This window comes from Camelina sativa, chromosome 9, assembly GCF_030686135.1.
Source record: "Camelina sativa cultivar CO46 ecotype springtype chromosome 9, ASM3068613v1".
In the NCBI taxonomy this organism is placed as follows: Eukaryota; Viridiplantae; Streptophyta; class Magnoliopsida; order Brassicales; family Brassicaceae; genus Camelina; species Camelina sativa.
Genome location: NC_141888.1, coordinates 19,613,855 through 19,684,476, shown reverse-complemented (window position 1 = coordinate 19,684,476; position 70,622 = coordinate 19,613,855). Strand labels below are relative to the sequence as shown.

The 70,622-nt window shown below is 33.1% G+C and overlaps 7 protein-coding genes, 4 long non-coding RNA genes and 3 pseudogenes across 12 annotated transcripts in view; 9 read left to right on the top strand and 5 right to left on the bottom strand.

Moving 5' to 3' along the window:
* LOC104711016 (uncharacterized) overlaps nt 1–2,266 on the bottom strand; it is a 2,464-nt gene extending 198 nt beyond the window's left edge. Inside the window, exons 1-5 of the mRNA XM_010427685.2 lie at nt 2,005–2,266; nt 1,317–1,568; nt 1,080–1,223; nt 276–980; nt 1–173 (exon numbers count right to left, since the gene is read on the bottom strand). The exon at nt 1–173 is cut by the window's left edge and continues 198 nt beyond it. Coding sequence (XP_010425987.2) covers nt 1–173; nt 276–980; nt 1,080–1,223; nt 1,317–1,568; nt 2,005–2,115 — 1,385 coding nt within the window. The 5' untranslated portion in view covers nt 2,116–2,266. The remainder of the gene's footprint in view (nt 174–275; nt 981–1,079; nt 1,224–1,316; nt 1,569–2,004) is intronic.
* Nucleotides 2,267–7,822: 5,556 nt separating this feature from the next.
* On the bottom strand, nt 7,823–14,772 carry LOC147938339 (uncharacterized). Its single transcript, XR_015565030.1, has 2 exons — nt 14,486–14,772; nt 7,823–8,101 (listed from the first exon to the last, which is right to left on the bottom strand). It is a non-coding gene; the product is annotated as an uncharacterized LOC147938339 (long non-coding RNA).
* On the top strand, nt 8,025–9,145 carry LOC104711015 (dof zinc finger protein DOF3.2-like). Its single transcript, XM_010427683.3, has 2 exons — nt 8,025–8,160; nt 8,252–9,145. Exons 1-2 carry the CDS (start codon nt 8,137–8,139, stop codon nt 8,957–8,959), a joined length of 732 nt encoding a protein of 243 aa, XP_010425985.1. The 5' UTR covers nt 8,025–8,136; the 3' UTR covers nt 8,960–9,145.
* An 18,151-nt stretch (nt 14,773–32,923) lies between the features above and the next one.
* On the top strand, nt 32,924–35,338 carry LOC104711013 (tetraspanin-3). The gene is made up of 2 exons (XM_010427681.3): nt 32,924–33,708; nt 34,794–35,338. The coding sequence occupies exons 1-2, from the start codon at nt 33,196–33,198 to the stop codon at nt 35,136–35,138; spliced, it is 858 nt and encodes a 285-aa protein (XP_010425983.2). The 5' UTR covers nt 32,924–33,195; the 3' UTR covers nt 35,139–35,338.
* On the bottom strand, nt 34,824–36,789 carry LOC104711014 (tRNA-splicing endonuclease subunit Sen2-1 pseudogene; annotated as a pseudogene). Its single transcript, XR_015566637.1, has 2 exons — nt 36,544–36,789; nt 34,824–36,136 (listed from the first exon to the last, which is right to left on the bottom strand). The product of XR_015566637.1 is annotated as a tRNA-splicing endonuclease subunit Sen2-1 pseudogene (transcript).
* Nucleotides 36,790–38,324: 1,535 nt separating this feature from the next.
* Nucleotides 38,325–39,639, top strand: LOC147938338 (uncharacterized). Its single transcript, XR_015567298.1, has 2 exons — nt 38,325–38,526; nt 39,049–39,639. It is a non-coding gene; the product is annotated as an uncharacterized LOC147938338 (long non-coding RNA).
* A 714-nt stretch (nt 39,640–40,353) lies between these two features.
* LOC104715295 (uncharacterized) lies at nt 40,354–43,185 on the top strand. The gene is made up of 2 exons (XM_010432714.2): nt 40,354–40,595; nt 41,992–43,185. The coding sequence occupies exons 1-2, from the start codon at nt 40,535–40,537 to the stop codon at nt 43,071–43,073; spliced, it is 1,143 nt and encodes a 380-aa protein (XP_010431016.2). The 5' UTR covers nt 40,354–40,534; the 3' UTR covers nt 43,074–43,185.
* Nucleotides 43,186–45,098: 1,913 nt separating this feature from the next.
* On the bottom strand, nt 45,099–45,730 carry LOC147938337 (uncharacterized). Its single transcript, XR_015567198.1, has 2 exons — nt 45,494–45,730; nt 45,099–45,395 (listed from the first exon to the last, which is right to left on the bottom strand). It is a non-coding gene; the product is annotated as an uncharacterized LOC147938337 (long non-coding RNA).
* Nucleotides 45,731–47,498: 1,768 nt separating this feature from the next.
* On the top strand, nt 47,499–49,483 carry LOC104715294 (putative F-box protein At3g21130 pseudogene; annotated as a pseudogene).
* Nucleotides 49,484–50,139: 656 nt separating this feature from the next.
* Nucleotides 50,140–51,619, top strand: LOC104711010 (E3 ubiquitin-protein ligase RSL1-like). Its single transcript, XM_087467465.1, has 3 exons — nt 50,140–50,412; nt 50,622–51,292; nt 51,383–51,619. Exons 1-3 carry the CDS (start codon nt 50,146–50,148, stop codon nt 51,543–51,545), a joined length of 1,101 nt encoding a protein of 366 aa, XP_087323591.1. The 5' UTR covers nt 50,140–50,145; the 3' UTR covers nt 51,546–51,619.
* A 285-nt stretch (nt 51,620–51,904) lies between these two features.
* On the bottom strand, nt 51,905–52,866 carry LOC147938336 (uncharacterized). The gene is made up of 3 exons (XM_087465593.1): nt 52,827–52,866; nt 52,181–52,743; nt 51,905–51,910 (listed from the first exon to the last, which is right to left on the bottom strand). The coding sequence occupies exons 1-3, from the start codon at nt 52,864–52,866 to the stop codon at nt 51,905–51,907; spliced, it is 609 nt and encodes a 202-aa protein (XP_087321719.1).
* Nucleotides 52,867–53,848: 982 nt separating this feature from the next.
* Nucleotides 53,849–54,842, top strand: LOC147938335 (uncharacterized). The gene is made up of 2 exons (XR_015565358.1): nt 53,849–53,998; nt 54,502–54,842. It is a non-coding gene; the product is annotated as an uncharacterized LOC147938335 (long non-coding RNA).
* Nucleotides 54,843–55,168: 326 nt separating this feature from the next.
* LOC147938334 (E3 ubiquitin-protein ligase RSL1-like) lies at nt 55,169–56,703 on the top strand. The gene is made up of 3 exons (XM_087467473.1): nt 55,169–55,438; nt 55,693–56,402; nt 56,491–56,703. Exons 1-3 carry the CDS (start codon nt 55,169–55,171, stop codon nt 56,660–56,662), a joined length of 1,152 nt encoding a protein of 383 aa, XP_087323599.1. The 3' UTR covers nt 56,663–56,703.
* A 2,715-nt stretch (nt 56,704–59,418) lies between these two features.
* Nucleotides 59,419–61,422, top strand: LOC104715293 (pre-mRNA-splicing factor Cwf22 pseudogene; annotated as a pseudogene).
* Nucleotides 61,423–70,622: the final 9,200 nt, after the last annotated feature.

Sequence of the window (70,622 nt, the reverse complement as noted above, 5' to 3'; positions counted from 1 at the left end):
GCGATCAGTTGAGCTTCATTTCCATCATCACTGTCAATGTCAGCTGAAACGTATCTTCTCTCTGTAAACGCTGACGTCTGACGTCTCTGTAGCCGAAGAACGTGCATAATTACATCAGGAGTCAGTGTCACCCTCGACTGGTCTTCTCTTCCCACTCGGTTCGATTCCATCACCTGCATTTCCCACAAAACACAGATGATTCAGTGTTTTGGGACATGTCTCAACATTAAACATTTGGTTAAAGAGGAGATGTGATCTATCTAGTAGTTTTTCACCTTTTCCATCTTTTCAGGGAGAGAAAGAACATTGTTTGACATTGGCGTCCAGAGCTTAACACTCTTTTCAATCCCACAGGATGCAAGAAACGGTATGTGTGGGTGAGACTCGAGATGATTCACTACTCGTCTATCACCCAACATAGCCCGCACAAGCTTACCCCCTTTCTTCTTCCATATAAAGATGTGACCGCAGTCTGAACCACTCGTCACATATTCATCATTTGGACCGAAAAAGTTCACTCCTTTAACTGTTTGTGCATTGCGGTGTCCTGTATACACCTGTGGTTCTTCCATTTCTTGCAGTTTCTCTGGAGAGATAGAAACAGGAGAAAAACCATAACCCATGTTTTTCTCAAAGAGATAAATGAGCTCGTCGTTGTAAGAGACCAGTAGCTCTCCAGCTTTGGAATATGCCAATCCCGTGATATGAACACTGTTGGTTTCCCGAAGATGACGGGGACAGAAAATGTTCACAGGTGGGTCTGGTAAGATGTGGCGACATACTGGAGCTAACTGTACTCTTCTAGTGTCGTAGACTCGTGCGTATTCATCGGAACCCCCAACCGCAATATAAAATGAGTTCCTCGGATCTATCGCAATAGAATTCAATCTGATCCTACTGCTAGAGTGATGTCTCCTGCAGCCTTGCGTGAACGGAGAGGAATACAAAACCATACTGGCACTGTTGCTACGTATATCAAACTGCCCAAAAGAAAAGTAAACAAAGACAAGTTACGTTTGAGTTTTCAAAAGCCAAACACTAGGAATACAATGGAGCATGAGAGAGATATAGAGACCAACATGTTGAACAAAACCATCTTCACCACAGCTATAGAATACATTGGGATCTCCAGGCAAAACAGCAAGCTTGTACACGCGACCGTGGTGCCTCCCTAGCCTTTTAGTCTCCACTTTGCCATTTTCTAGGATCTGACCAAGTCTTACCTGGAAAACAAAACAGACACCGAATGATTCAACTAGGTACAAAAAGCAACAATGCTGGAGAGTTTTAATAGATTTTTGAGATTACAAGCATACTTGTCCATCAGCACCAGATGTTATGATAGTCCTGTCATCTGTAAAAGGTATGAACTTAGTCTGAAACACATTTTCACAGTGGCCAGAGGGATACGACAATGTCTTGCTTCCACTCAACCAGTTCCAAAGAATGATCTGTCTATCATCAGAACCCGAAACAAGAACTTCGCCAGTGGAACTAAAATCTAAGGCATTGACACAACCCTCATGCCCATTTAACTTCCCGTAAAGATCGAGTTTCTTCACTATCCCCTGAAGTAGCCAAATAAACAATACAGTTCAATCCTAAAAGTCTTTAGACAAGTCTTTGAATTTGGTTCGGATTGTCTCACATACATCATACAAGACACTAATCTAGAACTTGTAACAACCCATTGATTCAAAAGCTTTCGACTTTAACACAAGACCTCCCACTTGGAAACAACCTTAGCATCACTAACTTGGTCTTTAAGAACCACTAAGATCCATGATTCGAAACTCAAATCCAGAAAATGAGAAGACTTTATGATAAAAATGACATAACTATTCAAAACCCACAATTCCTATACAAATTTTGAGCACGAAATACGAAAACTTTACTCTTCCCGAGTTACAAAAAGTCTCATTCGAAAACGGAAACAAGCAAGAGATGGTTCAAGATCGGAGGAATAGAGAGTGATGGAGTTAGTGAAGAAAAAAAAATGAGAACCTCAGAAGCAGAGATACGACGAGAGATGGAGCTCGAATGAAAAAAACCAATCTCTCTGTTGAATAACTCCGTGAAGCTATCACCGATCTCTGTGTTTCGACGTCTCGCCATTGTACGAAGTTTTAAAGTCTATGCTTTTGCTTTTGTATAAATCGTGATTCGTAATCAGGCAGGCATGAACATCGTGCCGTCTACATTACTCGAAATGTGACGGCTTGTTGTTTTTACCCACTCCAAAACGGCATACATGTGAAGGTACTGTAACTTATAATCTTCTTCAATCGGAACCATTTGTATCATCAGCATTGGCAGAAAATAGATTTCATAGGATAAATAATTAAATATTATTGCTTAAAATGATACTTTATTTCCTTCTAATTTTGTAACCAAATTGTTAATAAAATTCAAATTATTCCTAAGAAAACAAAGAATCATCAGCAAATAAGAAAACACACATATCATTACGAATTCAAACGAAACTGTGATATCTTCTTCCAAGGGTTGCACAACTTTTGGAGACAACATTTTTCAAAAAGTAAAATGTTATTATATGTTTGAAATTTATCTACTAACAATGAAATTTCTCAACATTTATAACACTCGAGATTCGGTAATAGGCATAATAGTTTGGGCCTTATCAGTGAAACAAACTCAGCACATATGGGGAAATATATACAGACCTGGCCCAGATTCGAAACCAAAATTTTGTAGTGAAAGCCTAAGTAAAACATTCTCTTCTTCTATACAGTTTTCTTACAATAAAAAAACCATAAATTTGTATTCAATAAATACAAATTAATAAATAAATAAAATGATTCCGACTTTGACAGGTGCATGTAACATTTAACACAGTTTGATAAAATCATAATTTTTTTATTGAAAATTTTGTGTAAAACATATGATCTCATCAATATCTTAATTAAATTAAAGAAAAATAGTTAATAACAACGCCGACAAAATGTTTATATTTCATGATTCATTTTCTTTTAGAATAAGTTGGCATTACATTAAGAGACCTAGCTACTAAAAGCTAGTATAAGCTTAAAAAACACCATACTGATATTCTCTAGCTAAATATATATATATATATATATATATATATATAATCAAAGCCAGAACTATGTATTTGAAAACTATTTTACCGAATTCAATAATATATTTACTCTTCGTAATGACAAAAACATTTTTATTTTTAATAGTTATAACGTACGTATAACTTTTTTTTTTTGTCGACTAACGTACGTATAACTAACCTAGTGATTGTTATGATTGATGAAAATGCGACTTTGATCATCATCTTAATTAAGTTTGAAAGCATAGACTTATATATAACGGATCGTATTATATAGAAGGGATTCATAAATTCTATGACGACGAGAATATATAAGAATAAACAAAAACTGATGTCAGGAAAGTGAAACGAATAAAAAGCAACAGAAACATTTTTTATAAATTAATAACGTATGCATGAGAATCTTATAGGCCTTTGATGCTTTGCTTGAAGATGGAGTTAAGTATAGATGCACGTCGCTCTGGAATTTGCGCCTCAAATCTTCGGTCCGATCCACTTACTTGTTTTATATATTTTATATAATGCATTAGCATTAGTTAATTGTTTGTACTTGCTTGTGAACTAGTGTAAGATGACTGTTCAAAAAAATACCCGAATAGAAATTTATATATTATAAAATTATGAGGTATATATAAAACCTGCACAAAACATGTTTTATACAAAAAGAAATGTTAATCATCTATGGAAAGACATAACATATTTTGTTTAACATCCTTCTACTATTTTCATGATCACGACAGAAGAACAAAAAAACAAAGACAAAACGAGCTAGGAGTGAAGAAGCGATGTCACAGCAACAGCACCTGAGGGGATTTGATTGGGATTTATGAACGATCATTATACACTACTAACTTACCAGTACGATAATGATGAGAAATCCACTTGGAGGTACAATATAAAAATAAAAATTAAAACAATATAACAAGAAAATTTGAGAAGTGGGTTGGTCTGATGAGTTTTGAACCTTGCCTTGACTGAGAGACCACATGCTCATATCTCTCAGAGCTTCTGGGATCCCCACTTTTGTTTCTTGTCTCATTCCTCGATTTCTTCAAAGATTCTTCTTCTTTCGTCACGAGTCGCATTCTTTAGTCTCCATGCGGATCTATTGTATTTTTTTTGACATTATGGTTTTTATAACTTGAGCTTAGTGTTTAATTTGTCCAAACCCTGATTATCATCAACAAATTTTATAGTAATCACTCCATCCAAAACAAAGATGAATGCAAATATGCAATTACGTTATACTTAAAAGAAAAATGAAACCTATCTAGATAAAAAATATATATATATATATATATATATATATATATATCCTTCGATTATTTTAAACGGGATATATATACCTTAAAACGATATTTTTGATTAATGGAATTAAAGAACTTTAACATACATGTTCAAAATAAATATGAAATGGTCATCATTAGTTTGGTTATAAACTTGGGCAACAACCCACAAGGAGGGTCCAACTGGAATGTAATGATCACCATTAATTCCTTACTCGGATACCAATCATTGTGTATGAATCACTAATTTTAGTGGTAGAATATGACAGCCTGATGCAACACATTTATATATCCACCTCAATTTCCAAAGTGTTTTCAAAATATCAACTCAAAGGGATGTCAAAAATATACTGTAATAAACTCAATATTAAATTGAACACTTCAACAAAAAAACAAGAAAAAAAAACCAAAAACTCAAGATTAGGTAGTACTTATCCTACTATATTAATTAGGAAGTACAAATATGAAACTAACCTTAAAATGTGTAAAAATTTACATTCAATTGCCATTAGAAAAGTTTAATTAAGATTAATTAATTAAATATAATTAGTTAAAGATAAAACACGTTACAGATAAAAATAAAAAAATCTAGAAAAATAAAAAAAATCTACTCAAATCAAAATTAATTTGTACTTGAAAAAAAAAATTAACAGCTAATATTTTTTTAAAATACAGATAATTATTAGTTAATAAAAAATTATTTTTCTCTCTAATAAATTATGGACAAATACTAAATATTTTTTTAAAAAATATAAACCAATCAGAATTTCAAAACTAAGATTTTATATCCATAGTAGACAATAATTTTTTTTTAATAACTAGATTTCAAAAATTTTATTAAGATTTTAAATTATGATTCTCCTATCATCTTTTTCTATTTATTTTATTTACAAATTATTTGGAACTTTCATTTATATAATTAATAAATATGCAGAATTTTTTTCGTATATGTTGTGATTTGAATTTTTAAAAACAAAGATATATTACTCAATCTATGAAAAAATGTTTGTCTTAATTTTTACATTGGCGGGTTGGTAAAATTAAATTTACATAATTGATAAATTAATAAATTTTATTTGCTCATAATTATAATATTAAAATTACTACTGCATATTTCATAAAATATTAATGCAAATAAAACAAAGAAACAATATAAAACTGCAATATACATCAAAAATAAAATACTATTGTATTTTAAAATAATTAGTATTCAACTAAACATATATAGATTTACAGAACAATTAAAAATAAATATTATTTTAAAAAAATAAATATAACAATAATTTTAATTATTATATTATGAATTTTTTTTAAAATATGAATCTGTGCTTTAAGCACGAGATATCTCCTAGTATAATACAATTTTGTTTACATCATATAATAATAGTATGTATTTGGCTGTGGATATTGGATAATCCATACCCATACATGTCTTTTAGACCAAATCTTGGTCTTCCTATAAGTCCCTTTTACGAAAACCGATGTTTTGTGTCTCTACTGACTTTAACTGATAGGGATATCATGGGCTACACATTTTCCGGCCAAATCTCTGCTTTTACATTGTCATTTTTGTTCCGTTTGAGAGAAGAATTAATGTGTTGAACATTATATATCAAAAAAAAAAGAATTGGATATATTTTTAACGATCATGTTATTATATGTTAGAGGTTGAAATATACTGTTTACATAATGAATATTCAGTAAAACCAAGTAACCATTTATTAGGTACCTCGAGGAATGTTTTTAGCCAAGTACGTAGTAGTTGATTAACATAAAGTTTTTTGGAAAATTCAAAATAATTTTAACGTGTTGTACAACGGGATTTAACAAAATAAATCTTGGAATATGCGCAATAGGAGATGACTAAAAATGATAATTTAACTATACCGAATGACTTAGCTAGAGAAGCTGGAGTCTGCTCATGGGAAGCAAGTTCAATGCTATGTCCCTATGTGCATGTAGCTTACTAGCTTGTATTGGTAAAAGTTCGACTCACCTCGAAATCGCTAACGAAAGTTTAAGTTACACCTTTAATAAACGACTGGATCATCATTATTGTGGATCTTGATGTCGTACAATCAATAATGACATACACTAAAGAAAATTAAAATAACTAGATATATAGAATGTTTCTCGCATTTACAATTCTTGATACAAATTATTCGATTAGGAAAAGTATAAAACACAGTCCAAAAAAATGCAATTTTTTATTTTATTTAATCCTAACTATACAATATACACAAAGAATCATTATAAAACCATAATATACAATATTCATGTTTTCTTTTAATATACATTTGCCATCACAAATCAAGAGTTTGAACCGTGATGGTGGTTTGCTAAACGTTACATCCAACAGATGAATCCAACAATCACATTTTCAAAATTACAAAACGTAAACTAGTACATGCAAGAATTTTAAAATAATGGACGCAAAAGTCATGAACCACACATGTGCTACAGACACATAGATGTTTCTGGACCTTGGCTCCTGATCAGTCCTCACAGAGAAAATGTGGTCCAAGAAATGATTAATCTCAACTACAATTTATTATTCTATTTTTCTTTCACCCAACATTTTAATAGTAACAGTAAACTTAACTTCGAGGAAACAAAATTACAAAAGAAACTAAAAAAAAAAAAAAAAGAGGGAAGAAAATAGATAAGTGTACTACTTGTCACACTTAGGACCAGCTTGAGGGAGTGGTGGGATTCACGCGAGAGTATAAATTTTTGACTAACTTAGAAAATGGAGGTGGGTTCCGCGTGGTGATGACAACTCAAGAAGAATTGTGACACAAAAGAAGATGTCAAGGACACATGAAGATGGGCGCCTCAGAAATGGACGTCGTACAAACAACCAATTCTGATACATCATAGTACGGTCCTAGATCACACTTCTCATCATTTCTACAGAAACAAATCTGACGCCAAATCAAACCACAAAAAAAAAACATATATAATATTTTGTAATTGCATATTTTTCTTGTCTCATTATTGTGTTAATAATCCCAAAAACATATGAAATCTCAAAAATATTTTTCGATCCGAGAGTACTAACTGTGTTTGGTAGTTTCAAACAATATTTCCCACATCATCACATGTAATGTACTCACATACAACTTTTTGTACATGATAGAACAATCTATATCAACATGTTTTGTAAATTTACGGACCACATAGTTATTTGTAAAGTGAAGGATTGGCTCAATCACAATTTTTAATTATAACAATCAACGTGTGATGATAATGAAAATCTTCGCTCACAAGATCTCGATATCGCAATATATATATATATATATATATATATATATATTTTTTTTTTATTATTAATATGATACCATTGAAGAGCCGATGAACAAGCAAGATTGAATTAGAGACAACTTGTCTTAATTCTACTATATATTTCCAATCTAAATGAAAAATTAAAAAAGGTCTAGTTGTAAATCAGAAGTAGCTATAGACATGATAAATCTTTATTTTAAAAAACGGCTTCATGGGTTCACATCTCATGCTAAGAGTTGGATCACGTTATTCCCTCATACGGTAATTAACATTTATTAGTAACGTTAAAAATTGAAACAATATAATAATATTTATTGAGGTAAGCCACCAAATTGTCTAGCTACTTCCACATTATTTTTCTATATATAGAGAGATAAGATGCTTGGCTTTTCCTTTATCTCCACTCTCTTTTTCTCCTTTATCCCTCTTCGCTTTATCTCAGTCTCAATCTTCTCTACATTTCAAAGAAGCTTCTCAATTAGTTGAGATATGGATTACTCTTCGATGCATCAGGTACTAATTTTACATCACATTATAATGACTGTTTTGTTAGACAATTGAGTTTTGATTTTCGTTTGTATTTGTTTTTTTTTTTTTTTTATAGAATGTGGTGGGAGTATCTTCTTGTTCATCACAAGATTATCAGAACCAGAAGAAACCATCTCCGGCGACTAGGCCAGCTCCACCAGAGCAATCACTGAGATGCCCTCGTTGTGACTCCACCAACACTAAGTTCTGCTACTACAACAACTACAGTCTCTCTCAGCCTCGGTACTTCTGCAAATCTTGTCGGAGATATTGGACCAAAGGCGGGATCTTAAGAAACATCCCAATCGGTGGTGCTTACAGGAAACACAAACGCTCCACTTCCGCAACCAAAAGCCTCAGAACAACCCCTGAACCGACGACGACCCACGACGGCAGAACATTCTCGACGGCGAGTTTCGGCGGTTATAACAATAACATTAACAATGAACAGATGGATCTTGGGTTAGCATTTGCCTTGCTGAACAAGCAACCTCTAGGGGTTTCTTCACATCTAGGGTTCGGAAGCTCTCAGTCCCCAATGGGCATGGATGGCGTGTTTGGGACCACAAGCCACCAGATGCATAACGGAGGTTATGCGTTTGGGAATAGTGGAGGCGGAATGGAGCAGATGGTGACAAGTGATCCCAACAAAGTCTTGTGGGGATTCCCCTGGCAGATGAGTATGGGAGGAGGAGGGGGAAATGGTCATGTTGAACAGAATGATTCAGGAAGAGAGGTTTGGAGCAATACTGTCAACTACATTAATACTGGTGCTTTATTGTAGTCCATCTACTATAAAATGAATCATTTTCATTAGTTTTGGGGTTTGGTTAGGGTTTGGATTCTGGTCTTCTGGTTAGAGAGAGGGATAATATGAGTTTGAGGTTAATGGTGAAAGATAATATATATGGTGTGCTTCCTTCAAATATTTTCAATTACTTGGAAAATGAATTTGTGTTTTTTTTTGGCTTTGGTTCTGATCTTTTTTTTTTTGGTTTTTCTCTATGTTTTTTGTTTTCAGAAGAATTGAGCCAACTTTACCAAATTACCTACTTCTTGGTTAAATTTTTAAGGGGGTGTATTCAACTTGACATTTTAAGTGATTTGTGTGAAACTTACAAATTCTATGTTATTCAATCATGTATTTTAAAAAGTCTATTAAAATCCACTGTTATTGAACTGATGATTTAAAAATCTACTTTAAAATCTACTGTTATTCAAAATAGTTTGTGGATTTGGATTTTAATGATTTTTGAGATTCTGAAGGATTTATGTGGGATTTGTTTAGTTAAAAATAGAGAAATCCAAATAAAGAATTTTACAATAAATCATATCAACTTCCCTAAAATCTTTCAAAATTCCAAATTTTCTAAATCCCATCAAATCTTCCAAAATCATAGTTTCAATACACCCCCCTTAAGTTTAATTGTAAGAACATTGATATTAGACAAATACACATTTTAACCATATACAGTAGATGAAACCATAACATGCAAGAGTAAAATATACTACGTATATCATACATGAGGGAAGCTCCAATATAAAATCTGGCTTTTTAGTCTTCGGTTCGAACTTCGGATTCTTCATATAAAAACTTTCTATCTTTAGCCTAACAATGGACCAAAAGAAAAACAAAAATTGGACCAAAGTGAAAGCAATATTCTCTCGATGACCCAGGCAAAATGTTTGATCATAACTTGTATGAACGTTTTAGAAATTTTCAGTATATATATATCGTATGTCGAGGTTTATAAGCTTAATTTATATTGTGTCGTTCGAATGAGGGTTGCCGCATTATTCCCCCCTATACAAAGTTCATTCTCAACTTTCACACACAAATTTTTGGACTCTGAATAAAACATCGAAATAAAGTTGAGTCTTAATAAAACAACACACACTTATGTTTTTGTTATAATTCATACCTCTCTAATCGAATTAGATAATTTGTTACCTAAACCCGATTAAACCACAAATCCGCGTTTTAGTCAATCGTGATTATATCTACCCGTTTAATCATCCATGACCCGAGTTGCAAAACACGTCATATCCATCTTCTTCTTCCTTCTACAAAATCGATTAGAAAAGAGAGAAAATTAGGGTTAGGCAAAATTGGGGATTCAGGGTTTGCGATTCAAAAGTGGGGATTTGGGGATTTAGGTTTTTGGGTTTCTCAATTCATAGTATCAATCCTGATCTCAAAGCTTGAGCTTGTTTCTCGTCAAACTGATTCCGATGATCCCGATTTCGAAGTTCCAGAAAATGATATCAACGGCAAAGGTGATGGGGATAGTGACAGTGAGGGAGACAACGATGGTGATAGTGAGGGAGACGATGATGGTGGTAGTGAGAGAGACGACAATGGAGACTGTGAGGGAGAAGACAATAGTGATAATGAGGGAGATGACGACAACGAGAGTGAGAATGAGAGAGACGACAACGAGAGTGCAAATGAAGGAGAAGAGAATGAGCGAGATGATGTTAGACACGACGATGCTAATAGAGTCAATGACATATCAGAAGAAGAAAACAAAAATGAAAGGTATGAGTTTGAGGTAGAGGAAGCTGTAGCTAATTGGTTTGATGAAGGTAAGATTCGTCGTGATTCCATCCCAGATACTTCAGATGAGGATCCTGTGATTACTAGAGATAGAAAAATTAGGTTGGGAACAGATGATAGGTTTGGTATTGGTAGAACATTTCACACTGGTTTTGAGTTCAAAGAAGCAGTGTTACATTATGCATTAAAGAATAGGGCAAATCTTAGACAAAGTAGGTGGGAGAAGGATAAACTGGAGTTTAAGTGTGCTGGGAAAAAGAATTGTTGCTGGAAAATATATTGCTCATACGATCATCAAAAGCAATTGTGGGTTTTGAAGACTAAATGTACAGATCATACATGTACTCCGAATGGGAAATGCAAGCTGCTTAAAAGGTCAGTGAGTGGAAGGTTGTTCATGGACAAGTTGAGGATGCAGCCTAATTACATGCCTCTTGACATTCAAAGGCATATCAAGGAGCAATGGAAAATATCGAGTACTATTGGGCAATGTCAAACAGGTAGATTTCTAGCTCTCAAGTGGTTGAAAGATGAATATGCCCAACAATTTGCTCACCTTCGAGGATATGTTGCTGAAATCATAAGGTCAAACTCAGGATCAACAGTCAGAGAATGTAGATAATTGGCTTTGGTTTTTGAATTTATTGAAGGTTGACTTGAATCTAAAAGATGGCAGTGATTATATTATTATATCAGATCGATGCAAGGTAAGTGTAATTTTTTTTTTCAGCTTGTGTTAGATAAGTAAGAGAAAAGTTGTGGTTTAAGACTTATGGTTGCATTGTTTTTTTTTTTCTTTTTGCAGGGATTGATTAGTGCAGTTAAAAGTACATTGCCAAATGCTGAACACAGACCTTGTGTGAAGCATATTGTTGAAAACTTGAAGCAGAACCATGCAAATAAAGACTTGTTATAGAAGCATGTATGGAACTTAGCTTGGAGTTATAGCTCTGAAGAATATAAAGCTAACCTGGCCAAATTGAGAGCTTATAGTATGTCTTTGTATGAAGACGTCATGAAGGAGAAACCAAAGTCGTGGTGTAGAGCGTTTTTCAGGCTGGGCAGTTATTGTGAGGATGTGGATAACAATGCAACTGAGTCATTTAATGCAACAGTTGTCAAAGCTAGAGCAAAGTCATTGGTTCCTATGATGGAGACAATAAGAAGACAAGCAATGGCACGGATAAGTAAGAGAAAAAAAAAATTGGCAGATGGAAGAAAAACATATCTGAGTATGTTTCATATATTCTAGCAGAGGAAGAAGAAGATGCATTGAGATGTGAAATCACAAAAGGGACGCATGGCCAGTTTGAGGTTTGGGTAGATGGGAATTCAAACTCTATGAATTTGACTTCTGAAATACTCCCTCCGTTTTAAAATATAGGATGTTTTAAGCAAAGCACGCAGATTAAGAAGTCTTTACTTTTAACAAGTTCAACCAATCAGAAACAATACTACATAATATAAAATACTAAAGTAATCTAAAAGTTGCATTGAAATTTGAAAGCATCCTATATTATGAAACAAAAAACTTCTCCAAAACATCCTATATTTTGAAACGGAGGGAGTATAGGATTGCTCATGCTGCAAGTGGCAGGTCACTGGGATTCCATGTGAACATGCCTATGCAGCAATCATGGATATCGGTAAGGATGTTGAAGATTTTGTAGTTCCAATATTTGGTACTAAAGCATGGGAAGAACAATATGAAACAGGTCCTAACCCAGTTAGAGGTCCAACATATTGGATGACCCATGATTATGTATTAATAACCGCATCTCCAGAACCAATTCTACCTGGGAGAAAGAAAGGGCAGAAAAAGACTTTTAAGCGCAAGGAAGAAGAAGAAGAAGAAGAAGAAGAAGAAGAAGAAGAAGAAGAAGAAGAAGAAGAAGAAGAAGAAGAAGAAGAAGAAGAAGAAGAAGAAGAAGAAGAAGAAGAAGAGAAAAGATGAACCAAAGGTAATCAAACTAGGAAGGCAAGGAAGAGTAATGCATTGTAAATCATGTGGTGAAGCAGGTCATAATGCTGCTGGATGTAAGAAATTTCCAAAAGAGAAGAAGAATAAGAGTAAGAAACTAATCTCGGTTGATGAGGTATGTTTCATTTTGCAAAATATTTCGCTTTTCATTTATGAGGTCTGCTTCTATGTAAATAAATGAATTCACCTTGTGTATTAGGCTGATGGATCTACATTGCAAGCATTTAGAAGGAAAAGGACAAAGAAGACAAAAGAAATTAAGAAGAGTAAAAAGAGTAAAAAGAGTCAAGATGGAGCTACCTCTGAAGCACCATCACAAGGACCCGAAATACTCACATTTACACAACAAAGCAGTCAGTGGGAGCAATGGGATTAGTTGTAGAACTGAGGCTTTATCCTTTGTATGACAACCATATGTCTCTTTTGGATGTTGTTTGATTTGGATGTCTCTTTTGGATGTTGTTTGGTTAGGATGGATGTTCTTTAGGTTGTTTTTGGATGTTTGGCTACTCTTTTATCATATTGGATGTTTGCGTAATCAGATTACATGTCTGTTATTAGCATTCTCATGTATCATAAACCATGTCACAAACCATTTTTATTACACATTACCAACAGAAAACAACATTTGTTCCCCATATCTATACATGTGACTAACAATTACAGCCGCAACATCAGCATCTCGATGGAAAACCAATTACAACCGCAACACCAACAGATTATCCTTGGTCTTCGATGTGTATGTAATGATATCCTCCCCACATCTCGACGGAACACCAGCATCTCAACGGAAAACCAATGGGAGAACCCTGATGAGCCGAACTTGAAGCAGAAGAATAGCTCACAATTTCAAAAATCCCCAATTTTGCCTAACTCTAATTTTCTCTCTTTTCTAATCGATTTTGTAAGAAGAAGAAGATGGATACGACGTCGTTTAGCAACTCGGGTCATGGGTGATTAAACGGGTAAAAATAATCGTGATTGGATAAAACGCGGATTTGTGGTTTAATCGGGTTTAGGTAACAGATTATCTAATTCAATTAGAGAGGTATGAGTTAGAACAAAAACATAAGTTTGTGTTGTTTTATTAAAAATCAACTTTATTTTGATATTTTATTCATAGTCCAAAAGTTTGTGTGTGAAAATTGAGAATGAATTTTGTACAGGGAGAATAATGCGGCAACCTTTCGAATGACGATGAAAAATGTATATTGTTTATTTATTACACAAAAATATATCTAAATATATCTCAGCCAACCAGATCCAGTTGAAAGATTGTGGCGTGACAAAATCCTCGTAAGAATTGAACAAACTGCCAAAGTCTTTATTAAAAGGATATGATTTGTTTTGAATCCCCAAAAACGGTTTTAATTTGATATGTCTGTTGCCTTGGGACTAAATATCCGGATCTGAATCCGTATCCGCTCCGAAAAACCGGATATCCGGATAAGACGGATCCGGATATTAAGTATGTGTATCCGGCCGGATCCGGATACGGATCCGGATACTAACAAAATTTCAAACCGGATATCCGGATCCGTTTTAATATATATATTACATAATATCTAATGGATTTGGGCTTTATATTAGTGGACTCTTAAGTTTTAGTATTTGTATCTATTGGTCCAAGCCCATTAAAATGAAAACTACAGCAACCCTAGTAGACTAATCGATTCACATTTACTGAACAAAAGAAAAAAATCACCTTTTTTGATAGAAAAAAAGACTGGGATAGGAAACAAAACAGAATGTACAAGATTTTTAGCACATACCATAATAAGAAGAAGCAGGCGAAGCAGCTTCCTCGCTTCTAGCCCCTTTCTTAATTTTCATGACGGCTCTAATAGAAGATGGAGCCATGTTCTTCGATGATGGATGAGATTCTTTTTTTCCTTTTTGATTTCGGTTCTATTCCTCCTCCACGACCAACCTTCATCCCTCCTCCTGTTATATTTACGATGGCTAGCCCTCTTTCTTCAAAAAGAGAAACAAAATGAAAAACTTAATAGCAGTGAAGAGATTGAAGATCTGGCGAAAGAGGTTATTGAAGATCTGGCGTGGAGTGAAGATCCGGCGTGGCAGGACTTCTTTTGGGGGAGAAAGCAAGAAAAAAAAAAACCGAATCCGTGTATCCGCGAATATCCGGATTTTCGAACGGATATCTAAGACCCGGATATCCGGGGTCAACGGATACAAATTCGGAGAACAATACTTCATATTGTTCGGATACGGATCCGGATACCTCCAAAAACCCCGGATATCCGGATCCGTCTCTGGCCTAAGTATATTGTCTTTAGTGGTGTGATGGCTTTTCAAGAACTAATATTGGGAATGAGCAGTGGTGGAAGAGTCGGGAAGACTATTTGAAAATTAAACAAATTCTTAGTTCAAGTTATTCTGTTTCTTTTTAGGTCTATGAAGATCATAAAACAAAACAAAACAAAAACCTTATATTCAAAAAAAAGAAAACAAAAATGCACCGAGTAAAATAATTTATTTTTTGTTTAAACCCCAACCATGACTTAAAAAGTCCAAAACACCACGAAAATGAGTAATAATAATAGTATAATATACACACTTCAATTTTGTTTTTCTATTTGTTATCGATCTTAAGATCAATCATGATTACAGATTTAGAAAAGAAAACAAAATTTATTAGTTTAATTATGTGAAGAACGTACGCAAATAAACGATCCTTGATTCCAGTATGGAACTCTGTAAACATTACAGAAATAAAATTAGAAACGTTCTCAAACTCGAGCATCTAACACTTTTTACAATTGTATTTTTATAAATTCAAAAATATTTCTAGGCGATGACTTGGTGAAGATGGTGTCTTCTCCTTCGAATTGACCAGCTTTTTCAGCGTACCTAGACAACATCAAGGTTGACAAAACATAATTTTCAACTTTCTCCCTATTTCTTATTTCTAGAAACGCAAATATAAGTGCGGACTCTCTGGCACGCCAAGCACGTACCTCTCTGCATTATGTTTGTAAACAATTTTTCACCAAATTGGCTCGTTTGAGCTAATCTTTTGTTGAGAAAAAAAAAAATTCTAGGCGATGACAAATACTACGTTTATTGATATAAGTTACATCACATGCTATCACTAGTTTCCTTTGATGTGCTCTCATTTTAATTTCCTTTATAAAGAAAAAAAAAACATTTTCATTTTATTATATACTGTATTTTTCTTTTTGTAAAAAAGCTTATGAATTTAAACCATTTTTTGGTTTAAGTGTTATTTTAGCGCATGTGCAATGCTAATACTTTTTATGGGTTTGAATGGTAACTATGGTCAGGGCGGCCAAATCCATCTGCGGTTTGGACCGCTCTATTTTTAAAGCGGATTACAGACTACTGCGGACCAACTCTATTTATATGTAAAAGCAGTCCGCAGTTAGTCCGTTGCGGTCTTGTCTCTGCTTTATTTGGACCGCACCACTACACACTATATTTGCTGAATGGTAAATAAAAAGCGGTTCAGTCCGCAGACGGATTTGTCCGGCCCAACCGCTGCAACCATTCACACCTTATGTATCTTAACAGTTTTAACGAATGTCTTCGAAGTGACATTAATTGATTCTATAGTTAATAAGTTTATTTTCGTCAACAAAATAGAGAGTTTATTATTATATGTTAAAACTAAAATTCAGTTAACATTTATGAAACAAAACTACGAGTCATACCACGAGTTATTCGGGTTCCAGGTGTTTCATTGATGGTTCTTGGAAGGAAAGTGATTTTTTTTGCAGGAATAGGGTGGTTTTGTTCCCGTTATGAAGACCCCTCGCCAACTATGGAGGCTGCAAATCTCCGTCGTAGCTTGTCAGCTCTACACGCAGAGGTGGAAGCCTTGTTGTGGGCAATAAAGTGTATGATGGAAGCAAACAAGAGAGATGTAGTGTTCGTAACCGACTGCTCAGATTTGATGAAGATGGTGTTTTTTCCAGCAGAGTGGCCCGCCTTCTCAACATACCTAGAAGAGATCTAGAATGATAAGAAGAGTTTTTATGATTTTTCTTTAGTTTTAGTTTCTCGCCAAGCTAATACCAAAGCGGATAATTTGGTTCGTAAAGTACGGGCCAAACCGCTATTGAGTTTATTTGTAAATGATGTTTCTTCCCATTGGCTGTTTTAAGCTATTCATGACTGTTTTAAGCTAATCAGTTAAAGTTCTTAATCATATTGGCTGTTCATATGTAGATAAGTAGATTGATTAAGAACCCATGTTAATATGTGAGCTACATGTTCGATTGTTTGCAAAAACCTTAAAATTCAGTAAGACTATAAACCAGCCATGAATATTAAATTGTTAGTTATCAAACTCAAACAGCTTCAAAGATCATTTTTTGTAGCCCACTGGGCCTTATTAGGCCTAGGAAACGAGATTTCTAAATAATTATTTTGAACCAGCTAAACCGAAACAGAGGTCAATGATGTCGATGACCCCATCATCTTAAGCAAGAAGTCAGAAGTGGTTGCCTACGTTCAAACAAAAAGAAAAAGTCCTTAATAATCAGTAACTTCAAATGATCAAAATAAAAAATGTTTGAAACTTGTCTCTATAGTCTATACAGAACAACCTACGAACTATTTAAAGAAGTCCAATCTAACAGTACCGCTGAAAGATATGGTGAGCTGCCTATAACTCATCAGATCAATTAATCAAGTGTCTAAGATCAGATAATTCGCAATAAGCTCTCCTCACTTCAGCTAACAGGTCACAGCCCCCACGAAAATACGAAGATGGCCTCCATCTATGGTTTGAATGGAGAGCCTAACTCTCTCTTTTATAATTTCTGTTTTCAGTTTTAAAATCATTCGAAAGAAAGAAATGCATACAATATAACAAGAACTTTTTGTTTATTAACCGATGTAGCAGAATCTAGGATACGGACAAGTAAAATTTATTTATCTATCGTATACAAATTTATTTATCGTATACAAATTTATTTATCGTATAGATACATTGTGAATACTATTAATATAATCAGTTAGGTCGGTGGACGTGATTTATATTCAATTGACTATTTTAAGAAATGGACGTTATGACAACCCACTTTTGTATGTGTTCCATGCAAATTGATTTGAAACGAATAATTTACAAATACTGGAGAAAAGAGAATCGATTCCTTTGTATTGTCGCATTATTCCCCTACACGTCCGTAGCCTTACATATTTTTGTATTTGTTTTCTTGAATACGCCAAAGTGTAGTAGCTATGAAGCCCCTCTCATTTGTATTATATACCTAATCAGACGACGTAATATATCTTTTAGTATAAACCTTTTGTAGCATTTCGTTCTAGAGATTGGATGTAAGCTACTATTCTAAAAAAAACAGTGTCGCCTAAAACGGTAGGCGCTCATAAACAATAAAAATTATCTTTTAAACGTTAAATTTAGATGAACAAATTCTAACATTGTATAAATGTATTTTCAAAGTCTTATTTATAGTTTAGCATTTTCTAATTTCTGATGCTTTTATTTAACTTAATTTATTATATTATATTATATTTACAATGTTTATGATGTAAACACTTAAACCGTTTAAAACCGTTTAAAACCGTTTAAATTTTAATTAGTTTTGCAGATGTTAGACGCTGAATTGCTGCTTATTTAATGCCTAACACTCTATTAGATATAAATAGCTTTAATCCGTGGGTGTATTGAATGACTATTATTAAATAATTAAAAGTCATTTGGAGTAACTTACAAAAATAACAAAATTATGACTTCTAATAACATAATTGGTTGTGGAAAATTTACCAAAAAAAAAAAAAAAAAATTGGTTGTGGAGATACAATGAAGTGATGTTAGGGTCAATAGACATGTGCGCCATACCAAAATACAATGCCACCATCGATCATTTACGATTAGAAAATTTAGACAGCCTGAGTATGATTTTCCCAAGTCAAGATCAAAATTTAAAATGCATAGGTTTTTTTTTAATTTCTTTTTTTTAATCATCTGATAATATTGATAAATTAGATGGAATACACGGTAAAGTACAATTTTAGCCGGCAGAAAACAAGATTTCATCGGATTCTAATGCCCAAAAAAGGGAAACAAAGCCGGCGGATGAGTAGAAATCCTCAGAAGCATAAGTGAAACCAACAAAGAAACAAACAACAAAGCAAACAATTTTAACTTTGGAAAGATGACAAACCCAAGAGCTAAAAACAAAGGCAAATTAGGATGAGCCTTTATGAAATAAACTAGTCTCAAAATGCAAGGTTTCTTCCTCTGAAGCTCTTGTAGCTGAGTTTTACCAAGGATGCCCACGGTCAATCCAACAATAACAACCACCACCTCCTATCAAGAGCCAATCTCTCGAAACAAGAACCAAGAACTTCATAACCCAGCAAACAAGACTCGAATGTTTCTGGATACGATGACGACGACTACAACATCCCGTAACGTCTAGATAGAAGCCTTCAAAACGCAATCAGATCTAAACAGATCTGCAAAGCAAGATAAGGAGTGAAGTCTAACCGAGAAAGCTATCAGCCACAACAAGCCACAACAATGAGAAGAACCAACTGCAGACAAAGGAGACTAGCATTTCTTCAATCAAAACGGAGCCTCAGCTTAGAAAAGGAACAAGCCTTCTGGGAATCAAAGGTAGGACGAGATAAACAAGGGTGATAGGAAGGCGGGTAACGCAATCACAGCCACACAACTGACGGCTTCAAATCGAACATCACATGAACGAAAGAACACATGGGAAAGACCTAGCAAAGAAGATACCTTATTCTTCGAGCCATAACGTGGATCTACCAGATCCGGAATTGCTAGCATCTTCTCTGCAAATTGACACTTCCAACCGCCTCCACAAACCCAAATCAAAACTCGAAACAAAACCAAAAGATTCCCCAGTCCAAGGCCAAACAACTACTTAGACGACTAACCCAAGAGATTGAAAAAAATTAAAATGGTTCCATTTAGCTCTAGACAACGGCGGAGAAGATACCAGAAGGTCAGCTTACCGAGCTAAAGAAACAAGCAAGACCACAACCACATATTCGAGAGCAAATTTTGGGAATCACCATGAAACTCAAAACTCTGTCGAATCTTCCAAATAATAGAATTAAGAGACCCAATTAACAACTCTCTTAGGAGAAGCTGGTCGCCGACAAAACTCGCAAGCCCCACCGTAAAGATCTGCCGTCTCAGCCAAAGTGAAGCCATTCTCCACCGAAAGCCATTCTCCACCGGTACCCTCTTACGGCAGCGGCAAGGAGCGCTGACCACCGGAGAGGACAAACGGAGAACTGAAGCTTGTTGACGGCTATGGCGAACTCTTTGTTGGGAGAGAGACCAAAGGGCGAAAAAATGCATAATCTAAATTACACGACTTACCAACTAAGCTTTCTCTAATTAAATCCACGTCCTGTGTTTTGACAAGGAAAAGTTTTATTGCTAGTCTTAATTTTTCGGAAAATCAGATTTATTTTCCTTTGATGTACGTACAGTTAACTTTTTTTTGTTGGCAAATCAATTAAACAATTCAACAACAAGAAAAATTATAGAAATACTAATATCTTTTAAGCTAAAGCAACATTCCATAACTAATCCCTTTTTTTTTTTTTGTAACATCTAAATCTAACAAACCACTTCTTGCTGGCTGGCTCAAACATTTTCTAGGTCTCTAGGATTTTTTTTAAAAATTGTAAAGCCCACGCGAACCGGAATCCCGGTTCGGATTGTGCATCGATTGATACAGTTGGTGCATCGGCCGATGCAATGCTCACTTTTGTGGGACAACTTAAGTTACACGCTCGTTTCATTGCGTTTTGGGTTTGGAAAACCCTAAAGACGGATATAAAAGGAGAAGCTCGACATTTTAGACTTTAGAGGAGTTTAGCCACTTTTATCGTTCCCGAGATAAAAACTTCTAAAAGTTCCTAAAGTTCCTGAGAGCATTCTGGTGAGTTCTAAGCCATTTTTGGAGAAATATGTCCTTGTGAATGGATATCTGAGGCTGAGGACTTGAGAGTAGCTTGCTAGGAGGCTGTTTTCATGGGTTTTAGGATCAAATTCGTCATTCTCAAAGGTGAGTGCATGACCATGGCTGATCTAAGCGATTAGATGTTTGTTTTTGGGTGTTGTTTGCTTATGTGCTCAAAGGTGAATGTTTGTTGTGAGTTTTGTGGCCTTTGGTTTTGGTTTCTGACATCTTGGAGCTGGGGATAGTCAAAGGAAATTGTTCTCGGTCGATGCAGTTAGGGATTTGACGGCAATGCAAGAAGTTGCATCAGTTGATGCAAGGAGTGCATCGGTCGATGCATCTAGGGATTTGGAGGAATTGCATCGGTCGATGCACGGAGTGCGTCGGTCAACGCAAGTGCGCAGAGTCGACGCGCGTGTTCAGAGTTGTCTGGTTTGCTTGTTTCATTGTGTATTTTTTGTGTTTTGTCTTTTTGCTTGTGTGTATAGCCCAGTAGATAGGAGAATCGCCTCACAGAGTATTTATGATAATACTCACGCATCTCATTTGTGTTTGTGATGCAGGTAAAAGAAAAGTGTGATCGTGAAATCATGGCGATTAAGATGAGGATGTTCTAGTGGCTCGTTGATGTGTTGTCTGGCTTCTGTTAGGATTCTAGAGTCGACTCGTTAGAAAGTTGCTAGGTTGCTGGTTTAATGTTTTATGACTCAGTTGGATGATTTATTACTGTTTGTGAAGATTGGTTATTGGTTTAATAGTATCGTTTTATGTTATCCGTTGTTGTTTGATTGGGGTTAGGTTGTTAGTGAGTATGTGATCACTAGTTAATTATTATGTTTAAAAAAAAAATATGAGTTGGGTCTTTTCAAAAATAGATATTTTACTATATTATTTATTTTGATAAAAAGAGAAAATCGTTCTATATGAACCCTTATATTCATATAATTTTTTTTGACCCGTTTTATTTAAAAAAAAAAATTGGACCCCTTTTATACATATATATATATATTTTTTTTTTTTGACCTCTTTTGTTCATTTCTTTTTTGTCAAACTGATGGTTTCATTCACTTCAAGAACCAATAATACAAGGATAAAAGGTTAAAGCCTCAAAGTTTAAAAGGGTTACAAAAAGATTACAGAGATAGGCATTCCCCAAAGCTATAAACGAGGAGTAATAAAACATCAATCAATGGTCCATGAAAGCTTTAATACAAGTTCTTGGAAATTAGTTGGAACATGTGAGGTCACGGTTGCTTGATAGATCTTCCATGAGAGACTTGTCAGAAGAAAAGTTAGTCATGGTCATAAGACACTTTGACGTTAAAAAGAGAATAAGAACCAAGAGTCTCACCAGAGCGAGAAGCATTACACTAGAAGTTCATTGGCATAGATTCGATGGGCAATAGCCCAGGTGGGGAAGATGGTACTGAAAAGTGGTTGCCTAGCTTCATCGGATGAGCAAGAAAGGGACCATGGCTATTGCAAACCATTACAATCAAACCATGCAAAGGGAACAAAGACCATTGGTTGCCAAAGATAGACAACAAACCATAACTATGCAGGAGGGTTCTCTCTTATATGATGCTTGCCAAAGAGATTAATAAGTCCACGTAGCCGGTTTGCTGGAGAGAGATGTAGTGCAGGATTGGTCTGATGGGCTATTGGTAACACCATAAAAAATTTGGACTCCTTTTATATTGGACCTCTTTTGTTTATATAAAAAATATTTTGGACTCCTTATATACATATAATTTTTCTTTTTTGGATCTTTGATATTAGGAAATAGTACTACCCACCCTTGTAGTTGAACCGACACTGGCTGAGAGAGAAGGTAACAATGGAGACGAGAGTGATGCAGACAGTAGTGATGAAATTTGAGAAGATAAGAGGATTCCAGAACCGTTGTCACACAATAATGATGAAAATGATTATGGCGAAGGTGGTGCTGCTCAAGAAGCTAAAGATCCTGAATAGCTACTTAGGGGGAAAACATTCAATTTCCCAGTAGTTTTCAAAATTGCACTATTGAGGTATACTCTGAAAATGCGATATAACATTAAGTTTTATAGGTCATAAAGTTTGAGGATTGGTGCAAAGTGCTTGACTACTTATGTAAAATGTTTATGGAAATGTTACCGCCACTACAAAAAAGTTGTTTTACATCAATTAAATAGCACCAAAAATATATATGATACTAGTTTAAATTACTTATTAGCAAATACTATAAAATAAATAATTTAACATCAATTGTAATATATGATGTGTTAATTATTTTTTTTAGTGTCAGTTCAATTAAATTAAAAAAATTTGTATTAGTTTGCATCACTAAGAAGAACTGATATAAAATTTGCATTTACATCAATTAAAATAAACGATGTATTTATTTAATTTTACTGACATCACTTTTAAAATAATACAAAATTTACATGCTGATTTTAAGTATTTTAATTATTAAAAACAACTAAATTTTAACATGCGGTACACCGCGGGCTATTTTTAAAAATATTATTTAAATTATTCCAAATTTAGATTGTGTGTTATGGTGTTTTTTTGACTATTTCTATAATTTTTTTTATCAATTTTGTATTTTTGTGTTTATTTTAATATATTTTGGTTAATATTTAGATTATACTCCCTCCGTTTCAATATATAAGATGTTTTGGCCTCTTTTCTTTGTTTCAAAATATAAGATGTCTTGTAACTTTCTATGCAAATTTTAATATATATTTAATAATCTACAATCATTACTTATGCAGTCTTCTTTATTATTGGTTGAATCTTTTTTAATTTAAATATATATGATACTTTTTAAAAGAAAAGTAAACTATCTTAATATGTGTGCCTTACCTTAAGCATCCTATATTTTGAAACGGAGGGAGTATAATTTTAGGTGGATTGTAATTTTTTGTGTTTGGTACCTGTTAGGTTGGCGCAACCTGTAAAAAACTATATAATCATCTTTATGTAAACTCTAACCCGTTTCATATAAAATATTTTAAAAGACTAACCCGTAAAAATTGTAAAAATCGGTGAACAGGATGATTTACTGGTGTTATCATACCATATTTAAATATATATAATATATATGATTGTAGATCATTCGATCCAAATTTGTCCCACCATAATTCAGTCCCACCATAAAAATAGAGATTTTATTTTAACTAATAGTATTAAAAAAAGATTGAATTTCTTTACCAAAATATTGAAAGAAAATGAACAAAAAAATTAGGTTAACAGGTTTTAGAACGAAGAATCTAATTTTTCCGTGGATTCATAATAATAATCTTAATTTAAAAACTAATGAGTCTACACTATAATTTTCCAAAAACAAAATTTGATTTAGAGGATTTGGACTGAAAAGCTACTTTATTTGTGGATTCATTATAATAAAATGAATTAAAAACTAATGAACTTACACTGTAATTTTTTTTATCATTGAACTGACCCAGACTTTTTTTTTGATCCACCCATGTATACTTATATAATTCGTGATAAAACATGTAGAATCATATCTAAATAAAATGTTTGTTGCAATTTGACCTTTGATAAAACTTTTCATTGTAACAATTTTATTGTAACTTACCTACTTGAGTCTAAACACAATTGGCACACGTCTACCTCTAAACTCAATTACAAAATTGGAGTATAAATGTATAATCAAAAGTATACGAAAAGTTGGGCTTTAGTAGACTTCTTTATCCAGTAATTTAGTGAAGGATCCCCAAACACTTCTTGTAAAACAAATAATTAAAGAACAAACGTATTAACGGTACATATCCTTGATATAAAGAATAAAAGAACCAAACCTGATGACCATGAGCTTCTCGAATACTACTCACATCTTGAAGACTCACAATAAAGAAATCAGGAAACTGTGAATTACTATTACAACGAAAAAAGGTTATTAAGAGAACCTAGATCTTTGAGGAAGAAGGTGGAAATAGAGCAGCCAAACAAAAGCCTCACTGAACACAACTCACCACATGTTATGCTACGTTCAAAGTAAAATCCTCGGAAAAAATTACTACCCAACTGGAAAAAATTACTACAACTTGAGATTGTGCATATCGTTATTCTATAAACATGGTATTTATTGAGTTCATTGGTGATGATAGTAATAGACTAATAGGTGTGATATGAAATCGCTAAAAAAGGTGGTGAGCAAGAAAAAGATCTTTGCAAATTATACATTACAAATAGAAAGGAAAATAGTTTCTATATTTTAATTTTTGTCGAGTGATGGATGTATAAATTAGTAAAAGAATATATAGATTTTAATTCGATTTTACTGTAAAATGTTAACATTTATTATTAAGTGTTAACACATTCTAATATTTAGTTTCCAAAGAAGATATTTAGAGAATTAAATGTTTGTCTTGGTGGTAAGGTTAAGTATTTGTTTGGAAATATGAATTTAATAGGGTACTAATTATGCATTAGATTTAAGAAATAGGCTACTGATCGGTTGTATCATTCAGATTTGGAGAGAATATAGTAATCGAAATTGAGAGATTTTGGTAATACAATTTAATAATTGTGGTCGATTTCTCTAATTGTCCTAATTGAGCTTTTAAATTTTAATTATTTAGGGACCAACATTGCAAAATAGAAATTTAAATAAGTACAAATAAAAGGGTATAACCCAAAATGTACTTCAAAAATGTATATATAGATAATTGAAATTTATTATTATAGTTGACGCTAAATTGTTATTGTTACCAAAAATAAATAATCATTTATTAATTCCGATTTTTTCTCAAAATTAAACAATTATTTTTTTTCATTACCCACGAAACCTTCTTCTACGTCCACTATCTTTTTTTTCTATGTTATCTCCAAAAATTCTTTTTAGAATATCTTCAAATTCATTTTCCAAATCTCATTCAGTTCTTAACCTTTTAAAAAATGTATTTTCTTTACTTTCTACATCATTCTATGATTTCTCTCTTTCTGGTTTTCTTAATCATCACTTAGTTTTTTTCTTTCTTCTATTCTCATAAATATGCCAAGAGAACTACAAGATCAATTCAGAAATGCATATAATTGATCATTTGGAACTGCGTGTTTTCCTAAAAGCTTGGAGAAACAGAAAATAAAGGTACTTACAAATCGTTATTCTGATTATGATCAAAACATTCTATATAAATTTCCAAACAATTTATCTCTTTTTTATTGTAAACCAAAATTTTGTAGAGCAAAACTTCAAGTGTGATGATGATTCAAGGGATCTCAAGTCATAATCAATGTACTCATGGAGATGACATAGAAAGAGAATTGAAGTTTTCAAGAAGTACAAAAAATAAATGGAAGCAAGAAGCATGAAACAGAAGGAATATGTGTTTAAACATGAAGAAACTAAAGTTAGTTGTGATATTTTTTTCTTGTAGATGAATATTTATTGTTCATGTGATGTATTTTATAAAATCTTATAGTAGATATTGCAACAAGTGATTTTGGAAGAGTATTTTTGTATATTAAAAATAGTAACAAATGAATAATTTGAGAATATATTAAAAATAATAATTATTTATTAATCTAAAAATTATAATTTTATAAATTAATTATGTTAATTATAACATCAGTTATTTATAAGTGATATAAATAAGTGACATCAATTATTATAACCGACACAAATAGTAACATCATTTTTACAAATTGATAGAAAATATAGTATCATATGTTGGTAATTGACACATTATTAATATCGATTATAACAATCGATACAAAAAGAAAACTTTATGTCAGTTGATAATAAATTGATGTTAATTATTTGCATCAACCATGTGAGTATCATTTTTATAAGTAATGTAAAATTATTTTGTATTACTTTGCTGGAAAGAGATGTAGTCCAGACATTACTTTAACAAGTATTTTACAAGAGCAATGTCACTATCGTCTCTTTTACCTGGCAATGAATTGTTGGGGGTTTGGGATGTTGAGAACAATCCTATTCGTGCAAACAATAATAAAAACTCTAATACATTAACCTACAGTGTAATATCGAATTCAAAGTTAAAATACCCTTTTGATGACTACGATAAAAGTAGTATCAAATTCAAAGCAAAAACGTATATGTATATATATATATATATAATGTAATATACAAAAGGACTATTTACCTTTACAAGGCAACTTTTAGACGGATTAGAATGTTTAGATAGTTTTGGTGGCATTGAAATCTCTACTCTCTAAAAATGGTATTTTAACATTTTTGTCGATTTTTTTTTGTGTTGTGTTTCTTGGTCTGTGAAGTTTTCAGTTTGTGGAGTTTTTGTCGATTATTGTGTGTCTCGTGGGCATGCGATGTTTTCAGTTTGAATGTGGATTTTTTCTTTTGTCATGAGTTTTATATTTCTGTTTAATTTCTTAAAAAAAAATTATTGTGAATTGTAAATATATAAAAGTTAGGTTTTGGTCTCACATATATTGGTACAATTGAATCATTTCTCTATATGATTTCAATATATAACTTCATCATTCATTTCAGAAGAGCGTCTTTAGATTTGGATTAATCATCTCAGATAATATTATCTTCATAATTGAATCTAAATAATATAAAAAATAATAGATTAGTTTTCTTGCGTTTGTTGGATAGTGGAAAGACTATTGAGTGAAGTAAGAAAACTACAAAACAATAATTGAGGGAAACAGTTGAAAATTTTTGTACAAGATTGGAAAGATACTTATGTTGTATAAACTATTATAATAACATATAATACTATATACTGATAAATGATACATGATTCACTACAAAAAAATTATGGTTTTACATCATTTATTTCATTAGTTTGTATCATTTTTAAATGATGTTAAAATAATTTGCATAAGTTAAATAAATAATTTATATTTTGTTGATGCAAATAATTTGTATTATTTGAAATAAACATTTGTTTCAATTACTGAATTGATGTTCATTTACATCACTTATAAAAAATGTTGCAAGTATTACATCATTTTTACTAATTGATATAAAATATTTGCATCATTTATCAAAACTAATGTTAAATAGTTATATCATTTTTAAAAGCATGATGTTAAAATCAATATTATAATAAATTGTATGAAAATAAATTTTCCTATAGTATAATATTTAATTATTTATATTTTCAATCATATTTGTTTATATATATTTATTATAATTATAGTATATATTATTTCTACTATATTTACGTTGGGCCCACAGTTAGTTGTTATCCCCAATAAATTTAAGTATTGGCAAGGTTTAAGTATTTATAATAGATAGTTTCTCACCACTCCTTTAGAAGTTGTCGATGTGGGATTGTAAAAATCCCTCCTAACTGCCAACGAAAAAAATCAAACATTTTTTGACAAAATTGAAAATAAGTAATTATTTTTATTCAACAATTCTTTCTTAGGCCTTTTATTGATAATAAATAAATAAGTAACTGTATTAGAAAGTAATGATGTAAAGCAATTTACATAAGTGACTTTTAATGCTTGCTAGTGTAAATTAACATCATTTTTATTGATGTAAATTTTGTATCATATTAAAAAGTAATTTTAATAAAAATTGATAGATTCATCAATTATCTAAATGATGTGAATCTATAACGAATAAAGGTTAAATCAATTTTATTTAATTGATGCCAAATTAGTTAATTAAAAAGTCACTTAAATAACTGATGCTAAATCATATTTATTTGTTTTATTTTGAAATGAGTAATTTAAAATAACATTACTTAATTTTGTGATACAATTTAAGTGATACAATACACTCATTTTTTTGTAGTGATTAGAGCAATATTAATAAGTGAATAGAAATTGAAAGGTAGTAATAAATTAATAATATTAATAAGTAAGTGATAATACATCATGTGAATTTTTTATTTTAAAATGAACACAAATATAAAAGCAAAGTAGGAAATACACTACATATATTAAGATGACAAGTAACAATTGAAAATAAAGCTATACATCATGATGTTCACATTATAGGAATATATGATATATGCAGTACTAATATCTCAAAAAAAAAAGTTTATAACGAAAACGATTTAGATGATAAAAAGATTAAATATTTCATCATATTTTAAAACAAAAGTATCATATATATATATATATCATATAATTTTTTACATATGTATATGATACAGACCTGTTGAACTTATTATAAACATAATACCATATGCTACATATATATTGAAATACACTAAGACTATGTTAGATGAATACTAAAAATATAGAATTTACAAAATTATATGATATTGGAGATATAAAAGTTAGTGAAAAGTGTGTCTTGCTATTTATCAGAAAATTGTAGCTAAGAACATATAATAATTTCATTATTTAATTGGGTAGTAGTTAATGCACTAATCTTCATATCAATTCATATTTCATTGTTATAGAAGTTACATCAACTATATAAGAGTTACAAAAATACAAAAATTAAATATTTATTATATTTTTAATTGTTATTAATTGTTCATTGCAATGCTATAAATATTATAGAGGTGACAAAAATGTCAACATAAGTACAAATAAATAATTATAATTAATTAAATTTTAGTGTCTTAAAACATGGATATCATTATAAATATGAAACAATATATTTGATAGAATATGTAAGTTAATAAAATATGTGAGAAAATTCTTAAAAATAAATTTATTATGAATAAAGAACTGATTTTTTGTTGTATATATAAAATTCAAAGTTACTATAATTATAAATATAGGAAATTCAAGCCAATCGTAGCTGCAATTACCATATATATAGAGTAAAATTCAAGCCTTGTTACGCATATGCATAGCTGCAATCAACTCACTTATTATTATTATTGTTATTATTTTTTTTTTTTCAACTCACTTATTTTACCACAACAGATTAGCATTAGCCTAATACAAAAACCATTTCAATAGACGAACCTAATAACTTTTGTTTTTACTTGTTTCTTTGAAACTCTCTACCTGTTTTATGATCATAATTAGAATCTATACTATTAAAAGGGAAGCATTTTTAATAAGTATACATAGATTAAGAGATTATTACATGAAATGTCACTCAAATAAGAATAAAAATATGTCTAATTCTTGAAGCCAAACAGATAGCCACAAAATCGGAACCAAACAGGTATTAATTGTGTTAAGTTTGCCCAATAAATCGTTTAAAAAAATCTATATATAGAAAATAAAACTATTGTAACGATAATATATTGCAGATGCCATTAAAGCTAAACAAATCTACCCACATAATTAGCACACCAGAATTTAATGTAACGTATAACACAATTGAAATTATATTGTCAAGATTAGGAAAATCCAGTTTTAGAATATATTTCTTATAAGTAAATATATAGTTAATAAGTGATCAATTTGACATTTTACACCTAAATTTCGGATAGTTAACATATGATCAATGTAGCATATTTTAAGGAGTAACGTATATAAAAGATTCCTTGATTGAACAATTAACATTAAAAACAATCAAATCTTATAGATATTTTAAGATTAGTTTTTTATCAAAACTTGACAAACCTATGAATAACGTAACCGACTATGTATCTATAAATAAGTCAATTCACAATAACTCAATACTCGAAAAAAGTCAATCACCCAAAACAGAGAGGTTCTTTATAAAAAACCTTATTTTATGTCGTCAAAATTTATTTGTTCTTTGTTTTGTTTTTAGATTGTTATATGTTTAAATGTTCTATTTATTTTCCTTTTTAGTTTATGATTATTATATATTCTCAGTTATAATTTAAATAAATAAGCTAATATTTATGATGTGTTTATGTAGGATTTAAAGTATAGTTGGAGAAGCCTATGGTGTTGTCTTCTAATTACAGGTGGGAAGTTAAAAGTAAATCAATTAATTTACTTTCTCAGATGTATATTACCAAATTCTACTAACCTCTTACACGTATTCTTATTGTTTTTGTTGCAGGGTCAATACTTGATCACAAGTCGATTTATTGATCCATTCACAAAAAATATAAAGATTTCATAGATATTTTCACTTAATTTGTATCTGTTTTCTTTTCAAATACTTTCTAATCCAATATTTTTATTTATTTACAGATTGTGAATATTGGCCAAATTGAGAGAATTTATCATCAAAACATCAAACTCCATTCTTAACTCCTAATGAAGTGTATGTTTATAATGTATGGTGTTAAAAATATTGTTTTTTATTCATTTATGGTTTCTCTTATGTTTTTAATTTTGGGTTCTAATTTTTTTTTTATAAAAGTTATTTTTATATAAATTTTTTATAAGGAGAAGTCAGAACTGTCTTCTTATTTATGTTAATACACTTTTATGTTTAGAGAATATAATATAAGCTAATTTCTGGTGGATATTTTAATTGTGGTCATAACCTTCTAAGTAAACAAGTGTATATATGCTCTTCGCACTACAATGGTTCCAAACATCTTCAGAATCGTTTAATATTTTTTAATCGTGAAGAATTTAGAAAGAATTTACTCAGGTGATTCGTTTTCATCAATTTCACTTCATCGATTTTATATATAGAGCAAACATGCATACTTAAAATCTTTTGTCAAGGTTGGGACACAGTAATTGGAGATAAAAAAATCGAGAATGGGAACAAAACATAAATTTTGGAAATAAATTTTTTTACTTTATTAATGTCTCAAGTTAAAAGTACAATGGAAACATAATAGGATGCGAAAAAACTAGACGAAACCAAGAATTGTCAAAAAATGTAAATAACCACTAGAAATTTAAAAACTTTGTGATACATAATATTTAGAAATCGATGAAGCCAAAGAAGTACCAACCTATATAATCCATTAGATACCACACATTGCCATAGTAAATTAAATACATCCATATGATTTATAATAACTTCAAAAGTTTTTAGAAAATACAAGAGGGACGAGATAGTAATATATATTCAAAAAATATCGTAGAGCTATTTATTTCAACTAACGGTATGAGAGGTGAACGATAATTCATAAATTAAAATACATGTTGTAAACTATTTCCGATTGAATAGCAGATGAGAATTTGAAAATTTGGATAACTAAATATATTTATATTTTTCAAAATACACAAAACATCAAATTATATATCTTATCTAGATAATATATAATATTAAAATCTTATAATAATTTGTAATAGATATGACATAATTATCAAAATTTAAGTTTTCTGAAACTATATTGTATTTATGGTTAAACTATTTATTATTAGAATTAATTAATTTTAGCTTGAAATATATTTAATAAATGAGAGAAAATTATTTATTGAGCAACTAGAGATATTTACTATTTTGGTTTAGAGGGACGAACTTTTACGGGTAAAGAAAATATTATACTAGGGAATGGCTATTAGGATACGGTTTAGACTTACTTTAAAATCAACCCCGCACGTATGTGCGGGTCAGAATCTAGTACCATTTAAGAAAGCGGTCTTTAATATTTTATTGGTTTAGCTCAAGATATGTATGTAGAAAATACTAGCACACCAACAACAACTCAAGTGATGAATATGACTTCATCACCATGAGTTAAATGTTCAACATCACGAATATGTGGATTAATACAGTAATTACAAATATAATATCTTCAAAAATTTCACTGAGCTACCGACATGGCCTAGTTAACTAGGCTGCAAACGTAGCTACCACTAATAGAAATATGTGGATCCCAAACGATCAAAATCTAATCCGTCTTAGCCTAGTTAACTTTCAAAGCCTAATTATTACGTAAAAACGTATCACTTCAACTTTATATATATGTATGTAGCTTAGCTTAGATATCAATATCATAAAGATACTATAAAGATCGTTTGTTTTTGTCATGGTGGTGGCCCTAACTCATGGTGGTGGTGATGACTTCACTTCAACTAGACATTTTAAGTGATTTCTGTAAAAATTACAAATCTTATGTTATTCAATTATAAATTTTAAAAAATTTCCTGAAATTCATTGTTATTTAACCGATGATTTAAAAATCTACTTTAAAATCCACTGTTATTCAAAAACAGTTTGTGGATTTATATTTTAATAAGTTTTAGAGATTCGGGAGGATTTGAGAGGATTTGTTTAGTTAAAAATACAAAAATTCAAATCTCATGGTTTTATGTGGGATTTGAAAAATTTTTCCTATAAATCATATCAGCTTCCCTAAAATCTACAAAAATTCAAACTTTTCTAAATTTCATCAAATCCTCTAAAATCATTGTTTCAATACACCCCTTTAATAAAACCAAAAAAATTAAAAAAAATCGCACACACAATTATATAAATCAAATATCTGCGTCACGACAAATAAAGAAACAAAATTTTCTCATTTTTTTTAGGTAAACAACAATATTATAATTTACTTAATCAAATGACAATTACACAGTGCCCAATGGCAAAAAATAACTGTACTGACACGTGTCAAACCATGTGCAGATATGTAAACCCATTATGTCTTCATCATCTTCAACACTATCCTCTTCTTTAACGCCTCTCTGCATTTTACAGTCTTTTTGCACAAGAAACAAAGCTCAAGAAAGCTCAAGACCCTAAAACCTAAACCTAAAAATCATCAAAAGCTATGAGAACAAGCAACCATCTCATAGGTCTAGTCAACTTCCTCACCTTCCTCCTCTCGATCCCAATCCTCGGCGGTGGAATATGGCTGAGCAGCCGAGCTAACTCCACCGACTGTTTAAGATTCCTCCAGTGGCCACTCATAGTCATCGGAATCTCAATCATGGTCGTTTCTTTAGCCGGGTTCGCTGGAGCTTGTTACCGTAACAAGTTCCTCATGTGGCTATACCTAGTCGTCATGCTCCTCATCATAGCCGCCCTCATAGGTTTCATCATCTTTGCTTACGCGGTTACCGATAAAGGATCTGGTCGAACCGTGCTTAACCGGGGTTATCTTGACTACTATCTTCAAGATTACTCTGGTTGGTTGAAAGATCGAGTCTCTGATGATGGTTACTGGGGTAAAATCAGTTCTTGTCTGAGAGATTCTCGTGCTTGTAGTAAGATTGGAAGGAACTTTAATGGTGTCCCTGAAACAGCTGATATGTTCTTCCTTAGAAGACTTAGTCCTGTTGAGGTAACTTTTTTATAATACATATATATGATATGAAACTTTAATTAGCCTTGTTGTTACTTGGTTAATTTAGAATCAAATCTAGTGATGTTCTTTGTTTAATCTTGGATTCTGGGATATTCAGATTCAGAAATTTTAAGAAAAGTCTCTGGATATTAGTTTTTTTTTTTTTTTTTTTTGACAAGTTTTTGAAGTGTTATTTTCTTGAAATTAAAATTTTTGGTCCTCCATGTGTTCAAGACCCATATGACGAGAGACTCAATAATTGAAAAGATAATCATTATCTTTCTTTTTTTTTTTCTTTCAAATTTTGTGTTAACTTTTTCAATAATTAAGTTAGTTGACTATGAGTGATTGAGTCTAGATCTGATTTTAGCTTTGTCTCCAGCTTACTCCAGCAAAAAAAATAAAATAACAAACTGGAGACAATTTTTATTTTATTAATTTATTCGACCTGATTGATTGTTGTTGTTGAAGCCATATATGAAACAAATTTGAACATGTAAAAAAGGTATGATTCCTTGAACAATGATTTGTTTGTCTAGGCTTCGATTCGTATTTGCCAGAGAGATATCTCTGCAATTTATTTCTGGCCATTGCAGTTTTTGTTTTGTTTTTATATGTTACAAATCTATTATAAGCTTTTGGAGCGACTCAAAAAAGTATTCAACTTTTTGGAAAATAATTATTGCTTTGTTGTATTTTTGAATATTTTTGTTTTATTAAAGTAGACATATTTGTGCTCATATTCCCAGCTTTACACGTGAGTAACCAAAACCATGATGAAGATGCATGGAACGTTCAAAAGTGTAGTTGTTTAAGTTCTTGTTTTGTCGTTCAAAAGTGTAGTTGTTTAAGTTCTTGTTTTGTCATATAAATCAGATGAATATATAATGCTCTCTTTTGTTTATTTTCCTCATGAAAAGATTGTTTTGCTCTATGTATATTTATACTTTCTTTGATAATTGATCATAATGCTTTATGGTAGTAGGTTATGCATACGACTTGAGCTTCGTTATATAATGATGGCCGGGTTATAGAAAAAGAGTGATTAATATTTATGATATGAAATTGTTGTTACTTTGCAGTCCGGCTGTTGCAAGCCACCAACAGATTGTGGTTTTTCATATGTGAATGAGACGGGGTGGGACACGAGAGGAGGCATGATAGGACCAAACCCGGACTGTATGCTGTGGAGCAACGACCAGAGTGTGCTCTGTTATCAATGTAGCTCTTGTAAAGCTGGTGTCCTTGGGAGTTTGAAGAAGAGCTGGAGAAAAGTATCAGTGATCAACATCGTGGTGCTAATCATGCTCGTTATCTTCTATGTGATAGCTTATGCGGCTTATAGGAATGTCAAGAGGATGGATAACGATGAGCCGGCCGGTGAAGCAAGGATGACAAAATCACATCCTAGTCATTTCCATCTTTGATCAAAGTTTGGTATAGTTCATTAGAACACATATATTATGGAAGCTTTGATTTATGTTGGCACTGGCTTGTGGTAAAGTTTCTAGTACCTTTTTGTGTCTGTTTTTGGTATGTAACACATTTTTTTTTTTTTTTTTGTGTTTGTATATTATTTATGTTGGAATCAGAACCTCTAGTCTATTTTTATATCTTCCTCTAAAAATGAGCATTACAACACAACTGTTTAACTCATAAGCATAATCATGTTCTGCTTTCATCTTCACGGCTAAGTTCTGGATTCCATCTACGAATTGTTAGCTCTTCCACTGTGTAGTCTTCTAAACACAAAGGCAGGTTCATGTTCTCTTTATTGACTTGTCCATTGACGTAAAGAACCAACAATGTTTTCGCGACGCTACCAGTTAGCCGAACACTGCAATGAACATCGGACCACGGCTTTAACCGGTCATTCTCTCCAATGGAATGAACAAGAACAGCGTATTCAGAATGGACAAGAGATGGATGATGTCTATAGACCACGAAATCAACTCCGTATTGTAACCCTGATCTTACAATCCAGTTCTTTGATCTAAGATGGGAATAAGCCTTGTACAAGATCGCAAAATTAGGCTTAAATGATCTCATGGATCGCCATAGATCTAACTCGTCTTCAAGGGAACGACCATGAACAGATATCTTGATGCAGTTGAGTTTGCAGAACAAAAAGAAAGCTTCTTCAAAAGATAATTGAACCCATCTCTTATCTTTCTCGCTATTAACAACAGGTCTACCAAAACAACAACGGTCCAAAAGCTCAGCTTGCTCTACCTCAACCAATAGAAGTACGTTACAAGTTGAGAGGAAACCTGAAGCCTCTGTTCGGGCAAAAGAAGATTGGAGCTCCGAGACTGTTTCTGAAACAGGTTCTGCAAGTGCTTTTGCCTCAGCACCTTTCCATTTCCACCTTGGTACCATGGAGATGGGTCTCTCTCTCTCTCTCTCTCTCTCTCTCTCTCTCTCTCTCTACACACATAATAAAAGATCAGCCTCTCATAAAATTTCCTAACAAAAACAAGCATTACACATACATTATATAGATGTTGCTTCTGCTAATTCTAGTGAGCAGTACCACAAGTTAGATAAATCTAGTGCATGAACGAACTCAAACAGATACTACGATTGAACTCATCATTAAAAAAAAGAAAGAAAGAGATTGTACATGCTCAACACAAACATACTTAATTATACTAAGATAAACAACACTCTCAGGCATTTCGTCGAACATCTTACGTTCACTAAAACATTTTACTCCAACTACATTTCTTTTTGGTTCAAATCACTCCAACTACATAAAAACTCACATTCTATCCGTAATCTATAATTATATTATATATTCATGAACAAAGAAATCTGAAACTATGAGTTTACCAAAAGTCTCTCTCTCGTTATATATACCCACGATTGCAGAAGAAACTAGTTTTAGTGGCCCAATTTAGTTACAAGATAACAAAAATAGAAGAAAAAGAAAATGCTTTATTTTTTTTTTAAAGACGTGAAATAAAAAAGAAAAAATATATAAAAGCTGTTCGACGAAAAGTCTGAGAGAGTTTTTTTACAAACGATTGATTTAAGGGGAATTGGCAGAAATAACGCACAAAAAAATTATATTTCATTGAGTAACCATTCTAACTAAGAGAAGGTAATATTCTCTGTATTTTCTATATTATTTACTTTGTTACCCTTGTTGCATGATCAGCAGTTACCTATCCTATGTCTCTCTCCTACAAGCCAAAGAAAATCAGTTTTAAGTTACGAAGCAGAGAAAGTTCCTTCTGGGTTGCAGAAGAAAGATTAAAATTAGCGAGGAACTTGATGCTTTCTTCTCTTGATCAGTCAAATTAAAATTAGCGAGGAACTTGATGCTTTCCTCTAAACCAGCAAAGATCATTGAGCAGAGGTGTGACCATTGAGTTAGTGGGTCCGTTTATGACCCGACCCGATTGCTTCCCATCATCAACACCGTTCTCTTTCTTCTTCTCCATTAAAAATCCTGTTTTTTTTTTGCTGTGTCGTCGTCTCCGGCGAGTTTGTTTATAAGTGTCGACACTTTCCAGCTCTATATACATAAAGTATCTAACTTTGTTTCAACAACTCTCTCCACTCGCTTGGACTGTGACTGGATCGGAGGGAACAACGGCTAGAAGAGACTGGGAATCGATTCGGCAAATAGAGATTTCGATTGGGGCTTTGATTAGATGCTCGACTATCACTCTTTTTGTCTCTCTAAAAACAGAACGGAAAGTAAATGTTTTTTTTTGTTTTTCTGGGTCATCTTCTCCAATCGAAATGGAAGATCAATGGACTCTCCATTATAAAAAATCGATGCGTCAGAAAGAAAATTTTGTGGGTTTACCACGGCCATCAACAACGACGGCTGATTCAAAGGCATGAGAGGTTGTGGACTTGCTAATCTTACATGGGTTGGTGTTGATCAAAGTGGAGCTTTGTCAGAAGCTTATGATGCCTGAGTATCTCCGTCTATTCTATTTTATTGGTTCAACATTCTATTCCATTTTCTAACTTTGCTAACAATTGTTCTATATCATGTTTGTGTGCAATGCTATTACCCAGTTTGGGTTCTCAAGGTAGTATCTTGTAGGGTTTAGTGAACCTTCTTTTTATGCGTTAAATTCAAAATTGTTCTAATTTATGGATGTGTAATTCTTTTCAAACTTCTTAGGTCTATCATTTACATCGATAAAATTATTTATCTTTATATCTATATACAGAATTTTTAAATTTAAAAAATAAAATTGCAAATTTATTTTTATTCTTATGGTCCCCTGCAATGCAATTTCAGACTTAGATATGGGTTTTATACTATATCAGAGATATTGGGTTAATTTGGCATTAAATACAGTAAAACTACATCTCTAAACTATTAAACTACGTTCTTCCAAAAAACTGGTGTAACAAAATTATAAGGTTGTGTTAGTGATTAATTTAGGCGTACACACTAAACACACCTACAAAACTAGACCAACACGTCATTTGTACCCATCGCCACAACAACAGCACATGTTTGCCACATGAGAGTAGTTTGGTGGTTGGCCGGGGAGTAAATCGGTAAAATCACACACCCCTCTGGTTAGTTACCTAATTTCATCGATTAGCATGCTATATTCTTTATTTCATTAATAAATTTGGTTATACACCTAATTCGCCCTTGATTCAATCGTTTGTAAAAAAACTCTCTCAGACTTTTCGTCGAACAGCTTCCATGCGCTGTATAATACTATAAATAAAATAAACTCCCGACTGGTATCAAAACTCCCTTTTACAATAATGAATAATCTTTGTTTCCTCATCGTCGTTGAAGCTCACCTAAGTTTCAAACTTGTCAGATTTCAGGTACTTTCTTATCATATCTCGTTCGATTTTGCTTTAAGGAACCCAATGCCAATTTTATGTTTTGTGACATTCCTCATCAATGACCTGGCTCTGATACCATGTCAGAAAACAATAAGTACGAAGGTTTTCTGTATTATTTCTTATGGAGGCTGTACAAGTATTTATACAATGTTCTCGTTAACCTAGTGTAGTCTAGGTAACTAAGGAAAGAATATTCATTTGCCTTTATAAACTTAGGCTATTTACATGATTGGAATTGATGAGATACGCTAGATACTAATGTATCATTAGCATATCTCATTAGATTCAATGAAGGATGTTGTTGTTGAGTTATTAAACTTGTTTTCATAGTCGATTAAGGTTATATATATTGGTTATGAAATTCTAATATAGATTGGAATTGGTAATGTCGTTGCTATGGACTCAACTTATAGATCTAAGACAACTGGTACAACTGGTATTACTGAGAGAGTGGTCGTACCTAATTATATACTAATAATGTTTTTATTTTTATTTTGGAAGGAGACAATGGATGACACAGTCGTATATTTTAAGTATGATGGAATTTATACAAAGAACGGAAACGAAGTACGTCGACTATATAGTTTGATGAATAAGAGATCTATAGAGGAGGTCACTTATTCTGAGTTGATTGATAGAATATGTATGAAGGTTAAAAGCTCCCAGGACATGGAATCTAAAACTTAGCTACATTCCTATGAAGGATTTAAATGCTAAGAGACCGAGACCATCGTATGTCTTGGATGATGAAGATGTTAATAGTTTTTTTATTGGGATCAATGGATGAATATAGACGTAGAATTGTTTTGCACGTTGAGGATGCTGAGCAATATGGTAGATCTGACCAGATGGATGAGTTTGATAGAGAAGGTGGTGAGAGTCCAATTGAATCTGTTGGCTCAAATTAAAAATGGCAGACGGTTGAAAGATACGTTCTTGGACAAGAGGGCTAAGTGTATTGATTTTGTTTTACTATTGTAACTTGTTAGTTTAATTTTAATTAATTGTCTTTCCTTATGACTAAGACTTCAACTCTTTTGTGTTTGGCTTGTTTGATAATGTCAATGCCTGTTCTGTTCTGGTGACTAGAAATCAGCTTGCTCTGGAAGTCTGGAAACACTAGTTCATGAATTCAGCATAGATTAGATATGATGCGTCATGCGTGCTTAGAAGAAAGCTTGCCCTATTTGTTTCAACGATGATAGAGAAGACAATTTTCAATTTTTTTTCGTGGACTCAGAATTTTTTTTTAACATGTGTCATAAATATTGGACTATAATTAATGGGGTGTCAAAAACCAAAATATGGTGGGTTCAATACAATTAAGTCCATAAACCCTTACGAAAAAATCAAAAATTTCAAATGAATGGTGGGTCAATTGAACCCCCTTCTTTCTTAAGGCCAACTCCAAGGGGCACACCAAAACACCAAATTATAGTGTTAATGCTCTCCAACCATACACCAAAATAAACACTATCTCTATTTTTTTGGTGTTTTGTGAATAGTGTTACACCATATTTGGTGTAACACTATTCACAAAACACCAAAAGTATATATATTATTTTATTCATGTTTTTATTTAAAAATATATTAAAATTATTGTTAATCAACTAAAAACTTGATATATCATTAATATTTTAAAATTATCTTATTACATTTAGTAATATAAATTAGTAACTATAATTAATATAGTATAAAATAATAATTACGATTAAATTTTAAAATAAATATCAAATTTAATAAGATTAAAAGTTAATACTAAACTTCAATAAAATAATAAAAACATTATATTACAAAATTAAAACTAAACAAACATAAAAACTAAAATCAATAAGATACATAATATAATTTTGAACAACAATCTAATTTCCAGGAAAATTATTTCCACTAAGATAATCATAGTACTGACTAAAATTTGGTTGGTCTTCACCTTGAGATTGTTGTCCTTGAACATGTTCTCCTTGAACTAAATCTTCTTGATTTTGGGATGCTCGATATTGGGATCCAAAATACTGGCTTTGAGAACCTTCTCCGTGTTCTTCATTTTGGTTTGTTGCTGCTCTTCTTCTCAAAATTATTGCTCTTTCGTTTTCAATGTATGCACGACATGCTGGATCAGTTACAGTACTCAAATCTGTGAATAGTATTTTATTCTCTTGTTTCATTCGTTGTACCTCAACCTTCTGTCTTTGAATTTCATTTCTTTCAGCAGTACCTTTAGTAATAGCTTTGATAAGCTTATCATTTTGCTCCATGAGTTGTTTAAATTGTTCCTCAGATTGTTGTTTTCTCTTTGCTTTTTTCACACCCATTGGCCTCTGAGATGAGTTAAAACTAGCATCTTCACTATTTGTATTTAGATCGAATGAATTCATACCAGGAGATGGCAATGACTCATCTTGGAGTGATGAAGATGACATAACATTAGGACCTTCTCCTTGGAATGCATCACCTCTATTTGAAAAGAAATATTAGTTTTAAGAAAATGAATTGAAGATGTGTGATCATTCAAAGAGTGGTGTACATTTATATAGAGAATTGAAAAAAAAAATATAAGGGTTATAGGAAGTGACTAATCAATGCAACGGTTAGATTTTGGTTAAAAATATTGAATGGCTTAGATTGGTTCGTATTTTTTTTATAATAATGTGATAGTTGATATAAAGTATGAAGTGACTAATCAATGCAACGGTTGGATCTTGGTCAAAAAGATTGAATGGTTTAGATCGATTTGTATTTTTCTGATAATGTGATAGTTGATATAAGAAATGAAGTGACTAATCAATGCAACGGTTGGATCTTGGTCAAAAATATTGAATGGTTTAGATTGATTTAGAGTTTTCCATAGTTGATATAAAGTATGAAGTGACTAATCAATGCAATGGTTGGATCTTGGTCAAAAAGATTGAATGGTATAGATCGATTTGTATTTTTCTGATAATGTGATAGTTGATATAAGAAATGAAGTGACTAATCAATGCAACGGTTGGATTTTGGTCAAAAATATTGAATGGTTTAGATTGATTCAGAGTTTTCTGATAATGTGTTAGTTGATATAAAGTATGAAGTGACTAATCAATGCAACGGTTGGATCTTGGTCAAAAAGATTGAATGGTTAGATCGATTTGTATTTTTGTAAAATGATTTGTATTTTTGTGCTAATGTGATAATTGATATAAGAAATTAAGTAAAAAAATCAATGGCTTAGATCGATTTGCTTACATTATAAAATGGGTACCTTGTTTGGAAAGATGAATATCACCATCGCATTCTACTTCTTCTTTTAAAAATGAATTTCAACTATGGTAGTTCATCTCATTCTTCTCATCTCTCAAAACCTATTTCACTCAGAGAGTTTTCATGCTGGATCTATACCGGGTCATAAAGTTATCAACCGTGATCGAGAAAACGCCTCTCGTAATCTTTTCAACGATTATTTTGCAGACAATCCTTTGTTTCCTGAGACGATGTTCCGACGAAGATATCAGATGAGTCGTCCTTTGTTTCTTCGTATTTATGAGGCAATACAAAGTCATGACAATTACTTTGTCCAGCGAAGAGATGGTGTCGGTAAACTGGGGTTATCTGGTTTACAAAAAATAACGGCTGTATTCCGAATGCTAGCATACGGTTTGCCGGCGGATTCCACCGATGAGTATATCAAAATTGGTGAGTCTACTACTATAGAAAGTATGAAACGATTTTGCCGTGCTGTTGTCGAGGTGTTTTCCAGCCGCTATCTTCGATCACCAGACGCTAACGATGTCGCACGACTACTCAACATTGGTGAACGTCGAGGATTTCCAGGTATGTTGGGTAGTTTAGATTGTATGCACTGGAAATGGAAAAACTGCCCAACAGCTTGGGGAGGACAATATGCTGGTCGTAGTGGATCTCCTACTATTATTTTAGAAGTCGTAGCTGATTATGATCTTTGGATTTGGCATGCATATTTTGGTTTACCAGGATCTAACAATGATATTAATGTGCTAGAGGCATCCCATCTTTTTGCTAATCTAGCTGAAGGAACTGCTCCACCTGCTAATTATGTTATTAATGGGAAAAATTATAATATGGGTTATTATCTAGCTGATGGTATATATCCAAAATGGTCTACTCTTGTTCAAACAATTCACGATCCACGTGGTCCCAAAAAGAAATTGTTTGCAAAGAAGCAAGAAGCATGTAGAAAAGACGTGGAACGTGCATTTGGAGTATTGCAGTCAAGATTTGCAATTGTGGCTGGACCTGCACGTTTTTGGAGTAAGAGAGTGTTACATGATATAATGACCACTTGTATCATAATGCATAATATGATTATAGAGGATGAACGTGATGTGGACGCACCTATTGAAGAAAGAGTCGAAGATCCAACTGTAGAAGTTGAAATGGCAAGCGACGATGATGCTCGATTTCAAGAATTTTTAGCTCGACACAGACAGATTAAAAACCGTGAAGCACATATTGAACTTCGAAATGCATTAATTGAGCACTTATGGTTCGAATTTACTAATTCTGAAAATTAGTAATATGTAATTTATTTCTTAATTAAAAAAAGTATTTTCTATTATTTTAATTTCTTGGTTGTACTGAATTGAAATAAATCATTTATATAAATGTTGATGTTTTATTAAACTATTAAAAGAATTTTAGTTTAATAATATAATAATCAAAAGTTTTGTTTTTAGTGTGAAATTTGGTGTTGTGGTTGGAGATGAAAAACTTTTTGGAACACCAAAACACTAAATTTAGTGTCAAAATTTGGTGTTTTGGTGTTTTATGGTTGGAGTTGCCCTAATAGGTCCGCCATTTACACTAAGGTTATCCCCAATGGAAGGTTTTTTTTTTTTTTTTTGGCTCAACTTCAACTTTTCATTTACCAAAGAAATACATCCAATTCAATACATCCAATTCAAGAAACATAACATTTCCCTCTAAAGAATTAGACCAAATGCAATGGTTCGACCAGTATAGCCTTGAAATACAGATCCAACGCTACCTGGACGGTGAACCATTGCATTTTTAACCACAATGAGATAGATAACACACCACAGACGGTGTGAGATCATCTCTTAAACCACACCTAAATTCACCCTATGATACGAAAACAGCTACTAACAAGAGGACCCAAAATCTACTGAAATCAAAACAAAACCAAGCTATTTGAACCTTATGATAAGCATGTAGAACTTGTTCCAATAGCTTCAACACCCTGAAGTGCAACATCAGGAAGACTTGTTTCTCAGGCTTTCACTGTTCCGATCCTAAACCAAAAAACGGACAGACCGTCCGACTGACCCGGCCCAAAGAAAACGAGATAAACCAGCAAGATCTGAGGCATCTCCGGACAATCTCTTATTGACCATAATGCTAATCTCCTAAAGATAAGATAAATTTAAGACCCAGATTAGCAAAGCTTCATCTCACGATGCATTCCGGATTTGACCCCATCGCATCCCCTAGTTATCTCGCCTCTTAACCGGACTGAAACCAAGGGTTGGAGAGCTCTCAAGAACATCAGCTTTGAGGATAACCTCAAATCTCGGCCACCGATATCCAACGACCTCCCCAACAGCCGGTCGACTTTAGAACTCTTCTCCTCCATAAGCCTCCGGTCAGCAAGGATCTCCGGCGAAAGGGAAAGTGAGCAGAAGGGCGCGACCGAGAACCCAGATCCGGCGTCCTGAACTGCAAAGAAGACCACCCAGAGCAGCTTCAAGCCTTCACTAATCACCCGGAGAGAAGAGATGAGCCGAGATCCCACCCCGTTACTTCCCCACCGCACCGTAAACGCTGCAACAGGGGAGATGCTCCTCGCGCTGCCGAAGAAGAGGAAGTCGAGTCCTTTAACCCTACTGCTACAAAAGAAAAGAAAAGAAAAAGAGATCGAGAGATCGAGCCCTCTCACACCGCCGGTGAAGCCCGGATGGCGGAGAGGCAAAACGGTACAGAGGGGGCGGCGCTGAGGGGACTCCCCAATGGAAGGTTTTAAGAGGGATTTTAGTGGAGAATGAGGAAAAAAAAAATCAGATAAATGAAAGAAATATAAGAGAGTCTCTAATTTAGTATACTCACTACAAGAAAACATGGTTTTAGTGACATCAATATTCCTCACTAAATCGTTGCAACTAAGCTACAACAACGCTTTTGTGACGACTTATAAATCGTTGCTACTAGCTCGACACAAATAAAGGTTCGTCACAATATTGTCACAAATTTTGTGACTTCTCAAAAACGTCGCTAAATAGATGCAATAGAGACGTTGCTAATTCATCATAATGTTTGCGATGAATTAGTATCGAATATAGGCAAACACGAGACTGTCACTAAATACTTGCAAAATAATTGTCACAAAAGTGTCTCAAATTAGAAGACACCAACTTGTTACTAATTTATCACGAAAGGAAACAATATTTTGTTCATCCATCATCACAAAAGTTACCACATAAATTTGAATTTGTGATAATATTAATATATTTATATTTAATTATCTAGATTTTTTAATTATTTAATTATATATTTAAAGATAACAAATTGAATACAATATTAAATATAACAAATTTAATATATATATATATATATATACTTTTTAATATTACAAAATAAAACAAAGAAACTAATCATGTGTTTGACAAAAAAAGCTAATCATGTAAGCTAATTATCCTCGAGATCCGCATTAGCCGATAGAACTCCAAATGGTCTTGCACTGGATCCGTTGGTTGTGTAGGCTGTCATCTTACCGCAAATGATTCAAACCAAAGGTTTTTGATGTAGTGTGGCGTCATTGACCAGTTGACGTGAGGCTCAACGAAGTAGGCTCTGATTACGTCGGAGACACTAAGTCCAACCTTACAATCAACGAGACGACTTAATCATTTATTTTACAAACACAACAAATTAATCAAATAATCTACAACATAAAAATTAAAATTTTTATTAAACTTACCAAAATGCTTTTGGAGGCCTTTGCAGATTTGATTTTTTGAGGAGGTCGAGATCTAATGAGCTAAACTGGATACACCGGTGTCTCGTCTCAAACCGCTAGGTAAAGAGGCAGATGTTGGGGATGAGAGCACATTCTCGAACTCATCTGTTTAATTTGGCTGAGTAAGAAAGGCAGGCTTCATAGAAATGAAAAAGAGGGAGTGAGAGAGATAATGCAGAAGCAAGCAACAATGGAGACTGGAGAGAAAGAGAAACAAGCATATTTAAAGGAGATTTAACGTTTGTCACAAAAACGACACAACTCTCTCACCGTTGAAGCAGCCAATAGGAAAACAGTGTATGTTATGACGTTTTTGTCACGATACGTCACTAATTCGTCACAATATTTACAGAAAATTTTGCTTTCCCTCCAGCGGGAAAATTTGATGTTTTCAGTTAACAAGGACTTAGCAACGAATCGTCACAAAAACGTAGCAAGAATCGGCCAAATATTTCATTTTGCCGCTGGAGGGAAACTTAATCTTTTAATTTAGTGACGACTTCGTAACGTTTCATCAAAATACAGTCACTACTCTTTAAATACAGTTTCACCAAATTAATATTTTGACATGACTGTTTTTGTATGTAACAAAATACAATCACTACTCTGTATTTTGATTCTGGTGATTAGTTTTGCTCACTACAACTATTATTTCTTACTATGATTTGTTTATAAGATGTCTTTAATATGTGATGTAATTTTAATATAAAAACAAGGTTAAAGTTTTGTGACAGATTAGTGTTTAACCACTTTACCTCTAAGATTTTGTCGCAAGTACGTTGCAAATAGTATCTATTTAGCGACGATTTCTTTTGTTCGTCGCAACGTCGTCACAATATCGACCCAAGTGTACCATGATTTAGTGACGACTGATTACGTCACAAAGTAGCAACACTTTTGTGACGATGTGTAGCTGCGTTGCTAAGTCGTCGTGATTACGTCACTACTTTGCAACGGCTGTAATCCGTCGCTAAAATTTGTTGCTAATATACTGTTTTCTTGTAGTGACTCTTTTATGGTTTAAGAGCTCGTACGTGTCACTTATTTGTTGGCCAGAAAAAAAAATAGAAGTAGAAATTTTTTTTTCCGGACGATCAAATATTTTCTTTCTTTCCTCTCTCTCTTTCTCTCTCGATCGAAGTCCAGAATTGATAAACGAAGGAGATGGAATCAAACGCTATAGAATCAGAGGAGATTGGGGTCGGAGGAGATTGAATCTGGGGAGGCCAATTGGAGGATATTTAATGACTCTGAGATTGATTGGTTTGATATTTGAGAGGCTGTCGATTCATTCGGTTGAGGTTGAAGCAATTGGAATCAGAGGGTAAGTTTCTCTATTTAGTAGTATGAATTCGCGATTAGTTAAACGGATTAGGATTGTTTGGATTTTGTTCGCAAATTAGGGTTTAGGGTTGGTTGTTCAAATTTTAGGGTTCTTGCTTGCCTCGCCTCTGTTCCGATATGATGCATATTTTTGGTGGAAATTGTCATTTTATTGTTGGTTTACGAGGAAGCAGAAAAGCTTTGGTTCAGTTTGTGTTATTGTTTGATTACCACGAAGCAAAAAAAGCTATAAGTTTGTCTTGACTTAATTATGCTTCCCAAAGTTCTTATCCTACTTAAAGTACATCATATATTAATTAAAAATTATAAGAGACCCAAAAATATAACTCCCCATTGGGGCTGCCCTAATGAAACCACACCATAGTATACCTTACAGTTTCACAAAAACTGAATGCGTTTGAACCTAACTTTACTCATTATGAGTTCGAAATCGACTATTTTGGCCCACACTTGGCCCATCTAGAATTTTACCCACAATCGTTTTGATTCTCTTCTTGATTTAGGTCAGACAAAATCTGAACTTTTAACTTAAAAATCGTATACGAGAGAAAAAAAATTTAGGTTCTAGTTCCATCCCATCCCCATCCCAAGTTATCTGAAAGAAAGCAGTCGACTCTAGAACATGAAAAATTACGAGAGTATCAGAAGCACGGTATATCTTCCGGATGATTTGCTAGTCGAGATTCTTTCTAGAGTTCCAGCTAAATCTCTAGCAAGGTTACGATCAACATCGAAAAGATGGAACGGTCTGGTCAAAGATTCGATACTTGCTAAGAAGCACTCTGCGAATGCTCCAAAGGACTCCTCTATGGTTCTCATGGTAGCTGATTCTAGGGTTTATGTAGTAAGTCTTGATCTTCATGGAAACGTTACTCCATCTGCACAGGTAACATGTCAATTCAGCTTAAAAGATCATCTCTCGGAACAAGTCGATGTACATAACGCCTTTCACTGTGACGGTTTATTGGTATGCGTTACCAAAGACCGTCGACTAGTTGTTTGGAATCCGTGTTCAGGGGAAACCAGGTGGATCCAAGCCAGAAACAAGTACAATAAAAATGACTACTACGCTCTTGGTTACAGTAACAAATCATCCGGTTACAAAATATTAATGATGCATCGAAGTGCAAAATTCGTAATGCGCACTACGTTCAAAGTCTATGACTTTGCTTCTAATACATGGAGAGGTGTTGGTTCGACTACCGAGCAGTGTTCGAAAAGTCGGCCTAGGCGGCCGCCTAGGCGCCGCTGAGGCGCTAGGCATCGTTAGCCCGCGTGGATTTTTGTAAAATTGGGGGTATTAAGCGGAGGTCAAGTTTGGGCGGGTTTGGCGGTGATTAAGCGGATATAAGCGGTCTGGGCGGTTTAATTCTGTCTAGGTATTTAAATATTTTTTTAAAACGACATAGTTTTACTTTTTAAGAAAGGGTTTTTTTTTGGGTTGAAACCCACGACAACACGATTCCGTCGTACTCTGTTCTCTCAAATCAACTCTGTTTTCAACCAATTCTCCCAACTGAAGAGACCTGCATCATCTAGTCTCAGCCTTTCTTTGTCTCCTACGCTCATAGCCTCTGGTAAAACAACTGACGAGTTTAAGTGCTGTTATTTAATTGATTAAAGAATAATTTTACATCCTTGAATCCGATTGCTTTTTAGGTGTACAAGAGCACAATTCCATGTATTTGTCCTTTTGTTATTTTTGTTTATCTTCTACGTTTGTCTTCTTGTTACTGGGAAGGGAAGATGTTGTTTATTACAGTATTACTATATTAGTTGTTTATGTTGGCAATTGTTTATATGGTTAGATAGATAGTTCGTTGGGTTTATTACTTTATTTTAGTTCTTGATCATTTGTTCTATTATTTTACTTCAGTAATTTTGTAAAAGTATCTTAATTACGTGTTTCATTTTTCATTGTTTATATAGATTATTTGCTTTGTTATAAATTTACATTATATATATATATAAGAGTTTATGCTAAACCGCCTAGTCCGCTTAAAATTTATCTAGGCCCCGACTAAGCGTTCTAGGCGCTAGGCGCAGGGTGTCCGTCTAGACACCGCCTAGCACTTTCTTGAACATTGCTACCGAGTGGTTTATTCCAGAGTCAAAGATTCGTGGCATGTCTGTCAAGGGAACTGCTTACTGGCTTGCGCTTAAGAATCCATCTGATATTATTTGTTTCTTACTAAGTTTTGATTATTCAACAGAGAAATTTCAAAGTCATTCTCTACCACCGGATGCTCCTCAATACTATTGTCAGTGACTAGAGAAGAGCAGCAACTTTGTATGATAACCACTAATTTTCCCTCTGATAAGGTATTAAATACAGATGTATGGATAGCGACTAAGATTGAGAGTACCGGAGCCATGTCATGGAGCAAGTCCCGTCGTTTTTATTTATGGATTTGGATGAGTGTCTTGCGCTACCAGAAGATCAAACCTTCATTGTGTTGCAACTATAAATGTAAATGTAATCCAGGCCTCGGAAACATCTTATACATTGTAGGAGAGGATAAATACATATTAGAGGATTATTGTGGTAACTTTTCAACAGTCCCACTTCTCCTCACTTATGTTCCAAGTTTGGCGCAACGTATCTAGTTTTCTTGAAGAGGCTGTTTAGTGATTTATAATCGTCACATTATCTATCCAGTATCCAACTCTTGATATTTTATTAGATCTATGTATTCCATTTTTTTTGTATCTGATGTTAATGCCAAAATAATGTTTTTAACATCTATTGTATTGTTCAACGGCGTATATTAATTGTCTTATCATCGAATTCTTCTGGTCTTTTTTATGTGAACAACTGAACACTAATCCTCATCCCTTACAACGATCATTTCATATTAAGAAAGAGTATGACATAGTTTTTATAGGTTCAGACCATGCTTAACATGGTGCACACTATTCGTTCAACTATGAAAAGTTAAGCTAAGCTCACTTTCTCATAACTTAGCTGCACCACTAAGCCAGCTCGAATAGTTGCAAGTTCTATCGTTATTGTATCCACACGATTTTGCAAATACTGTACTTTTAAATTTTAATAAATCGCCAAGTAGAATTTTGTCAAGGAGTTTAGAGTTTTAGGCAACTGGAGGATAAGAAAACGTTTCCTAAAATTTAGGGTTAGTGTAAAATATACTAAAGATATGGCCCTTTAATTTGGAACTCACGACGGGCCCTAAAAGGCTAAAACCCTAACATCTTGGCCTCTATATATATGAGAAGAATCTGACAATTCGCAACATACTATACCATCGATGGCTGATCTAAAACCCTCACCGTTCCACATGTACAGGCTTTACTTCAAGGGTTTTGTGAGCGAGGAAGCAACAAAGTTTGGGATTGCAATTTGCGACCAAGAGGATAATCTCTTGTTCCATATCAAGGGTTCACGTCAGCATGACTCTTCCATAACAGCTTTGGAGGCTGAGCTTACAGCCTTGAAGCGAGGACTAACCGAAGCTGTGGATTTGGGGATCAATCATATCTCATTATACTGCGATCATGATCAAACTTTCGAATTGGTAAGTTTTTTTTGGCTTTTCAAGGTTCGCATGCTAAATCAAATAGGGTAATTAATAATCAATTTTGCTTGTTTTCGAAGCTAACCTGTTTTATCAAGTTCCGTAGTAACTAGTTTAAAGAAACAATATACTGTGAATTCTATATATATCTCCTCTCATTGTCATACTAATATTTAGGGTTTGATTAGATTACATTGCCTTTAATGTAGGTCTTGGGGATATCCACGCCTGAGAAAGATACCATTGCCTTGCTTATGGATGATGTGCAACGTCTTAGACAACAAATTACATCTAGCACCCCTGTTCTGATGACTAGAAATCAAGCTAAGTTTGCTAATAAACTTGCAATGGAAACAATAGTGTCCAAAATCAATATAGATACGCCTGCTCAGAGGAAGAGTTGCGGTATATGTTTTAAGAATTATTTGAAAGCTGATCGTATGTTTTTGGTAGATTCATGTGGTCACCAATTCTGCATGAAATGCATGAAAGGACATATAGAAGCGGGGCTACTCGAGGGAAGTGAGATGAGATGTCCTCATTATCAATGCGAGTCTGAGCTAACTCTTAGAAGCTGTGCTAATCTTTTGACACAAGAACTAAGAGAGATATGGGAACGAAGGATCAAAGCAGAGGAATCAGTTCATGTGGTGGATATAGTTCATTGTCCAAATCCAAGGTGCTTGGCTATAATGTCGAAAACCGGAGATGGAGCGATGAGATGCTGCTTCAAATGCCGTAAACCCTTTTGCATCAACTGCAAAGCTCAGTGGCATAGTAACATGTCGTGCGGGGAATACAAGACGTTGCGAAAATGTAGAAAGTGCCAATACATGATCGAGCTACCAAAAAATAGCTTTGAAGTAATTATTACTTGCAGGTGATCATCTCTAATCACAATCTTTACCTATTATAAACGATTTTATTACATCTTCTGCTAATTAATTAACATTGTAATTTTCATGAATAGATGTGGATATAAGTTTTGCTACACATGTGGAGCTGAATGGAAGCGAGGAGGTTGCTTTCATCGAGAAAAGAGGGTTGCGAATTGTAACGCAATTGCTTTCGTGGGCTTACTTTGTTTTGGCACTTTTGTGATTGGTTTCAATCTTTCAAACCGCCCAAGATGACTATGATAAACGGTATTTTTTTTATTGTTCATCTTTTTATGAGAAATCTATAAGAGGTTAGACAATTTATTTCATATTCTCTCTTCGCTTTATTATAAATAATTTACATGACCTCATTATTGTATTATCTTATAGATTTCTGAAATATTTACACGACCGTATTATTATTGGAACCTATGTATCAAACTGTATATTAATCCACAAATAATTGTGAAGCCCCTTTTATAAATTGTTTATGTAATAAAGTGAAGAGAGAATTGACACCAATGAAATTTCTAAATGATGCAATACGTAGTGTTCGATTCAATATTTTAAGTTGATCCCATTAAAGAATAGAGATAGACCACATCTAAGTTTGATTATAACTGTAGCCAAATAAACATTAAATACTAGAATTATTAATACAATAAATTTCATCACAAATTATACACCATGAAAAGCTCTCTCTTAAACTAAAGACAGAAAGTTAATGCAACATGATGAAGATGTTCTTTTTTTTTTTTTTTTTCAACCAAACATTAATCAAATTAAAAAATAACTCCAAGATTGGTTGCCCAAACCGGAGGAAAAGAGTTTACAAAGGAAATTTCAGAGGAAAGCAATCTTGAAGAACGGGCTAGACAATCTGCCCTTACATTGAGCTCTCTAGAGATCCTGATCAGGGAGAACGAGGAAAAGCATGGTCTGAGCACAAGAAACTCCTCTAACAGGTTCGAAAAAGATGGCCAATCGTCAGGCGTCTGCACCATCGCCACCAATTCTGCACAGTCTGTCTCAAAGCTTTGACATCCAACTCCAGCCGCCAAGAGTGACTCCATAGCCCAAATCAAGGCTTGTAGCTCTGCATGTAAGGATGTAGGACCGCATCTCTGACTCCGTGCTCCCAAAAGGAGAGTCGCATCATCATCACTACAACACCACCATCCTAGACCCTGCATAGCATCTGACCCTTTCCAAGAACCATCAATCTGACATCGAGGAAACGCTCCCCTATCCTCCACCAGAGGCGTAGTATGCAAATACCTATCCGAATAGGATTTTGCTTCTTCCCATAGTAATTTATCATTATTCGCCTGGTGTAGAATTTCCGTCGGCTCGGCCTGTAACCCCTGAAAAACTTTTTTATTCCTATCTTTCCATAATGTCCAAAGTATCCAAGGAAGACGATTAGCTACATCCGAATCCCCCGACTGAGAGGCTGCCCGCCAAAAAATAAAGTCTAAATTTGCATAAATTGAAGCAAATGGAAAGCCATCGGGGACTAACGAAACTAGGGACAACTCCCAAACATCGAGCGAGCGAGGGCACTCAAAGAGAGCATGATTGATAGTTTCTGGTGCAGCCCCACACCGTTTGCAGAGTTTCTGATGAAGATGTTCTTAAAGAACACATGGGGAGTGCAACATGATTAACTTTTCTTTTTCTTCTTTTTTCTAATGTGCATGTAATATATATATCTCTCAACCCTTCGTCGGACATCTTCAGTTCATTATAATAAGGTTTTAGGAAACTGGTGGATAATGATAAGGATCCGCTTCCTAAATTTTGGGAATAATGTAAAATCTACAAAATATCTAGTATAATGTGTAAGAGGCAAAGCTGTAAAGGAGAGATATAGACAAAGGATATAATTGTAATTATGTATTAGCAAAACCCTTATGTACAAGGCTATATCTCTCCTTTACATAATGTAATCTTATTATATAAAGTTGGGTTTTGAAAGTTAGTCATTAACAAGATTTTGACAAAAACTCGAAATTATAATATTATTTACTTATTTTAATTTTAAATTATTAATTTTACAAAAAAAAGGATTAAAGATATTATACAGATAATTATTAATTCTAAAATTTTGTAAATACTCACTTTTATATAAAGATATACCATCTCATAATTAAATAATTTATTCAAAAACACTGCTTTCAATTTTATTTAATTAGAAAAAAATCTAATGGGAAGTTAATTTTTTCTTATTCTTTTAAACCAAATTTTTCTCCTACTTTCTCCTTTTTCAGATGGGAAATGGTAAGATTAATATGTTAACCCAAGAAAAATATTAATAAATGCATCTTCTTTTCCTAATACTGTATTTTAAAATTTATTGTAGTATTTTTAGATTATTTTATTTAATTTATATTTTCATCTTTGAATTATTTAAGATTCATATATTACCGTGTTTATAATATTTTATTGTTTCTTTAATTATGTCAAATTATTTGTTTTAATTTCTCAACCTTGATTGGTTGGTCATAAAGCCTTTCTTATTTTGCAAACATAAATGTTATTATTATTCATTCAATCCCAAAGGGAGATAACGAGTAGAAGCTCATCAACCTAATGGATGGATAAAATAGGCTAATCAACCACAAGCTTACAACAAACATATATAGATAGATCGTTGTTGATAGATCCATATGAGCTCAAAGACTGTGACATCCTGATTTGCGGAAAAGGTATAAAAGAATTGATTAAGCCACATATATCACCAAAATGCACTTATTTTTTTGGTCAAGGATCCTGAGAGAACTTTATGATTGGTGACCTTCCTGGAAGTGATTGTCGGAACTGTGCGAGTGAGGACAAAACACAAGAAAAGATCATTTGTAGATTTGTAGGGTCGGTAAACAAGTTTTTAAAGTCTCTCTGACATAACAAACCGGCCATCAAATATGGGTGGGTCCATGGGCCGGGAAAGATATAGGGCACACTTAGGAAGGCGGGCCTATGGACTGAGAGTGGACATGGGCTCACTAAGCAAGGTGGCGGTTGAGGCGTTACAGAGACAAAGCAACATCATGGTGTGTCAAAGACACTTCCACGAATACATTGGGAAATTTAACATTAGTTACTATCAAAAGATTTTGTGACGTCAACATTTTTTTTTTTACTTTCATTAGTTGTCGGAGCAAGCCATTTTGAGATAGCAAAAAAATGTGAACATATTCTCTCTACACAGGAGGAGGGCAGAGCCAAGGTTCTTTCTATAGTGGAGAAGGTTGCACACAAGGATATCTTCCCTAGGGAGGAAGGTGGAGGAGGTTGGACGCAATGTTATCTCTCCAAGGGAGGAAGGCGGAGCCAGGGTTTTCTCTATGGTGGAGGAAGTGAGACGCAAGGTTCTCTCTATAAGGGATGAGGGCGGAGCCGAGGTTTTCTCCATGGTGGTCATACATTATTGTGATGGTACATAATTGATTAGTATATTATGTAATATATTTTTTATTCAAAATATGTTTTGAGCCAACAATTTTTGTAATTAAAAAACTATGAGAAGTGAAAGTAAAATAGTTTACTTAATGTGTTCATATAGACATTTTCTAGGTGGTGATAAAGAATAAATTTGTAACATAGAATATAGTTAGGTTTTAAAAAGTACACTTTTAATAGTACACATACATAAAATATTTGTAAATGGATATAAATCCGTGTATTATAACAAACGTACAACACATTTTCATATATTTTTTGTTAAATTTAATTTAATTTATAAAACTTTAAACCCGCACATCGGGCGGGTCCTCATCTAGTTAAATTAGGAACTCGAGTTTGTAAACCCCAAAACCCTAGATTTTTGACCTCTATATATACATATTTTGGCTTCAGAGACAACTCGCGGCATATCAATGGATGACCTAAAACCCTCACCGTTCCACATGTACAGGCTTTACTTCAAGGGTTTTGTGAGCAAGGAAACAAAGGGATTTGGGGTTGCAATTTGTGACCAAGAGGATAATCTCTTGTTTCATATCAAGGGTTCACGTCATCATGATGACTTCACCATAACAGATTTGGAGGCTGAGCTTAAGGCTTTGCAGCGAGGACTAACAGAAGCAGTGGATTTGGGGATCAACCATATCTCATTCTACTGCGATCATGATCAGATTTTCGAATTAGTAAGTAATTGCTTTTCTTTTTTTGGCTTTTAAGGTTCACATGATCAATTAATCATGTAGATGATGAACACTTTTACTTGGTTTGGAAGCTATAATATGTACGGCTCTTTGATCAAGTTCTATGTTCTCAAGTTTCCACAATATATGTTTAAGCGAAAGTAGACTGTAACTTCTCCTCTCCTCTGATTAATTTTGTCATAGTAAATATTTCAATGTTTTATGGTTTCATTAGATATCGTTTGCCTTGAATGTAGGTCTTGGGGATAGCCATGCCTGAGCAAGATAACGTTGCTTTGCTTATGGATGATGTGCAACATATAAGACAACAATTTACATCTAGCACCCCTGTTCTGATGACTAGAAATCAAGCTAAGTTTGCTTATAAGCTTGCAATGGAAACAATAGTATCAGAAGTCAGCACAGATAGGCCGGATGAAAGGAAGCCTTGCGGTATTTGTTTCAACGATGATTTCAAAGCTGATGATATGTTTTCAGTTGCTTTATGTGGTCATCAATTCTGTGTGGAGTGCATGAAACGACATATAACAGTGAGGCTACTCGAGGGCAGTGAGATGAGATGCCCTCATCATCAATGCCGTCATTACCATTGCACTTCCAGGTTAATTCTTGAAAGCTGTGCTAATCTTTTGACACCTGAACTGAGAGAGATGTGGGAACTAAGGAACAAAAAGGAATCGGTTCCTGTGGCGGACAAAGTTTACTGCCCTAATCCAAGGTGCTCGGCTTTAGAGTCGAAAACGGGAGATGGAGTTAAGAGATGTTGCTCTAAATGCCGTAAACATTTTTGCATCGACTGTAAAGTTTCTTGGCATAAAAAAAGGTCGTGCCAGGAATACAAGAGGTTAGGTCCAAACCCTAATACTACAACAATGTTGCGAAAATGTAGAAAGTGCCAATACATGATGAAACTACAAAAAAATAGCATCGACGTAGTAACTTGCAGGTATCATAATCTCTCATCAACAATTATGACTGATTCCTTTTCGAATTTTATTACGTTTTTGGCTAATTTCATTTATTTGTATGAATAGATGCGGATATAAGTTCTGCTACACATGTGGAGCCAACTGGAAGCAAGGAGGTTGCCCTCATCGAGGAATGGAGTTTGGGGAGAGTGATGGACTTTATTATGGTTTCGTGGGCATTTTAATGCTTGGAGCTTTTGTTATTATTCGGCTTACAGATCCCCCAAAAACGAGTTGATAATTCTTAGTTGTCTTTCTCAACAGAATAATTCTAACACAATCTCGGTTTTTTTTTTTTTTTTTTTTTTTTTCTTTCATATGTGTTACTATTTGAAAAATGATTTACCATAAAACAGAACAAAAAAAGGTTGGTTGCTTTTATGTTTTAGTAGCTAATCTCGTTCACATTGTTTCTGATTGGTTTATGCTTATACTGTGGTTACATAATTGCTAAATTAGAACCTGTGCGTGATTAACACAAAATAACACAAATCATAGAGCAGATCCAAAACCCCTTCACAACATTATAATCGGCGTGCTGTTAACATTCCAGACAAAACAAAATTTATGATATGAAAGCAAAGACTTGTGAGCCAAGAAAGACTTACCAAATCGAAAAGTTTGAGAGAATGATTGCAGTAAAGTGTGATATGAGTTATACCCCGGTGAGAATAGAGTTGCTCTATATATAGAGGAATCTAGAGCAAATATTGCTCTACAATAGAGTATTGACTCTAAAATAGAGTTGGGTTGGAGATGCCCTAAGCCCTTAAAGTAATCCGGTTTATACCCAAACCGATTGGTCCGAACCGAATTTTTCTGTTAGGGGTTTACCAATCAGTTCAAGTTGGAGGGATTTTGAATTATATTCTATACAGTTTGGTTCCTCTTACCGATCAGTTAATCGTTTTTTTTAAAACCAAAATTATTCAAATTCAAAGGAAAATGTATATTAATTTGAACCGATTTTATTTGATTTTAACCGATTTTACCTGATTTTAACCGGAAATCCTTAATAAATTGGTTCAATTGGTATAAGTTCACTAACCAAAATAAACCCAAAATCGAACCGAATGGATTATAAATTCGCTTAATTTTGGTGGTCTTATTTGATAACAGATAAAACCGTCTGGTTCAGTTTTGGTTAACCGAACTCGCTGGACTACATGGAAGTAAAAGCATGTACAGTTGGAAGTTGGAACGGTGAAGGATTTAAGGTCATCCATAAACAATTTTGTCACGACACCTTTTTCACTCCATGCACCTTCAAAGAATTTCCATGATAGGTGTACATATATGAATTTACAAACGGATAATTTACCAAACAAAATCCAATAAACTGTTCTATGCAACTTTCTCAAAACTATGAATCTAACCCAATTATAGTGAGAAGAATTGTAAGAACGCGCAGATAATTGTTTACTTTCTAAATTAATCTTCTCAGCTTGGGGTCACTTTTTTCAGTTGTTGGGTTTCACTTTCTCAGCTTGGGGTCAATTCTCCTGAATTTTCGTGACTTATATTTAACTTGAAATTTATCCAAAGATTAAGATATTTCTTTTGGGAAAAAAGCCTAAAAAACTGTCATCTATTTTTTATTTGGACGTTTAATACCTCGTGTTTTTTTATTGGAAGAAAAATACCTCATCTATTTAAATTTGCCATAAAAAAATATTCGTTTATATAAGTGTTAGTAGATTTCTACTTACGGGTTAACGGACGTTTATAAGCATGACAGAATCATGTAACGGGGTTAAATTTTAACCCCACGTTTCTTAGTAATATATATGATTAGTTTACGTGATTAATTGTCTTAATTGTTGTGGTCGGGTGGTACAATTTTTAATATTTTGCTTGAAGGTTCTGGGTTCGACACCCAAGACAAACCTTTTTTCAATATTTTTTGTTTTTTTCTTCTTCGAGCCACGAGTTCCATTAATAACAACAATAGCTCTGAGTTTCTCTACTTAGGAACAATGGTAAATCAAAGAACAATCTCTTAGCAACCGAAGCAACACCGGATCGACGAGCTCAAGAAAACTCAAATCACCAGATCTTCAACCACTTCCTCGTTCCTCCATTGATGAAATGAAGCTTCTGGCTAAATCTAGATATTGGTTCGATTGAAGAAGCAGAAGAAGAAGATACTCTCCATGTGGCCAATGGTAGCTTCGGGATTAAAAGAGAAGGAGGATGAAAGAAAATTGAATCAAATCTCTAAATCCTTCGTTACCTCCGATGGAGGAGGATTAAATCAAATCTCTAGATCTCCAACAATTACATGACTCACATATTCACCGGAGAATGCCAAGAAAGAGAACTCTCTGCAAAGTCTGTTATCATCTTCTTCAGCTTCAGCGGAACGATCAAACAGAAGAAAAAAAAATTTGAAATTGGGTTGGGGGTGGGAGTCGAACAACCTGACCCTGAAGCAAAATATTAAAACATCATACCACCAGACCACAACAATAAAAGACGAAAAGCTGCGTAGACAAACCATATATATTACTTAGAAACATGGGATTAAAATTTAACACTTTACATGATTCTGTCACGCTTATAAACGTGCGTTAACCTGTAAGTAGGAATCTACTAACACTTATATAAACAAATATTTGTTATGACAAATTAAACAAACGAGGTATTTTTCTTACAATAAAAAACACGAGGTATTAAACGTCCAAATAAAAAATAAATGACGGTTTTTAAGGCTTTTTTCCCTATTTCTTTTGGGTTTTTAGTTATTAGGTTATTTATCTAATAACATGGAGGCCTCAGTTGCCCAATAAGTTTCCAGCCTGTTTCCCTTTTCTCTATGGTTCAGGTTTTCTTTATTCCAATTCCTTGTTGCTTTTGGTTTCGATCTCTATTTAAAGGGACATTTCTTCTCAAACCTTTCCTTTAACTCATTACCACTTTTGCTTGCCGATTGATTTAGTCTTGGCGACGACACAACCTCATTAGTGTTCTTGCATGCTATATATCGTTGGATATATAGGTTAGGGTTTTCTGAGTTAAACGAGAAAGGTTCTTAGTTTTGTATCCTTAATTAATTTGTCTATGGGTAGGCACGATAGTTCCTCTGATGAAGAGGAAAGAGATAGAAAGAGAGATAGGAGAAGAAGACAGAGACACAGAGACAAGCGCCGTGAAAGGGAAGCAAAGAGCGAAGTTGCAAAGCCCAACGTGCCAGAACTCAATCCATCGTCTGATAGCAATGCTAGGGCTTTGGGGAAAACAGGAGGAGTTTATGTTCCACCGTTCAAGCAAGAACGTAAGATGAAGGAGATTGAAGATAAGAGCAGCGTAGAGTACCAACGTCTTACATGGGACGCTCTTCGTAAAAGTATTAATGGAATTGTGAATAAGATTAATGCAAGAAACATCGAGAACGTAATCCCTGAACTGTTCGCTGAAAATCTCATCAGAGGAAAAGGACTCTTCTGCTGTTCTTGTATCAAGTCTCAAATGGCTTCTCCTGAATTCACTGACGTCTTTGCAGCTTTAGTCGCGGTTGTTAACTCCAAATTCCCTCAAGTTGGTCTACTTCTATTGAAAAGGGTTGTTTTGCAGCTAATGAGAGCGTGTGCTTGTAACGACAAACATCAGGTTATTGCTGCGGTTAAGTTTATAGCACATCTAGTAAACCAGCAAGTTGCTAAGGAGATCATCGCACTTGAATTAGTCACTCTACTTCTTGGCAACCTGACTGATGACAGTGTCGAACTGGCTGTTGTGTTTGTGAAAGAGTGTGGCGCAAGGCTTCAGGACGTTACACGGAAAGGACTGAATGAGATTTTTAAGCGGTTTCTTAGTATATTACATGAAGGAGACATAGATAAGAGAGTTCAGTACTTGATTGAAGGGCTCTACTTTACCAAATTTCCAAAAAATCCCGCTGTTCGTCCTGAGTTAGATCTCGTAGAAGAACAATACTCGCATTATGTCTCTCTATATCATAAAATAGATCCTGAAACATCTCTTGATGTTTTCAAACCTGATCCTGACTTCCTCGAGAACGAAAAGAAGTACGAGGAACTCAAGAAGGAGTTACTTGGTGAGGAAGAAGATGGCTCTGATGCTACTTCAGAGGACGAAGAGGATGAATTTGATGAAAAAGCAATGCGAATAAGAGACAAGGAGACTAATATTGTCAATCTGAGGAGGATGATATACCAGACCATTATGTCCAGTGATGATTTGGAGGAAGCAAGTCACAAGTTACTTAAAATCAAACTTGAACCAGGTCAAGAGATGGAACTATGCATAATGCTTCTTGAATGTTGCTCTCAAAAGAGAACTTATCTTCATTACTACGGTTCGTTGGGTCAGCGTTTCTGCATGATCAGCAAAATTTATCAAGAGAGTTTTGAGAAATGTTTTGTTCAGCAGTATTTGATGATCCACCGTCTCGAGACTAACAAGTTGCGTGGCGTTGCTAGGTTTTTTGGCTATTTACTTGCAACAGAAGCTATCCCGTGGCATGTGTTTTCCTACATTAGGTTAACTAAGGAGGATACAACCTCTTCATCTCGTATCTTCCTTAAGTTCCTTTTTGAGGAATTGTCAGAACTCTTGGGGATTAGGTTGCTTAATGAGAGGCTTCAGTATTTAGCAATGCAGGAATCACTTGAATCTATCTTCCGTAAAGATAATCAAGAGAACGTGAGGTTTTCAATCAATTTCTTTACCTCCATTGGTCTTAGTGGCCTCACTGAGAATCTCAGAGAGTATCTGAAGAACATGCAACACCTCGTCATCATTCAACAGCAGGTGGAAGTTGTGGAATCAGAATCAGGATCTGACAGTTTTGGTTCCGAGTCTGATTCTGAGTCAGACTCATCATCTTCTTCTTATTCTGATTCTGAGTCGGGCTCATCCTCCTCTGATTCTGGTTCTGAGTCTGACTCATGTTCTTCTGGTTCTGAGTCTGACTCATCATCTTCTAGTTTGGATGAAAGCGACAGAGAGAAGAGGAAGCGAAGAAGAAGAGGTTGAATGAGGCTGTTTTCTTTATCGTCAATACCATAGTTCTTTAAATCTTAACTTGGTTTTCTTTTTCGGCTAAGCACCATGAAGGGAGAGGATACTATCATCCAGACTTGGTTTGCAGGCAGATTTTACTAGATATGCTTAGTTAAATTGCTTTCCAAAATGTTCTAAGACTATTTATGCACAAGCTTTGTAAACATTATCTTTTTCTTTGAATATAATTTAACATTACATTCAAAAAAAACTTGGTTTTCTTTTGGTGTATTTGGATTTATTTGGGGTTTCTTCTTTGTTCTTTTCTTAGCTAGTTAGCCTAATTTTAGCAAAATTCTCTGTTTTCTCTTTTCTTTTCCCATTTTTTTTACCACTTTTTATATTAGTTTCTTGTAAATCACCATTTTTCCTTAAAATAACTTAAATCTATATAATAATAACCTTCTGAATAAATGCGAAGAACAGTCGCATCTATTCATCCTGATTTTTCATTAAAAAAAAATTCAGTTGCATCTTTTCATCGTGACTTTTCATTAAAAAAAAATATTATTTAATTATTCTTTCGAGAAAAAAATTATATGGTTGCGTCTCTTTAGAAAGTTGCATCTGTTGAATGTAGAGTTGTGTATCTTACAAACAATTGTGACTTTTGTATATAATATTAGCAATATGAATAAATGCGAAGACTTTTATATATAATATTAGCATTATGAATAAATGGGAAGAACTGTTGCGTCTTTTCATCGTGACCTTTTATTAAAAAAATTGTGACTCTTCATTAAAAAATTCAGTTGCATCTTTTCATGGTGACTTTTCATTAAAAAAGAATATTATTTAATTATTCTTTTGACAAAAAAAATTATATGGTTGCGTCTCTTTAGAAAGTTGCATCTGTTGAATGTAGAGTTGTGTCTTTTACAAACAGTTAAGATTTTTGTATATAATATTAGCAATATGAATAAATGCAAAGAACAATTGCGTCTTTTCATCGTGACTTTTTATTCAAAAAATTGTGAATTTTCATTCGAAAAATTCATTTGCATCTTTTCATCGTGACGTTTCACTAAAAAAATATTATTTAATTATTCTTTTGACAAAAAAATTATATGGTTGCGTCTCTTTAGAAAGTTGCATCTATTAAATGTAGAGATGTGTCTCTTACAAACATATATGACTTGTGTATATAATATTAGCAATATAAATAAATGCGAATAACAGTTGCGTCTTTTCATCGTGACTTTTTATTTTAAAAAATTATTATTATTATTATTTTGACAAAAAGTTTATATGGTCGCGTCTCTTTAGAAAATTGCATCTGTTGAATGTAGAGTTGTGTCTTTTACAAACAGTTGTGTTTTTTACGAACAATTGTATCTATTCAAATGTTCACATCTTTAGCAATTCTGTCTATTCAAATATTCTTATCTTTAGTAATCTATATAAATTGTTTTTCTTTTGTAACAATTTTGAACTTTCCTTTTAGTTCAAATGTACACGTCTTTAGGATTATATATATTTGTTCTTCTTTTGGGAAATTTTTAAACTTTCTTTTTAACGTATGATAATAGCAAGCTGAATAAATGCGAAGAACAATTGCTTCTTTTCATTATGACTTTCATAAAAAATTAATTTTTATTTTTTTGACAAAAGAATTATATTGTTGCGTCTTTTTGAAAAATTGTAAATGTATGTTGACTGTAAAATTGTGTCTCTTACGAACAGTTGTAACTTTTCCGAACAGTTGTGTCTATTCAAATGTTCACATCTTTAACTAAGTATAGTTCTTCATAAATTATCTTTATTTATTAAAACATATTAAAAGAAATTATCCTAACTGTTTAATTGAAGCATTGAAACATTTGGTAAATTTAATATTTAAGATCACATAACTCGGATAAACTCTGCTTTCATTTACTAATCATGTAAGTGCAATCCTATTTATGTGTAACTTACTTAGAAAACATTGTTTTCATTTATTTCATTTATTTATATTAATATTTCAATTGTTCCAAATTTTTAATAATCAGCCATTTGCAAGTATTTTTTAAAATTACTAAATATGTATTATTATAAGAATGAATTTTTTTTGTAAGGATTATTGATTTAACTAAAGGTTTATGGATTTTTCTTAAAAATAAAGTTTTAAATTTTTAATGAAGTCATTTAGATTATAAATCTCTTTATTTTTTTCACTCATAATTGTTTTTACCTTTACAAAAAACTAGATAAATAACCAACATCTTGTACGGAGAAAAATAAGTAGTAAGTACATTTAATATTGGATTAACTATCTATATAATCTATTAGAATTGTCAAAATATTTAATGACTTTAGTTTTTTTATATATCATATGTTCTGTCTACAAAAACGATAGTTGTTTGTATTATATATTCATCTATAATTCCACGTCTATGAATATAGATATATTCATTTTTATTAATGTATATTATAATTGAGTTATAAGTGAAATGTGTGATATTTTTTGTTTAATATATTTAAATTTGAGATTGATTGGTAATCTTCTTATTCTTAACACTGATTCTTTAATAAGTTTAAAAAACAGTGACTAAATATAGTGAGAGAGATGAAGAAAATCGACACTTGTGTCGCTTAAATATATCGCCGAAAAAATCAGTGATAGAAACACGGTGCACTGATTCACAGAAGATATTGATGGAAATGATTAAAAGAGAAAATTGCACTATAATTACAGTCGTCAAAAGGTGTTGATGAGACTCACAAACGAACAAGGCTTATGTCTAAAAGAAATAAGTTTATTAAATTTGATAAATTTTGATTTATTGATTTCGGAAATATAAATATGTAAACATATTCATTAATATAAATATGTAAACATATTCATTTATAAAAATATATTTGAGTTCTGTGCAACATTTTAAATAATTAATTTAATTGAATTCAAATATTTAATTTGAATGAATTAACATTATGTCATTTTATGAGTGGTCTCAATTAATTTTTAATGTCTTTTAAACTTTTTAAATGATTATTTTGGAAATTTATAGTGTTTTTATACAATGTATTCATGTTTTTAACAATTAAAACAAAAAAGAAAGATATTTAAACTCATAAATCTAATAAATCTAAAAAAAACATTAGAGTTCAAAATTACCAAATAAATAATTTTACATTTCTTTCAAATTAACACTATATATGGTGATGTCATATGTAAACATATAAGCATTTATAGATATAAATATGTTTAACTATATAACTATGTGGGAATAAATATAAGAATCTACTTATCTTCATATGTATAATTGTAGGCAACGAATAATTATATAATATTAAAATAAAAAACAGAATTAAATAAAATATGGGGATTCCATTACATTAAAAATTATTTTAAAAATGCAACTACCTATCATATATTTATAGCACTAATCATTATTTATTTAATCGTAAAGATTTATATCCCTTATCTGCATATTTTAATTGTAATTTTTCTCAAAATAATTGAGTGAAATATGTGTAAATTACATCAATGAGAAAATCTGTAAATATTATAGTCAAAGGATAATACACTAATTAAATGGACTTAAAAGTTCATTGAGAACGATACATCAACATAAAATTTCCGTTAATTACATGTAAAAATAAATTTATTTTTAAGAATATTTCTCAAAATATTTTTTAAGAGTTGTATTTTTGGAATTTATTACCATAATTTAATAAAAATATATTAAAAAAATTTTGTAATAAATATTTTATTAAAATGAGTTCTCCCGCGATATCGCGGGGGCTCAATACCTAGTAATTAACTTCTTTTGTCAAATAGGTTATAACTTACATGTAATTTATTCTTATTGGTTAAAATAGTTGGATTTATAAGTAACTTTATTTCATTATAAAGTTAATAATTATAAAGGTATTCCATTTTATTTTAATTAAATTATTTTTAAACCACTTATATATATATATATATATATATATGTTGAGATTTTAGCAACCTGAGAGGATATACATTAATTTATATATATGTTATGTTTGCAGTTGATATTACAGCACCTGACCCCGAAGATAATAAGACCTTCTCCATCGGGGGTAACCTAAGACTAGAGACTCAAGGAAAACTTTTGGACAGTCTCAAGGCCTATTGGCTTCAGTCATTCTTTACTTTTTTTTCATGGAGATCACTTTACAATACAAAGCGCTTGCCGGTTAGTACATCATACTGCCCCTCTTTCTACTTTTCTTAGACCATCTCCATCCATGAGCAACTCATTTAAAATTTTTAAAGTTAAATTATTTAATCTATACTAAATAAAAGTAGTAGCTATAAGCTCCTAGAGCTGTCCACCTAGGATTTAAAACATCCAATCGGAATTCGACATGTCACTAATTAACATTTTTGAATTTCCAGAATTTTCTATATTAAGATATTTTTTAAACGACCAATCTTTAACATTTTAAAAATTATGTTAAATTTCTATATTAAAATAATTATAAATAAGTGTATTTACAACGTCCCACATTGGCTAGAAAAATTTAGACAATGGCTGAGAACCATTATAAATAAGACTAATATGCTTAGAACTACGAATGAGCAGGAAGCTTGATTTCAAGCATCCAAATTTTGAAATTTTAAAAGTTTAAAATATTATAATTATTGAAAATTTTAAAAAGTTGAAATATTAAAAATATTTAAATTTTATAGGATGTTTAAAAATATTATAAATACCTCCATAAAAAGTTTAAAATATAATAACTATTTAAACTCTATAAGAAGTTTAAGTATTATTAATATTTAACTCTCCAAAATTTAAAACATGTTCTTATGTATGACTTCATAGATGATTTGATATTGTTTCTGTAAAATTATCTTTTGGGTCAAAGGAAGAAGGATTGACATTGCAAGATCTTAATTTGATGTTGTTTGAGTTAATTTTTGAGGTTTAAAGAAGAAGGATATACATGTGTTAATTTTACTTTCTCTACAAGTAATTTGCAATTTTGTAGTATTAAGGATTTTGGTTTGAAAAGTTTCAATACATGTGGATCTAAAGCCGAGTAAGTATACAGGTGAAAGTATCAATAGTTGGGTGCATGTAGTGACTAAGCTGGTCCATAAAATTGCACAAATTTTACGAGACACGAGGCAATGATTTTGGTATTAGAGTTTGATGGATTAACAAGTTGTGTGGTAGTCTTTAAAAAAAAGTTTAAAATAATTATTCAGTGGAAAAATGTGAGGAAGCTGTTGAGGAAGAAGAAGAAGAAGAGAACCAGACGGTAAAGTAACGATGACCTTTATCATGAAAATTTGATAATGAAAATGATGAGAAAGAATATGAAGAGTAAGAATACAGTGAAAAATAAATCATGAAGACATAGATGGTGGTGGCAATTAAATATGAGAAAATAAGATTAATTCATGATTATAAAAATATTTTGTTAGTCTGATGGTCAAAGAATCGGTTTAGGATATGCTAAGTTACCAGTTCGATCCGCCTCGCCTGGACGTCCAATTAATTTCATGATTCTTTTGATCAGATTTGAATTTTTAACATAAGTGACTTTTATATTTTTTAAAAGTAAAACTTTCACCAATCAATTGTAATTTAAAATTTTATATAAAGTAATATTTCATAACCGTCATCAATCATATATAATTTTTACTAAAATATATCAAATAAACCCATGCTACGCGTGGGTTCAAAACTTAGTATTTTATTAATAAAAGAAGGTTTAACCATTAAAAGAAAGAGAGAAAAGAAGAGAAACTGTTATCAACTAGTCCCTAAAATACCTAAACAATAAACGTTTTTTTTAATTTATGTTCCCTCAGCTATGCATTTTTAATATTTTTAAAATTTTTAATTAAAGCAACCCTATACCAATCACCACTGGAGGTGCCCTTAGAATATATCCTCTATATGTTACTTGAAGAGCATAAAAATATTATAATAATCATGTTTCACAATCCATTTGGTCATCAACATCAACATATAGATTTAGAGCAATTCTAACTTCAACAATCTAACTTCAACAATCTTACCTCCTAATTATTCTAAGTCTACAAAATTTAGTTACAATTTTTATTTTTTTTTTTTAAATAGCTTACGAAAAGTTATTAAGCATTTATTAAGATTGTTATCTATTATCATTATATTGATTAATTCTTTTTAGCTTTGATTGATTGCCATTGGTTGTTGTTAATCTTAGTTTCCCTTTTAACTCTTTATTTTCTCTTTTTCAATTAATCGTCAAGTTTCGCCATTTTTTTATGGCTAGTATTTTTTTTTTTGGATAATTTTTTATGGTTAGTATTTTTTTCCAATACTTATCTTTTATTTGTACTTTTTTTTTGAAAAATTTCCTTTTTACTTAGGGTTTTCTGGTAGGTTCGATCTCTATTTAAAGAGACTAGGATGCCCTGTTTTATTTCATGTTCTTAGACCTTTCTTTGAAGTCGCCACCAGTTTTGCTCGCCTCTTCAGATCTAGGCGATGGCTAGCTAGGGGTTTCTTTATGAATCGAGGCAGGTTCTTTAGTTTTAGTATGACTAATTGTAGAAGTAGACGGCGCGAGATGGTGCGAGACGATGTAATAATGGAGAGACGGCATAAGATGGCAGAGAGACAGCATAAGATGGCAGAGATACGGCAGATGCGGCAGATGCGGCAGATACGACAGATACGGCATAAGACGGCATTAAGTTTAAGAAGACATAGAGACTGCAGACTGCATAGAGACGGCACACGGCAGAGACTGCATAGGGACGGCACATGGCAGAGACGGAAGAGACTGCACAGAGACGGCACACAGTAGAGATGGAAGAGACTGCAGACTGCATAGAGACGGCAGACTGCAGACTACATAGACTGCATAGAGACTGCAGACTACATAGACTGCATAGAGACGGCATACGGCAGAGACTGCATAAGACTGACTGCATAGAGACTGCATAAGACTGCATAGAGACGTCACACGGCAGAGACGGAAGAGACTGCAGACTGCATAAGACTGCATCGAGACTGCACACGGCAGAGACGGAAGACTGCACACGGCAAAGATAAAGACTGCATAGACTGCATATAGACGGAAGAGACTGCATAAGACTGCAGACTGCATAGAGATGGAAGAGACGGAAGAGGCTGCATAGAGGCTGCATAGAGGCTGCATAGAGGCTGCATAGAGGCTGCATAGAGGCTGCATAGAGGCTGCATAGAGGCTGCATAGAGGCTGCATAGAGGCTGCATAGAGGCTGCATAGAGGCTGCATAGAGGCTGCATAGAGGCTGCATAGAGACTGCATAGAGACTGCATAGAGACTGCATAGAGACTGCATAGAGACTGCATAGAGACTGCATAGAGACTGCATAGAGACTGCATAGAGACTGCAGACGGGGTGACTAATGAGGCGTGGAAGAGGAATATATAAGACTTCTATGAAGAAGATGAGTAGACTTCGGGTTGTGACGATGATAAAGAAAGAATGGAGATAGATGGCGGGAGATTAGGGTAGCTAGCCTAGAGAGTATATATATGATATATCTAGGGTTAACATATATTCCTTTTCGTATATGTTTATCAGTGAGAATATGGCGCCTAAACCGAGCTTGAAGGAGCTAAAGAATCTCCAAAAAGACCCTCCAATCTCTTGCCGTGCAGGTCAGTGCAAAATCACACACCCGGTGATTAGCTTCTGCCATATATTTAGTGTAATAATATTAATAATTTGAAAAATGTATGATAATCCTTCTATGTTTTGTGATCTTATTTCTTATGTTTGTCTTTTTGTTTATTTCAGGCTCTATACCCTTATTTGTCTACCCGTAGCAGCGACCGTGACGGCCATAGAACAAATACGCTAGGACGGAGACAAAAAAAAAAAAAAAAAAAAAACCACGTGAAAAAAAGTGTTACCTGAAGATGAACATGCAAAAGACATAGATGCGCTGTTCTTTTCGTCTACAACATCGGAGGTATATAATTTAATCTCCATTACAAGTAAACAAGCATGCTTTATAACGAATCTCAGTATATATAGTTGAGCGGAAGAATAAAAAAAATTGAGTTGCATTAATATCATAGGTCCAGTTGCTGAAGACATGTTTCATTGGCAAGCTACAATTACGGGTCCTGCATAGATCCATATGCAGGTGATGTCACTCGTTTCTTATTACCCATTCACAATTCCCTCCAGTAAGGTACTTAATATTGGAAGAATTCTCAAAAGTACCATAAAGTTTAGGCATTTTGCTTTTGTATATTTTCCTTAATCTAGTGTTGTGTTGTTTTATTGTAGGTTGGATTTAGGACGAAGGTGTTTCACCCTAAGATCAACAGCAATGGAAGCATTTTCCTTGATATTTATGGAGCTTCGCCGTCAACATTTCAAAGGTGAGTCTCATCTTTCATAAACTTTTGTTTAATTATGTTTAAAAAAATATATCAAGATCATCATCCTATAAGCTTCTTTAATGGAGTGATTTTTCAATTGCTAGGTCATCATCGTACATGGGGTTTTTATCCGTATGTAAAAGTTTAATGAATTGTTGGATGAAGAGATGAAGTTACCGGAGAAGGGAAAATCCAATGACGCTAAGATGAGAATCAGAAGTCACTGAGAGTTTCAAGGATACGTTCAAAGCTCACTTAATACTTCAACTCTACGTTACAGACTCGTGCACTCAAGGTTGATGCATATGGAGAAGATAATGAATTCAGGCAAGATACACCCCGACTTGACTCAAGTTAGAGTTTGCTTATTGTTTGTCCCGAAGTTGTGTCTTCAGTTTTTCTATTAAAAAACTGACCACGGAGTCCATTGCAGTGAGTGTGCGCCTGACAAAGAAGTAGAGAGAATAAATGTAATGGTTTGAAGGCTCGATAGAGCAAAGTTTTTAGTGGATTTTCCGGAGATCTTCTCCGGCGAGATGTAGGATTCCTCCAAAGGATCCGAACTCGTTAAATTCTTGCGTGTCCTTTTATTTCGTCTAAAGCAAACACACACGAGTGACCAAAACTGAGCGAGACAGAGAGAGAGACACACAGAAAGCAAAATCCTTGTTCTTATACTTCTGTTGACAACAATCGTATAGGCCTCAAAAACCCTAAAACTCTCCTCTAAGTTTTGGATTTTGCATCAGTTTTAAAAAGAGCGCATAATTAAACAAATTTCATCTGCGGCTACATCAATTAGCACATACACGTTTCACACTATGATCTAGCAACCTATGAAGTTAT

Excerpts from the sequence above, each read along its gene's own strand:
- LOC104711013 (XM_010427681.3), top strand. The coding sequence starts at position 33,196 with ATGAGAACAAGCAACCATCTCATAGGTCTAGTCAACTTCCTCACCTTC. Across the intron at positions 33,709-34,793 it reads GAAGACTTAGTCCTGTTGAG|TCCGGCTGTTGCAAGCCACC; the intron begins GTAACTTTTTTA and ends GTTACTTTGCAG.
- LOC147938336 (XM_087465593.1), bottom strand. The coding sequence starts at position 52,866 with ATGCTCTCTTTGAGTGCCCTCGCTCGCTCGATGTTTGGGA. Across the intron at positions 52,744-52,826 it reads CGCTCGCTCGATGTTTGGGA|CCTCTCAGTCGGGGGATTCG; the intron begins GTTGTCCCTAGT and ends TTTGGCGGGCAG.
- LOC104715295 (XM_010432714.2), top strand. The coding sequence starts at position 40,535 with ATGCTCGATATTGGGATCCAAAATACTGGCTTTGAGAACCTTCTCCGT. Across the intron at positions 40,596-41,991 it reads TCTCCGTGTTCTTCATTTTG|ACAATCCTTTGTTTCCTGAG; the intron begins GTTTGTTGCTGC and ends ATTATTTTGCAG.
- LOC147938334 (XM_087467473.1), top strand. The coding sequence starts at position 55,169 with ATGGATGACCTAAAACCCTCACCGTTCCACATGTACAGGCTTTACTTC. Across the intron at positions 55,439-55,692 it reads ATGATCAGATTTTCGAATTA|GTCTTGGGGATAGCCATGCC; the intron begins GTAAGTAATTGC and ends CCTTGAATGTAG. Across the intron at positions 56,403-56,490 it reads ATCGACGTAGTAACTTGCAG|ATGCGGATATAAGTTCTGCT; the intron begins GTATCATAATCT and ends TTGTATGAATAG.
- LOC104711010 (XM_087467465.1), top strand. The coding sequence starts at position 50,146 with ATGGCTGATCTAAAACCCTCACCGTTCCACATGTACAGGCTTTACTTC. Across the intron at positions 50,413-50,621 it reads ATGATCAAACTTTCGAATTG|GTCTTGGGGATATCCACGCC; the intron begins GTAAGTTTTTTT and ends CCTTTAATGTAG. Across the intron at positions 51,293-51,382 it reads GAAGTAATTATTACTTGCAG|ATGTGGATATAAGTTTTGCT; the intron begins GTGATCATCTCT and ends TTTCATGAATAG.
- LOC104711015 (XM_010427683.3), top strand. The coding sequence starts at position 8,137 with ATGGATTACTCTTCGATGCATCAG. Across the intron at positions 8,161-8,251 it reads ATTACTCTTCGATGCATCAG|AATGTGGTGGGAGTATCTTC; the intron begins GTACTAATTTTA and ends TTTTTTTTATAG.